The sequence below is a fragment of the Gallinula chloropus genome (assembly GCF_964237585.1).
Source record: "Gallinula chloropus genome assembly, chromosome: Z".
Lineage (NCBI taxonomy): Eukaryota > Metazoa > Chordata > Aves > Gruiformes > Rallidae > Gallinula > Gallinula chloropus.
The window spans coordinates 34,891,034-34,951,981 of record NC_140089.1 but is presented as its reverse complement, the minus strand read 5'-3'; the positions used below and the strand labels follow the sequence as shown (position 1 = coordinate 34,951,981).

The 60,948-nt window shown below is 40.9% G+C and overlaps 1 protein-coding gene across 1 annotated transcript; it reads left to right on the top strand.

Moving 5' to 3' along the window:
* The first annotated feature begins 885 nt into the window (after positions 1-885).
* ZDHHC21 (zDHHC palmitoyltransferase 21) lies at positions 886-29,962 on the top strand. The gene is made up of 7 exons (XM_084278750.1): positions 886-1,054; positions 1,954-2,052; positions 4,592-4,703; positions 5,613-5,751; positions 14,309-14,425; positions 28,310-28,353; positions 28,887-29,962. Exons 1-7 carry the CDS (start codon positions 901-903, stop codon positions 29,017-29,019), a joined length of 798 nt encoding a protein of 265 aa, XP_084134876.1. The 5' UTR covers positions 886-900; the 3' UTR covers positions 29,020-29,962.
* Positions 29,963-60,948: the final 30,986 nt, after the last annotated feature.

Sequence of the window (60,948 nt, the reverse complement as noted above, 5' to 3'; positions counted from 1 at the left end):
GTTTAGACATCTAGAAAAAGAAAAAAGCATGATATTAATGACATTTTCGGACAATTTTAAGCAGAAAAATTGTGACTTCAGGGAAAATTAGACAAGTCAGCAAATCCCCTGGAAGCAGAGATGTCTGCCTTGTATCCAGATGAATCTTGAGTATAACAAGTAGAAGCTGAAAGGAATGGAAGGAAATCCATCTGAAATGCACAAGTTCCCTGAAGTCCAGAAATCAGGGAAAATAGTGGTTATGGAGAGAAGCTTGGGGTTTATGGGTTGCAGTATTAAGACACTTACATAAAGGCAGCTTGACAAAACAAGTAACGGTAGTAGTCCTTCTGTTGAAGGTCCTGGTAAATAATGCTTATGACTACCAGTGCTGCATCTTTATGAAGAGCATTTTGTGAAGCTCTGAAGTTCATACTGTCAGACTTGCTGGGCTTTCCTCAGTCTAAAGCAAACTAGCCCAGCACACTAAATTATCAGAATGGAAACCCTCATGTTTTAAGTCAATCATAACACATACAAAATTTACTATTGTATGATATACCCCTTAGTAATCTACATGAAAAATTTCAAGGTGTTGTTCTTTTCTCTATTGGTTTGCTATAAATGGCATGCAGGAGGTTTTTTAAACCAGGGAAAAATGACAGATTCCTAGGGAAGCTTGTGAAAATTTTAGCATATGAGCTTTATTAAATAGTACTCTTCCCTGAACAGTGTATGTGAAATGTCTGTAAGTTTTAATTTAAATCCTTGAATCGATAGCTCAAAGCATTAATTTTTTTCCTGTTTGAATGTATGTGGAACCCTGTAGACTGTATTATACTTATTAATTTAGTCTTTTTTATCTCACTAGGGTAATCTTTTCTTCCTGGGTTGTGACAAATTCGTACCTGTTTGTGTTCAATGGGACGACGAATTCACTTTGTGGTTGACCCTCAGGGTTGGTGCTGCATGGGCTTGATTATCTTTGTCTGGCTGTACAACACAATTTTCATCCCAAAAGTCATCCTTTTTCCTCACTATGAAGAGGGACATATTTCAGTAATGGCAATTTTATGTAAGTCAAATTAACCTAGCCCTTTCTTCTACTAGTAAAAATAGTATGTAGGCAGTAGTTAACATTTATAGAGGTTATAAACCAAAGAATAACATAAAGGATATGTTGAAAGGTAAGAGTACTGGGATGTATCTTACATTTCTGTGTTCTGAGAAGTTGAGACGCTTCATTTGTTTCAAAGGTGTTGGGTAAAACTTGCGTGGAAATTGGGGAAAAGCATTAATAGGGCTTTCAGATCCTGTAGCTAGAACTTACTGACAGAATTTCGAGCCCACGGAATCATAGGGTTTGGAAGGGACCTCAAGAGATCATCAGGTCCAACCCCACTGCCAAAGCAGGTTCCTTAGGACAGGTTGCACAGATTGCAAGTCCATGGTGCTTGTCAGAATTTGGTGTGGTAGTACTGATGGTTAACAAACTGAATTTTGATAGTTTTGTCATGTGTCCCCTTGTGTGAGCTAGTGTGAGTTACGCTAATAGGTTTTGCTGGGGAAAAGGCTTGAATTATATCTATAAAACCCCAGCTTTAAAATGAAGATGGACCATTGGGAATGGCCTTTCATATAGAGACTTTGAGGTGTAGAGTGGTTGGTTCTTGTTTGGTAAAACAGTGAAATGACTTGTTAAATGCAGTGGTAAGGTCATAGCGCCTTTGTGCTGGTGCTATCAAAACAGTGTTCTCTGGTACCTTTTCCTCCTGCTTTAAGGCTGGGAAGTACTTACTGTTGTAGGCTGTATAGTACCAAAAATGTGTCCGGAGTTGAATGTGAAGGCTGAATAATTTTCAGCTCAGTGCTAGAGCGTCTGTATTTCTTATGTAGTGTATAGTATTTTGTACACCTGAAAAAGATTAACAAATGCTGGTGGTTTTTTTTTTTTTTTTTTTTTTTTTCCTCCAGGTTATTACTTCTGCTCATTGTTTTGTATAGCTTCATTACTAAGAGCCTCAGTAGCTGATCCAGGAAAGCTACCTGAAAACCCAAAGATACCAATTACTGGTAAATGAAATTGTTTCTCTATAATTGAATAAAAGTTATTTTATTGTACTCAAAATAATTACGAAAAAATTCAATTTTGTGAGATGTGATGGAAACCATGAGCTGTATCTGCTAAGGGGAATATGGTTAATGAAATTAAAATTGGTATGTTACTGTTTTAAAATCGCAAATTTCTAGAACTTTCCCTTGTGTAGACTGAAAACTTCTATTTCAAAATTTGACTCCCAGCAGAAGTTCAGTTATGTAAGAACTTCTGATAGGAAAATTTCCCATGTAAAGGATATTTTTGCATTCAGGCTTTCCATAATATTACGTATTTAATGAAGAATGTTTAGCTATTACAATTCTACAGTTTAGAAGGTACTCTTATGCTGGATTTTATCTATGTGGTTTTTACACATTTTTTTCAGTGACTTACGTTTGTATGGGCTGTTAACCAAGCAAATGTGACAGTAATTACATTGCATTGCTATAGAGTAGCAAATTAACACATTGAAAATTCCCTTATGTCCTTGCAAACTTATCCCACAATTTCTGTGTGGTGCCCAATGCTCCAGAAACTGGAGGAAATTTGAAACTGTAATAGTTCTCCACAGAGAAAGCCAGTATTTTTATCAATTGTTTGATGCTGTTAAGATGTTTGGCCAATTCATAGAGTTTTTACATAGCAGGTTAGAATGCAGCAGAGCTGTTAAACAGTGTGAGCGTTGTCACGTTAACAGAAAGTACTTTTTGAATGTAGAAAATGTATCAAATGCAGTGAGGGGTGAATATTTCAGTCTTGTCTTGCACAGTGGTGGATGCCAGGAGTGACATTCTGGTCTCTCTTCCTGGTATTAGTGACAATCGGGGTTGATGAGCTCGGAAACACAATCTCTTTAGCTTCAGCACTGAGGTTACGATGTGTACAAACAAGGCAGCAGGTAGTAGGAAGTGATGTGTTTCCTTGAGATTGAGATAGGAATGACAGAATATTTTGTGTCAGCGTTCTGTCTGTTCCTGGTAACTGACCCTTTGACTCAGTGAAACAAAAAGCGCTTCAGACTTGGGTTCTGCAGTTGGAGTTCTTGCTGCAGGAAGAACGACATGGATTCTGCAACCTGAGCTGGAGAGCGACAACACTCAGTACAGTTATGGACAGTATGACTGAATGTTCACTTACCTGCAACATACCAGGAGCAGTGCAAATTGCCTCTGTGCACAGAATGTTCTTGATGTGTTAAGGGATGCCTTTAACAGCTGTTCAGTCTCTTCCTGCTCCTTTCATCTCATGTGGTGGTGATACTTCAGAGATAGTTCTGATGATGGAACACTTAAGTTTGATTGTAGCAGTGATACTCTGATTTTGTGTGTGCTGTTGTACGTTCTGTAGTAGCACTTCAGTTCTCTGTTACTCTCTAGGTTGACAGGAAGATACATTTTTGCATGGTATGAATTGTATTAAAAAATAAGGTTGGGGTGTTTCCGAACTCCTCTGGTAGCTACCCTATTAGGGAGTGACACCTTTGTGACACTGGATTTATGGCAACAGATTGTGAATCAGTTTCCATCTGGCATTATTAGTAGTTTAATAATCTCAGATATTGGGCTCTTTAGTTCCAGTGTCCAAATGTTATTTTGCAGCAAGAAAGACAAGATTAGAGCTGCCAGCAGGTGGCTCAGAAGTGCTAAGTATATTTTGTTTATGTAGGGACAGTGCTTTACTGTGTTAAAATTTCAGAATGCTCCACTCTAAAAACTAGGCCTTTTTTAACCTGTCATGCACCTATTTTACTTAAGGACATCAAATACATGCTTTTGTGAATGGAAGTATTACAGAGTTAGCATGATTTGTTTCACATGTGAAGATTAAATTTCTGAGTATGTAATTTGAATTCTCGTTTTCAAAGGCTTCCCTAATTTGGGTGGTGCAATTTGATGTACTGCCTGTCCTGAGCTATAGTAGCTCCTGGTAGTTTCAGCTACTCAGTATCTCTGGAGATAGCTTAAAGAATCTTACATTGGGCATCCAAAAGTACAACTTTCTGGGTTTTAGTTGCCCTATGGGTAAAATTGCATGTTGTGAGATGCATCTCTTAAAATGGTTTGAGATGGAAGATGGTCCTGAAGCATTCATCGTGTATTTTATTTTAATTAGCTGTCTTTCACAAATTCAAGTAGCAGTATTTCCTCAGAAGGTTTTGAAATGAATGGTTGGGAGATTGCGCAATGGTTCTATCTAGCAGATAAGTTTTTTCACAGTGGACGTGCAAGAATATAGTTGAATTATGTGACAGCTTTTGGCCTGAAATAATTACTTTCTAGAAATATAATAGGAGGAGGGAGGATTTTGGAGAAGAAAACTGTCATGGAGTGGTGGTAGCATCTTCCAGTTTAAATTTAAAGGTAACAGTGAAAAAAGTTTTTCATATGCTGCTAACCCATCTCAGATCATAGTAAGATTTTTATTTTTCTCCTTGAATCATTTTCATATAGATGTATCATGAGTGTGCTGTACCAAGTTTAAATCTTTCAAATCTGTCTTCACATTTTCACCTAGAACGAGAGTATTGGGAATTATGTAACAAATGCAATATGATGAGACCAAAGCGTTCACACCATTGCAGTCGTTGTGGACATTGCGTAAGAAGGATGGATCACCACTGTCCATGGTAAGACCAGGACACTTGTTCTAACAACCTACCATTGCTTTCATGAATTATTTCAAAATCTATGGACTTGACTATTGCTTCTTGTCATATTTCTTTCCTGGTAGTGCTTAATCACTAAGGAATTTAGAGCAGGAAAAGAACAGCTTTGAAATTTTTTAATACCTACACATAAAACTGACAGTAAGAACTGTTGCAGTTTAGCAACTAATCTTTGTCAAACTGTTACAGCCATATAGTTTTGGAAAAGTCACATATTTTGGTGAAAGAATGGGAATTTTTGCTCCTAAAACTGATCTCAACATAATTAATTTGTACATAGTGGACTTATTTCATTTGTTGCAATTAAGTTTCCGACGCTGGAAAAATATTTAGTGGGAAATTAAACAATACTTATGTTTCTTGGATTGAAAAAAAGATCACAATTTCAATATAGGAGGGGGTACACTTTATAAAAATAGAAGTAGATCATGGTTTTTAGACTGGTTTTGGTTTTTATTTTACTGAATGGTTGTGCTGAGTTGAAAATGTTGTTGACTCACACTATGCCCCATTTGTCATGGCCTGTCTGATTTTGTTGTGAAAGTGCTTATTTTAAATCATAAAGACTTGAGTATTGCTTAAAAATTGTAGTACTGTGTTTGCTATATAAAGATGCAAAGAAAGATGTCTCCTGAGAAGTGATCTCAGTAATGCAGCCTGCACTTGAAGTGGCAGTGTAAGGAAACCACTCTTTCCTGTTAACCTCCATCCTTATCATAGAGACCATCGCTTTGATTAAGAGTGGAGTGATTACTCAGTAGCTCTTATATCTGCTCTGTAAATAATCATAAATTCTCTTATTCACACTATCATCACTGTAGTGTTAAACTCTTATAGTTCTGTTTTTATATATGCTTCCTTTCTCTGCAGGATTAATAATTGTGTTGGTGAAGACAATCATTGGCTGTTTTTACAGCTGTGTTTCTACACTCAGATCCTTAGTACCTATACACTGATACTTGATTTCTGCCATTATTACTACTTTCTGCCTCTGAAAAGAGAAAAATGGGTAAGAATGTTTTCTTTACAAAGGAAATAAGTAGCTATGCAATGTAATATGATTTGCTGTCTAGTTACTACATGGTTCTGCTGGCTTGCTTGTTGACAGTCGAGAGGTTGGAACAAGATGATCTTAAAAGCCCTTTGTAACCCAAACTGTTCTGTGATTCAATGTATGTTAACAAGTGAGAAAACAGAATTACGGTAAGCAACAAAATATCATTCTAAAGGATTAAAAACACAACGTTAGTTTTCTTATAAATCTAGGAAAGGAGAACAGAACCACATAGGTTCCTTTAGAAGTGATTAGTGAATTCTGGAAAGAAGCAAGGTAACTACCCTAGGTATATTCAAATTTCTTTCTACTTTCTCCAGAGTCAATTTATGCAGAGTATATATCTTCTATCAGAAGTCCCTATTTAAAAACGCTGATATTTCAAGAAAAAAAAAAATAAGAAAAAACATGCTACCATTCTGAAAGGAGAAATATGCACATTGGTTTTGAAGCAGCATTTTGTGTTGCATTGAAGAAGTCGTGTGAGTTAAGGGAGGATTAAATATGGGTTGTTTTCCTTGGACTCTATGCCATGATCACATTTCAACATGTTGTCATTGGGAAGATGCAGTTGAACACATAAACAGAGAAAATGGACTTGCACTTTGGAATTGAGCAAAAAAACCACATGATTTCTTCCATTATGGAATTGAAGTTGTAAATTCTTCATGTCTGATGCTCATTTATCTGTTACGGTTTGCATGAAAGTTGCTGCATACTTTAAAATTCTACCACAGCAAAGCTTATAGGCTTGAAGCAAATGATAGGAGCTCATGCTCATACAGAAACATAAAATTTTCTATCCAGAATCTAAAATGGATTTTGTGTTTGTACTGGACTGTAACAAATACAAGTGCACTAAAGAGAAAACCCTAGAAAACAAGTTTAAAACATATCCAGAATTACATAACATTCCAGATGTCCTAAGTAAAAAGACCATCCCAGAAATTGGTAGTGTACTCTAAATTTCGTTGAGACTTTTTCCAAGTACTGAAATGCAGATTTTTTTTTTAATTCCGTGTTGATGTCACACCCCAACATACTCTCTGATGGTGATGTCACACCAGTCCTTCAGGGCTGCTGGAGACTGGCCTCTGGTTATGGATAAGGCAAGGTCCGTTTCCCATTTTGTTGAACAACTTCAGTTTGTTGTATTATTTTTTATCCTGAAAGTTATAAGAATATTAAGCTTCCTGAAAAATTGTGTTTCTCGAAAAGAATGGGACACAGCCTTCCAAGCTTATTTCCTCTTCTGTCAGTCTGCAGTGGATGTGATGTTCCCAAAAAAATGTATGCAGAAATATGTCAAAGGAGAGCTGAGAATGTAGGAAGACTGTATTCCTTGGGTCATCCAGAACCAATAATAATGTTCTGTTCAAGTTGATAAATACCAACTTTTTATTATCAGTACTGTACCACAGTTGAGGATTTTTGCAAATCTCTCTTGACATAATTTTTATTCTAAAGGATTTTTTTTTGCCTCTATGAATATTTCAATTTAAATTAATTCAATTTAAATATGCAAAAGAGAACAATTTGCTGTCTGCTTGGAGCATTTTTCCATCAACACTGCTCTGTAAATTGAGACAAACCTATAAAATGAGTCTCTTAAAATGGAGTACTCCCATTTTTCACTTAGTATCCAGTTTGTTGCAGATGGGCTTTTCATATTCACCTTGTTTGACAGGCACTGTGAGATTTGAGAGAGCTATTTTTATTTGTTGTAGCTGCATTCAAGTTAAATTGCAGTCTTCCTGTATTAGTGAATAAATCTGTCATCTAAGTAAAACTTCTTATGAATATGTTACATTTTGGTTTTTTTAAAAGTGGATGTTTTGAAAGGTATCTAAATGTAAATGACAGTGCTTCTAGTTTCAGTAGCTTTGTAAACTTCTCTGTAGTTTTCTAAACTAAGTTAAAACTATTACATTTCTGGATGGAGTAATCTTACACGTTCTGTATTCTGAAGGCTTGTTGTGCATGGGGTTAGCAGGTTTCAAGCACAAAGGCTTCTCAGTGATACTGATCAGAAGACTGGATTTGGAATTGCAGTGCTTCTAGAAGGAGTGTTATTTTCCAAAGATGTAATCTTTTATGAAATTGGCGGTGCTTCTCTAGAAGTGTGGTGTCATGGGAGAGTGTTTCCTTTTTGTCACGAGAGTCCGCCAGATGCTCTAACTTACTTTAAGTCACTGCACTGTCTCAGGGTATCAAACCCAAGTTCTGTTTGTCAGCCTTGCTTTTTAAGAGAGAACCAAATTGCTTGCTTGGAGATCGTCTGCGCAGGAGGGGAAAAGGGAAATCATATTTACTTCAGCTGGTTTACAACCTCTAAAGAGGTAATAATAGTTACTAATAATAACAGTTCAAGAAATGAATGCATGTAAAACTTTGTTCTTGATGGTTTAACTGGGCTAATTTCAAGTGAGAAGTCTACATTTAATATCTAATCTTTAGAAGATGTGACAGGTTAGGAGGAAGAATACGTTTGCAGTAATTGTTTTAACCCTGTTTAATGTTGCCTAAAGAGTGGATCATGGTCCCATGTTTGTCTGCCTGAATTTACACATCATCACAGAAAAGAGAGAGCTTGTTCTGTTTAGTTTTATTTTGTTTTAACTGTGGGTTTTTTGGCCTTACCAGTTTGCATATGTGAATACTCCCAGTGACACTCTTTCTTCTGAAAGACTGGATCTGTGTTACGTTATACAACATTCTGTGTCATTCTGTGCTCTCAATATGTTTCTACCATATAGAAAATCTTAGGCACAGCAGGTCTGGTCTGTTCAGATCTTTAAGTCTAGTATCAGACTCAGTAGTCTTTAGCTTTCTCAGTTTTTCAGCTGCAGGATCAGAGGGCACACACTGAAGTACAGAATATTAAGAGTAATTTGTTTGGGTGTCTAGTCAGTGTATCTGCCTGGAAGATGACATCAGGGCCCCCATAAGCTGATGATTTTTTTTTAAGTGTGGCTAAGAATATGATGCCATATAACTTTATGCTGCAGAATAATTTGTCAGAAGTATGTAATTTTGACATCAAATGAACACGACTGGTGAAACTATTAGCTAGGTTTTTAGGCAAGCCCCCTGCAAAATTCTTTTAGTCTTTGTATTTCAAGTAAAGCTGAAGTACTACAGTATTCTAGAGACTGCAGAAGCACTATCCTTTGTCCAAATTTTGCCTGTAACCTGGAGCTTACATTTTCTGAATTGACAGGGGCTAATGTTTAGCACAGATTTTTTTTAAAAAAGGGTAATTTTTTTTTTCTAAACAGCCATCTGGAATTAGCTTACTTCCTGCTCATTAAAAATACTTGCGAATTTTTTGGCAGCATGCCTTCATCTTAATTTTTATTCTTTGAATTCAAAATGGTACGTAACACAGAAGCTGTAGAATTAAAATTGCCTTTAATGCTATTTTGAAATAGTAATTTTATCACAGTAGGGATTAATGCATTATGAAAATATGATCGCTGTATGCATGCTAGTATTTCCTTCCGAATGAAAACTTGTGGGTTTATTTTTAAAGGATTAAGTAAGAAAAACACAAACATTTTTAATTACATAGTGTAATGGTGATAGCTCTAAAGCTAATGGAGGAAGCCATTTTCAGTAGAGATATGATCTTTCAGCTTCAGGTCTTATATCAGAAAATTGATTCATGTTATTCTTGGCTCTTGTAATGGATACACTGTCAGCAAGATGGTTTGTGGCTATTGCAGCCGTCTGTCCAGCAGGAGGAGTACAATTACTGCTAGAAAGGGAGTGGTAATTAAATTGTATATGTGAGCTCCTAGCAGAAAAAAAACCCCACCTTATCTAATTCGAGTAAAACAGCATGTGAGTTCCTCTGCAAGCTCTGGTGATTTTCAGAAGGTAAAACTGGAACAATCTTAATTTTGCATCTTCATTAAAAAACAAGGTCCAAGAGTCCATATCTTTTAGGAAATAGTCAGTCTTGTGGATAGTGAGAAGAATAAGTACTAGTCTTCTCATGACTACATAGTACCTCTCTACGTGTTGTACTAGCATGGATTCTAGACACAGCTGGTCAAGTAGAAGCAAAAATAAATGCTTTGGCAGTATATATGGTTCATAGAAGGTTTTTGATCTTTTCAGCAAAAGATACTTTGGTGATTTTCTGTTTGCTAGAAATGTTGCTAGAATGTTTGTTACAGCAAAAAAAAATCTTAAGTATAAAACCCTAAACCCTTTTGCTTGGGCTCATTCTTATCTTGTGCCTGGTTCTGCGGTTATCTATTGTATAGTATGAAAATACTGTTACTTAGAGATTTTTTTTTAGTGTTCTGAGCTCTGTTGGTAGAGGAAGGTGAAAACATCATGGAGGGAAATATTGTAGCAATATCAGCTTGCTTTTTCTAGAACTCAGCTTTCCTGATTCCAAATAAAAGGTGTTGGGAAGGATTCATTAGACTTTGTGAGAACATTGTTTACAGTAATAATTATTTTGATACTATGTAGTGTTAACTAATGCTAATTAAAATCTGGAAATACACATCATCTAAAGCCCATTTGTATTGTAAAGAGAATCAAAAAGAAATATTTTCTCTTCGGGTCATGAAATTACTTACAGCATGTGAGAGTTTTTGAAAACATGAAAACACACCTAAATTTTCCTTAGTGTTGTGCAAAACTAACCTAATCCTGCTACCAAGGGACAGTATATGAATACCAAATTAAGTTTAGGAAGTAAACAGATAAAAGATAGGAAGGGCTGAGAGGATAACCTTTTGTTGAAACAATATATTGACAGTGTAATTTTTATCTGAAGATTGTATCACTTTTTCTTCAAATCTGTTCTAGTCTGAAATTATTTCAGAATTTCCACTTCAGATTGAACTCTGTGTAGGCAGGAATTTTTTGAATCAGGGTGCTTATTCCCATTGTCACTTTAAACCAAGTAAGTCAGGAATCAGACTTTGAAAAATTACTCGTTTAGTAGACCTGAAATATTCCTGAATCAAAAAGTGCTTTACACAAACATCAGTTGTTACTAGTAATAAATACCTCTACAAAAGGGCTTATTAGAATGTAGCTTGTGTTCTGTGAATTATTTTTTTAACATGAGTGAATTTTCTGCCTTTTACCTCTCCTTCCTCTTTCTTCCCGCAAAACCTGCGGTCTGTATTTTTTGTTTGGCTTTTTATAATCTGACAGCCTGGCTTTGTTCTGTATTCTACACTGTTTTTATGATAGCCAAGTTGATAGACTGACTTCATCACCAGACTGGAACAGACATTCCAGGCATTTGCAACTGAGAACAGACAAGCAGGTTAGCATGTGTTACATGAGGTATCCTTTCCCCAAGAGAAAGATGAAGTATCTTAATATATTTAGCTAGTATATTAATTTCTGTGGTTATCATGCTTCAGTAAAGAATCAAGATTGTATAAATGAATCTTACATTGTAAGTGATAATTTATGAAGGATGTTTTTCACTTTGTCTCTTCTGAAACAAATACAATAGTCCCGCGTTGGTCCTGTTGACAACTCTGCCCTCTATACAGAGCCTGATGTTTCGAAAGGAATACTGTACACCCTTGAAAGTAATAACCCAATACTGCAAATGGCAGGGACACATTAAATGTTTTCATCCTGTTGTTGTTGTAAGCCAGATTAAAAAAAAGGTTGATTTGGAAGCAGTGGTCATATCATTAATTATGATCTTGACCTGGGCCCATTGCTGTTTTTGTCTTCTCTCCTGTATGATAGCATAAAGCTAAAGCTGTTTTCCTAAAACATGGTAGCATTCATCATGGGGATCATCCATAACAGTGAGTGCTCACAAATGAACACGTGGCACATGCTTTGCCACAGCGTTGTAGTCTTGTGTGAGTTTGTCGTGGAGACCTGTCTTTCTGTGGAATGTTTTGGTATTGCCTGTTAAGGTAAAGATGCCAGATCTCATAGTTTGAAATACATTCCTCAACTTAATTCTACAGACCTACACTTACTTTCTTATTTGCTGACCTTTCAATCATTCACATTTCCATCCATTTTTATAAGTAGCCAAGAATCATTGCAGGCTGAATGAATGGGTAGAAGTAGTCACCGGAGGGAACTGCAACCTGTGGGGGCAGGGCACTTCTGAACTGTGTAGGAAATGCTAAATAGAAAGACAAGGCAGCAGCCCATGTGAACTCAAGTTTTGACAGAGAATTAGGCTGTGATGTTGGCAGAAATAAAGGAGAAAGGGGCTACCAAGGCCACAGATGTCAGCCTAGCCCAGTGTGGAAAAAAGCGGCTACAGGACAAAACCCTGTTGTGCCATAAGAGAGAGTTCATGCATTGGAGTCATATGTTTCAATGCTGAATTGTGAAAGTGGCTCTGTTACTGAAGTCTGATTACCAGAAGACTCTATTCCTACATAAACGGTGGCTTTCTATAGAAAAGTACTCTTCTGCTTGTACAGATTGGCAGGTGAGGGCCCAGTATTGATTTCCAGTTTATCATTGCCTCAGAGACTTTGATTCCCCTAGGGTTGTATAATGACTAGAAAAAGCACCGGTGATGTCACACCTTCTCACTTGTAATTCAGCAACTTCCAGTCTTCTGTGGTAGATGCTTTTGTCTTTTAGGGAGACAGGCAGGAAGGAAAGACCAAGTAGTATTCATTAATTCCTAAACTGTACCTCTAGTTTTAACATGGGTTAGAAGGACCAGATACAAAATGCGACCTGCCTTCTTTATGTCACGATCTTCTGTTGTCATGTGTTGGGTCATGTCTCTTTTTCCTGCTGAGGATGATGCACAAGAGGAGGTCTTCTAATAAGAGTATTGGGGTGGGGCATGGGGGGGTGGAGACAGGGTGTTATGCTGACAACTGTTACAAGCTTTTTTCTACTGGGAGAGTGTGATGCTAGATCCAGAATGTGACTTCACTATTGGACCTTTTAGATTTAACTGTTTTCTGACGAGTTTGAGTTTGTTAAACATTTCTGGTATAATAAAACAACATACCTATGAAGACTTGAAGAGAAGACATTTTTCAGCTAGTAGAACTTGTGGCTTAACTCGTTTCTCTTTAAAGCTTTTGTGAGCTAGTGGAAAGGGAAATAAAGATTACTATGGATGCATTTATTTTGAGTTGGTTTGTCTTTGAATTAGCTCATTAACTGAGAGGGTTGTGTTGTGGGTTGTTTTTTTTAAAAAAAAAGCAAAAGGAAGGGAAGCATGTATTTTCTACAGCATACTAACAAGAGATGGCTTACCAGTTCAGGAAAGACTAGTGGGGGTTGTTTTTTGTTTTAGGTGGTTAACTAGTTATTTCTACTTGGTCGTTAGATACTGACTTTATACTGGCTACAAAAGCTGTGAAGAAACTTTTTTCCCAGGTTTATAGTTTGAACCTTGGTGGAACTAATTTAAATCTAAAATCAGACTTTTTTACTAAATACTATTTGTTCTCACTGGTCTCTCTTTAATTAAAACCCAGTATTCCTGAATCTAAGAATTCCTCTTCCTTAAGTCCTACTGGTTGAATGTAAAGAAGGAGAGTTCAAAAGCAGTGTTGGATTTTTTTTTTCAGTTCACTTTTATGTTCTGGTTGTAATTTAAAGTTTACTTGAAAGGTTTTAATAGTTTCCTGCTGTGATCTGGCTTTTCTAAGTGGAAAAACAGATGTGTACATTCAAAAGACAGCCTTGAGAACATAATCGTAACTTATAAATAAGACAATGGGTGTGTTAACTCATTATCAAAGGGTAAGATGGGGTGTGAACTTGCAGTACATCTACAGTAACTGCCATATACAAATGTTTTCCTGTGATAAAAATTAGGTGTTTTATCCTTTGAAAAAGATCTATAAAATTCTCTTACGCTTTTCACATTTTCTACTGGGTGAGAGCAGGTTTCCAGAACAACTGATACAGTAAATTCATATCCTCCTGTACCGTGAGGCAACTTGTTGTTATCCAAAGTGACCATAGTAGACTTAATGCCAAAATTTAAATGATGAAGTTAAGCTTATGTTGGATAATAGACAGCATTAGAGCAATACCAATCCTATATAGATACTTAGATTTTGTAGGAAGTCAAGCTAGGAATATTGTTATTTTTATTACATCAGGGGTGATGTTAAAATGAAATTTACCATGGCTGGAAGCCAAGATAAGGAGTTATATAAATGAGTCTGTTTAGGAGAATGGTTTTCTTATGTTCTGGAGCTTGTGTGTAGCAATCTGGCAAAGTTTGAGATGGAAGATTCAAGAATAACCCGTTTGGCTCCACATATTCCCAAACCTTAAATACCTGAATGAGGTTTTTTAACAGTCTGGCAAAAACCCCCAACTGTACATATGTATAAACAAAAGATTGTTAGTTTATAATTTTAGCACTTAGATTTATCAATGATTTGCAATGTAGCTCAAATATCCAGTATTTGCATTTAGCTGTATGTCTTCAAGAGTAGCTCTTCCATAGTATTTCCACTCAGTTCAGAGACTTAATTTTGAAGTGCTAAAGTATCTCCTTTCTGTCTTGTTCTAGGATGCTTTTGTATTTAGGCATGAACTTGCTCTCCTAAGAATATCTGCCTTCATGGGTCTAATAATATTAGGTGGAATAAGTGGACTCTTTTACACTCAGCTAATGGGTATTTTCACTGTAAGTATCTAATTTTAGAAGTATTTATTGGTTTTATTTTAAATAAAATTAATAAAAACAGAAAAGCAGAATGCATTTAAGGCAAGAATAGAAAAACGCTTGTGTTATGAGGCAGCTATTTGGTGCTCTTACATGACTCGTGTGTCTGAGGAAATCTTAAGAAGTTCTTCTAACAAAGAAGTGTCCTATAATCCACCAATCCAGGCAATTTTTTAATTTGTATTAGTAAAATAAAACTATACATTGTCCTGGAATTGTGTGTACAAGGTATGTATTTGTTGGGTTTGAATTTTGTTTTTATTTTAAATACTTAGGTGCCCTGGTCTCAATTATGCTTTGTGACAGCAAAGCCCAGTGATTAATTCATACATTCTGAGAACAGACTTTTAAAAAGTATTTTAATAATTATGCTTACTTTCCTATCTCTTCAGTTACCAAACTGTGGAATGGAATAATGTACAATTTACACTGCAAATATATATTGTGTATTTAAAGGAACAGAAAAAAAAAAAATCCTTTACATGGAAAAAAAATCCAATTAAATTAATTTGGTAACATAATAAATATCTACAAGAAACAAGCTTTTATTGCTTTAATATCCTCTTCTGTGCATTAGAATTTAATCTCTGCAGTGAATTGTTTTAAGTTATTTGGAATGCCATAGAAATGTTTGAAGTACTGTGGTATTGAACAGAAAGAATACACTAGTGGGATCTATACGTGTCTGAAAGGGTAAATGATCTGGCCTGATATATATATATCAGGCATATAATATATAGGCAGATTACATTTTGGGGTAATGAGGGTTTACAGAGCACTGACCTCTGTAGGTGAATAATGGAAAATCTCCTGTCTTGTGTAATTCCTTTGTATGGAATAAAGAACAAAAATAACTATGTTTTTTTTCCTTCTGTTAGATAAAACAATAGTATTGCTTATTGTTTTTATTGTATTACCTTTACTCAAGTTTACTGCCTTCTGCTCTTCGTGTGACTGTAGCTATGCTGTGTACTGGTTTTTGCCATCCTCCAGCTGCTTTCCCAGATTGCTCTCTGCACTTTCTGTGAACTCCCATGTCTACATACTTACCTTTGTGTCCTTTTACTGCATGCCTGATTTCTGTTTCAGGGTCTTGTTGACAGATCCTCACCCCCTTTTTTAAATGCTGGCACACAACCTTTGTGTGTGCATGCTCTGGAGTTGGGATTTTTTCCTAACTTGATACTTCTGTCTTGCTGTGTATCTGAATCCTGACATCTGAATCCTGCTCACCCTCACTCCCAGTAGTGGGAGAGACAGAAACTTGGGGATCCTTAGAGTTCAGATGCCAAAATACGGCTATCTTTTTAGTCTCTGTTAAATGGATATACGAGAAAGAACAAAAAGCCATGTGACCGGCTACGCCAAAGCACAGAAATGATACAGAAGAAGACAAGGAACAAAACCTGTGTCTGTCATTCTGTTCTCTGTGCTGCCAGAAGCTGGACTGAATTTTGGCAGTGGCCATTATCATCCATTCAGATACTATCAGTATACATGAAACACGACCACTGAGCCTGAGCCTGATTCTCTCAGACCTGAAACTTGGGGCATTTCTCTTCTGACACAGGGTACAAACTGCTGTATGCTGCTTCTGTGACAGTCTTGAATTCCCAGTGTGCTTTTTTGCTGTTGTAAGCCTTAACACTGTCAGGCTACTATCACCACTGCAAACTCCTATAAAGTACTCTAAAGCCTCTTTATTCTATGCCATTTGTATAAAATACTGTGAAGTACCTCCCACTGCATTTACTGAGCTGGCCACTACCCTGGAGCAGATGTGGGCTAATAGCATTTTCAAGTCCAGCCTCCTTTTATGTGCTCAAATCATAATTCTGCGGATCGCTGAGCTGCAGTGTGCCTGGATCTTCTCTTTTGTCCTCGGTGCCAAACTTGGTGAAACAAACACACCACAGTAATTGTGGGTACGGATGGATTATGAGGAGCAGATGCTGGAAAGTACAGATACTTTGCATTAGGACTTCTCACTATACCCAACCTGTAGCAGAGGGCCTATTGTGCTTGCCTCATATAGACAAGGTTCTAGGTCTGGGATTGTTGGATTGGGATTGATGGGGAAGGAGAAATCCATTACTGGGATCTCCAAACTCTTGATTCATTCACACGACGTGAATGGTGTTGCATTAACTTAGTGAGGAACATAGGTCATCTAGTCCATCCCTTGTTCAAAGCACTTCCATACCAGCAGCACAATTGTCACCTTCTTTCTCATTCCTTTCTTCACAAGTATAGAATTGGCAAGAAGAAACAATACAGTCATTTTGAGGAGGGCTGCTTGGGAACAACTAGTCAGACTTCAGACGAACAAAGCCAAAGCTGTTTGGTGAGGCTGTGTGCTTAGTCAGCAAGTTGTGTTGGAAAATCTCTCTGTACAAATGCTTTTGGATGTGAGTATTGTAGTGTGGGGATTTGCTTCCTCCACAAGTCTTTACATCCTTGGCTAGCCAGTGGCAAAGGCAGAGGAGGGGGTAGCAGGTGAGTGAGTAGTTTCTTCCCAAAGGCAGGCCAGTGATACATAGAATTGGATGACAAAGAAACTGGGTACACTCACTCACAGGGCTGAGTGCACAGCGTGGAAGACTTTCAAGTCCCATAGAAGCAATGAACCGTGATCACTAAGGGACAGCAATGTCCCTACCATGCACTGTGGTGTAGTTACTGTTCACCATCTAACCTTCCTGTGTAAACTAAGCAAAATTGTATCTGAAATGAGCTCTTAAAATAATGAATTAATGATGAAATAAAGGTTAATTTATTACAAGGTACGGGTCAAAATTTATTTAGCAGCAAAATATCTTTGAAATGTAATAGGACATGCTTGAGGTTAATTCAAGAGAAACTCAAGCACTTGAAGACTTGATATGCACAGTTGAAGCATTCATATATTAATTGCTGCATAGCTGTTTTCCTGAGAGCATTCATTTCAGTGATTGCTGAAGCTGCCCAGAGATGTGTGCAAGAAAGAGGACAAGAGCCTTTTGAAAAAGGTGAACCAGAGCAGCTCTTACTTTTGCTTGTTCATGAAAACACATAGTAAATATTTTCCTAGTTCAAGTTCCATGCCTGTGTTTGCAGTGTAACATCAAGACAAGATTACTTCTGCAGCTCCTGGATAAAGGTTGTTTTTAAATAATAGAGACAACCAGCAATGCAGCTCTGTGATCTGAACTTTGACTGATACATACTGTTACTAAATGAGCCCAGCAAGTTCAGGTTTGTTGAGGTTCGATATTATTATTTACCTGTATTTCAGATGCTGCCAGACTTTTGGCAAGGAAAACAAACTTTTTATCAAACTTTGACATTTTTGTAGCAAAACTTTCAGCTTCTCCATAAGGTAAACTTGCTTGACCATCATTAGGTAATTTTCCAGAAATGAAGCCAATAGTTTCTGTTTCATCTAAGTAATATAAAGCCAAATCTAACTTCTTCCAGGAATATTGGATACACAGATGAAAAAAATCCCCAGTTCCCTGTCTTTCAATATCTTCCGCATAAAGACAATGTGTTCTGCTTACTGTCAGTCTCAGAGAAGCAGCTTAGGATAATGAAACTGCAGAGTTTGTCCTCCTTTAGCACCATCAGAAATAAGGAACTAGGACCTGAAATAGCAGCTTTTTCTTCATTATTTATGGTTGATTTCCACAGTTTGGTGGCTCTGCTCAAATATAAGTGATTGGAATGTGGCATGCATTACGAAACGTGATATATCCTCCAGGTCAGAGCACTTGTGCTGATTCTTCACGTTTACAGAAGTTTATTCTTTTGCTACCACAGCAGGACAGATAAAGTTAAGTGTATGGAATTACTTTGCATTAAGTGGCCTCTGTATACAGCATTTTTGTTAGAGTTGCTCTTTACTGGAATTGAGCTAAGTGATAGATCCCCAAGTCATAGGAACAAGCAGAAGTTTTAGTAGGATTTTAAGGGGAAATACTGGTATTTTCTCCTCTTTTTTTTGATTTTTTTTTTTTAGTAGTCAGAAAATGTCCAATGGAACATGTAATAGGAAATACATAGCTGGTATACTCCAGTATGTTTTTCTGCAGCAGGGCATTGGCTAAGAGAGAAAGCAGAGGCACATTGTGAAATGCAGGTGAAATACTCTGCTGTGTGCAGCTGGCTGATCTGTGCCTATCATTGCGTAACGCTGGTTATGAGTAGATCCATTATGCAGCAGTTCTTTAAAAATGCATGCAATCTGCTGTTACCCTGGTTCGTGTGTGTTCAGCAGATACTAAGATGCTCAGAAAACTGGGTGCTCAGAGTACTCAGATTTGACTCTTACACAGAGGTTGTTCCTAAGGTTGTGCTGCCTGAGAAGCTGATTAATCAAACAAGTTACCTAACATGCAGTAATTTCTCTGAGTAGGTTTACCACCTCTCTTACTGTGGTATCACTGTTGGGGTATCATTAGCACAAGGCTATTCATATCGCATCTGGAGGTCCAGGAAGCCAAAGAGCAAGGGAGGTGACTTCCTAGAATAAGAAGAGAACAGCTGTTTGGCAAAAAGTGTCCTTAGAGGAACTTTTGACATGAATTGTTCTGATAAAGAGGGGAGCAGCTGAGGTGGCCTCTGTGTATGGGATTAGTGCTTTCTCCCTAGAAACTAGCATATGTGAAACACACTTCTAGCAGAGGGGTCACATGGCTCTTTTCATCCTCCTTCTTCAGTTGCTTTCCCCAAGGTCTTTTTGCCTTTACCCTCATCATCATCCTGAATTTTAACACTTCTCCCAGTATGTACCTGAAACTGGCCTTGAGGAACTGTTATTTGGATGCTTTGGAAATAGAGATATTCGAATTTTCTCCAATAACTTTTCTCTAATTCAGAAGTCTCTGAAATGGGGAAAAAATTAAGATCCTAATTCATGAACTCTTAAAACTTAGGAAGACACTCTTAAAATCTCAGCATAACTATTAGTCTTGTTACTTAGATTTTCCATGTTTCCAGAGAACTGGGGGAGAGAAATCGGCTTCACCCATGAAGAAGGCACTGTCTGATGTAATTTCCAAAATGATAGTACATTTATACTGAAGGCCTGCTTATCTTCTGTGCTTGGTGATTGCCTTTCCAGTCCTCTATCCTCTGTCATTGCTTGTAGTGTAAATTCCTTAACTGCAAATGAGCCTGTATTGTTATATTCCCACGCAACACTGTGTTTTTTAATGACTTTGCTCAAGAAGTAAAAGCAAGCTTATCATAAAACTGAATAAAAAAAAAGTTCTTGTCAGTTGCATCCTAGAAAAACAAAATGTTCTCCCGTTAAGAGTAACTTTTTTTAAAGTTACTTGTACCCCTTACTTAGACTAATTCTATCTGCTTCTACTCCCACAAGCAGTTAATTCCTCTTTTGCCTCAATCACTACAGGATTAGAAGATATCTCTAGTATAGATACTTTCAGACTCCATGAAGGCAGAGGTGTTTGTTTATTTGGTGGTTTGTCATAAATAGTAAAATTACTTTTTATAGATATATATTAGCATTTTGCTTGGGATAGTTCCATTTCAGAAAGTTTAAAAATTTTCCACCAAAATCATCCAGATACCCTGTTTCATGCAATTACTGCTTATACCTATTAATGATACTGTGCTGCAAAGGCAAATGCAAAGTTTATCTAGAAATGCGTATTTTGCACTTCATCTAGATGAAAAAGCTTGAAGAGCCTATAGCTGCCTTACTCAATTTTATTTCAAACTACTTTTTTCCTGTAGTTATCTTCAATTAAAATAATAAGATTTAATTGGAAGCTAAATTAAATGTTATCCAGAAACTACCTTGTTTTCTCAAGACATGTTTTCTTGACATTTTTAAGAAGTCCTCTCATTTGATATTTTTACATGTAACAGACACTTTTTTCCCTAAAAAAATGCATAACTAGACTATTCATTTATTTATAGGAAAAGGCATAAATTCACACAGGGGGAAAAAAAAGTCTCCTTTATCAGAGATTGCTTCTGATTCATGATTATAGATGCTCAAGAGCTGCAAGTCAGGCTCTTTTACAAAAGCGGAACTGTCAGGATGCTTGCATGTACACCTTGGCACTTGCATTTCTTTCATTCATGTTCCATTTTTGCTGTAAGAAAGTACTTCTGTATGTCTTTCGTGTCAGTTCAGCAGTTAAGTGATGTTAAAGACAAGTTTTTTCTGTCTGCACGGTAAGATTCTGACGTCAGTTACATTTGATCTGCAAGGCATTACTTCTGAAACGGTGATAAATAACATGGCATGCCCTTCTAAACCATGGCTTGTCTGATTATATTTGTTAATTTCTATTTTTTAAATTGCACCAGACGCTAATAAGTATTCAGTTTGCTGACCTTTTTAAGGTTGGTACCTTCTGCATATGTGGGGTTTTCTTCCTCTCAAGATCTGTGGTGTTCTTTATTTTGTTGGCTGCCACCTGTCTGAAGCAATCAGCCACTTCTTTCTCTTCCTCTGTACAAAAGGAAAATCCTGTCTTCCCATGGATGGTGGAAGGTAACAGGATAATCAGTTCAGCAGTGATCCTCTGATGTCATTGTGGGAGCCCTGTAAAAGCGGATTATCTGTGACCCAGATAAAATAATTAGAAATTACTTGGACACTTACAAATAACTGATCTACTAATCTCATTTCCAAAGTTAAAAAAGGCCTGTCTCTCAACGTAACACTACCAGATGTTTCAGTTAAACAGCATCCTTTGCAGAGACTAATCTGAACCCTAATTTTAAAGGATTACTTTTGATTGGTTTTTATTTCAAACACAAAATGGTTTGTGTTTTCATTTTTCCGTATGTTCAAATAAAGTATGTAGAATTAAAATAAATTTTCTTGGGTTTTACAGTATAGTCAATCAAATATCATTTTATGTGGGGTTTGTGTGTTAGTGTTTCAGATAGAAAGTTTTAATTAAAATTATTTAGTAATTTCTTCTCTGGGGCAGAACTACATAATGGATGGGCTTTTTATAAATTTAATAGATACCATGTGGTCTCTGTGCAAGGTAGTGGATGTATTATCATAAACTGAGTGGACAGTGACTTTATTAATTTAATTAATGCTGCCAGGGTTTCCTGTTAATTAACTGTTTGAATGGTGTACAGTGATATGCCAATATCCTGGTGCATCAGTGCTGTGTGAATGTGGTAGAGAGAAATTTCACCTTATTTGCTTTGGGGAGGGTGGAAGAGAAAATAGTTTAACAGCTGGTGTTCAGCAGTCTGTCTGGTGCACAATATGATGCCTACCATGTAATTTTTTTCTCCTTAGAAGCATTTTTAAATGTTCATATTTGTTAAGTGCTGTGTTTTATTATTGTTGCAGTGTTTCTCCTTTCTCACCTTCCAGGAGCAAATGTATTTCACGAGCTATTTTTTGTTGTTCATGCAAACAGATGTCTCCACATGAACGTCTTGAACTTAGTAATTCATGTATTTTAACTGTTTTGTTTAGTGTGACTGATCCTTACAGTGAACATGTAGTAAGGATTATTATTAATTTTGCTCAGGGCTTCTTCTCGAAAGGAGAAAGCTTCTATTTAGGGAAATCTGAAAAAGATGGAAATTGTACAAATTGATTTTATGACATATTTATCCCAATGGAACATTTTCATTTTAGGAGTGTCATTTCATTTGATAGAAGAGGCAAAAATGAAACACAAACAACAAAATTACCAGTGAAAAATTTAGAATTCTTTCTGTTATCAGTAAGTCAGATAAAATTCTATGGAAGTTGAAATGCAAAACAATAAAGAAGTAACTGTGTTTACTTAATAATAAAACCAAAGGATTTTTTAATTCTTTGTGTATTTCGTGGTGCTGATTCATTGATGTTTTAATACAGAGTGCACAAGTGATCTAGTGCTAAAATGCCTTTTGTCTTTAAAAATAAGTACCTTATAATTAAAAATATTTACAATCATATCTTTAATCAGATAATCTATTAAATGCTGTTTTGATTAGTGAAATACTAAGGGCTTTTCCTGTTTTTTCAAACATGGCAGAAATGTAATCAAGGAACTATTAATCCTCATAATTAAGTTTAGCACAGAAGAAATTAGTGTTCGAAGGGGAAATCAGAATTCCCAGGCAAACATATTCTTTATCTGACTATAATAAAATGTATGATATAAATTAATTTCAGAGGGAGAGCAAAAGGCATATAAAGTATAAACCCAGATAGTGACCTGAAATTAGAGATTGAACGGAAAATAAGTTCATGTTAACTTTTTTCTCTCTGTGTCTTCCCCATTATTCTTATCCCTTCTCCTTTTCCTGTCTCTACCTTTAATCCACCTATAGGTAAATCTGTTAGAAGACTGAATAACGTCCTATAAATTAAATTGTCAGGAATTAAGTGCTGTCCTGGTCTTTGAATGGGATTTTCTTAACTGTGTAGTCTTTTGTGTCTTTGCCTTAGTTTTATCAAATAGACTAGCAGGTGGTTTAACATTTGTAATCCATGTATCCTGACAGTCTTAAACACCTATTTACCATCACAATAAAATCTTAGTTCATTGAAAAAAACCACAACTGTCATGAGCGAAGTAAATCCAAGTCTAAGACCACGCTGAGTGATGAAAGATCGAATCTGTTTTATTTACATCACTACATGGCGTTAGGAAACGTGAGAAATACTTTTATTGAAATTAATTATTTACAATATTATTAAGGAAAAGGGTAAGTTAGAAAATTTAATGGAAGAGATTTTATACTGTGCAGAGAGTGAAAAAATAACTGTGCCAAAAATATCCACTGATCATCACTCAAAGAAGTCCTTTTTTTTTAAGCAGTAAAGAAAGTACCTTTAACCACTTGAAAATAAGTATAACAATGATGTTTGAGTGTTCTGGTAGCTGAGTATGTTTTGTTCAAGTATTTCTTGTGAAATTTAAACATCAGGCCATTAGAAGGGCTTCTGTGTGAAAAAGGTCAGCAGCTACCCTTCCTGAGTACTCTTTTCCTTTACATTTTTGTCTTAAGGTATTAGTATGTGTCAAGAAAAATGTTTTGTCACGTGTTTTGCTGACATGCAGCTGTCAGCACCTAACACACCATGGATTTTTACTGAAAGAGAGAGATGTTTGTATCACCTTCTTTGTAGATGTGTTCCTAATTTGTTATTAGACATGTTCCGTTCATTGAATCATTTTCTACTATCTGACAAATATGTTGGAAATTTATTTAACAAAATTCATCAGAGCATAGAGGGCTATAGGATTATTCTATAGATATAGCATAATGTAGTTTTATTTTTCATTTTACGCGGAGTTACCTGATTTAGGGATTACTAATAGTTTTCAGGCTGAACCTAATGGTTGTTGATAAAATTAATCATATTATCTTATGCGAGAAGTCTAGGTTAAGAAAACCATGCTAAAAAGTGGGCAGTTTTAAACCCAACATGTATTTAGTGCCAAAAAGAAAACTTCCTGAAGTAATGACATATTCTTTCTGCGATTTTATATTCTTTATTGGTTCACCTGTCATTTACATGCACACAATGAAAGGTTGTTAGATAGAAGGAATGAAAAAAAATAGCTGCAAGTCCAGGAAGGTCTGCAGGTTTAGTTTGGTTTTCTGCTTTATCATACTTCGCTGATTCTTACACACTGAGTGTGAGTATTTGAAAGTATAAAGAAAGTCTAGCATAATGCTTGCATTCCTCTGTTGCAAGCATTGAACAGAGATGTGTAGATTACGCATCATTTCAAGCAAGCAGGAGAAGAATTGAACCAGAGGTTGTGGCTGTGTGCTTTAGAGTTAGCTCTGTAAGTTACAAATTGCAGCTTCTCCGCTGGAAAACATGACTCACAAAGAGGAAAATACTCTTTCTATGTACTGCTTCCATGATAAATTATTTCATGATGAACCCCATCCTATAGCACGGTTGTTTACGCAATGCGTGGGATCTTCTTTTTTAGAAAACCTGTTTCTTCAGGCAGTTGGTTATGTTAATTAAAATAGATATTTGGAAGTTACATTCCTGGTAGTAGCTAATGTAGTTGCATTCATTTACAAATGAATCAGGTTGTTCTGGAGAACTCAGCTGGTGCTCTTAAATAGACTCTCCATTTCTCCCCTGACACTCTTAGCTGTGGCAGTAGCTTTCTTCACTGAGACAAGCTGCTCTTGCAGACTCGTACTAAGTCCTCAAAACAAAAAAACAGTCCTCATCCCTGCAGCATTTTCTGCACCCTCTGCCCTTTTCTTCTTCTTGTAAAATGGTATGTTGTTAATGACTGCTGTGGGTTTTTTTCCTCTTAATTTATTTTGCCTTTCTCACTAAGCTATATTTTTTTCCTGGTTGTTTTAAGATGCTTATCAGTAGGCATATATCTCTGAATAACCAGGTGCAAGAACAATAGTTGTTTCCAATCTGGATGATGACTGGGGGTCCAGATGACCCATCATGTGAAATTAATCAGTTGTAGGTTATTCAGTTCCATCCCGTATGCAACTGTAAATTTTATGGCATTTTTGGAGATAGAGATTACTAGGACTGAATAGATATGCCATGTTAGCTCATACTGAGTTATTTTCAGCTCATGGATGAGTGTCAATTCTCCAAAAGATTTTAACATCAGCCTTAGCTGTGAGTCTGGGGGGAAAAAATAAATCTTAGCAGAGTTCTGTTTGTATTAATAGTAATCCAAGCTGATAGTGGATGCAGACAGCTAAAGCCTCTTAGGCTGAACTCGGTAATGCTGTTGTTGTAGCAAAACCTTGGTACACATCAAATGCACAATTAAAACAGATGATATTCTGATTCAAAGCTATTTGTGAGGTGTGTTGATGAACTGAACACCTTGTCATTCAGAAAAATAACGATTATTTTAGTCCTCCTGTCTCCAAATGAACAAAAATAAATCTGCCTGAGAAGAAAGCCTTAAGTAATAGGCCAAAACGCCACGGTGGCTCTCTCCCTTTCCTTCTTCTCCGGTTTCCAGAGGGGCTACCGAGTTTCCTGGGGTGCTGTAAAGTTTCACTTTCATGTGAAAAGGTAAATTGGTTCACTCTCAAATGAAAGTTCATTTCAAATGAGCCCAGCTGTTTGGCAGTAGTGTTGGGGGAGGGAAGCTGCGAGAGGAACTTGGTTTCTTAAATTCAGTCACCAGCACTTGTTAAGCAGCTAAACTTCAGAGAAATGTTTTCTTCCATTCCCTCCAGCCCTAGTTCACAGCTTTTAAAATGTGGCTATAAAGTTGTTCTAATTCTAAAAAAGTATCCCAGAAGCAAAGGATTCACTGCTCAGTCCCATTTTCTTTACTGTAAAGCAAAAGTATTCTAAAATAGATGTTGGCATTATAAGGGAAGATGGAGGAAGGAAAGGAGGATTTCCTTTGACTTCCTATCCAACTAAAATTCCTAATATGATTTAAAGGTGTTGAAGCTTGACAGACTTTTCTTACAGTTATTTTCTGCAGTTCCAGTTTTTGGTGCTTTCACTTAGTTCATTAATTTAATGGGTTACTTTTTTGAGAGACGCAGGCCCTGATGAGCATCTTTCAGGTCTTGATAACATGCCATGATAACGATTAAAAAGAAATACAACCCCCAGTTCCAGTCCCGGGAATTCCTCCAAAAATTTCAAATAGGGAGCAGTACAAGCATATTAGTGAATAAACAATGTGGAGAAACTTAGCAAAAAATCTCTGTTTAAGGTATTGTTATGTTACTTCTGCATGGAAAGCTGTTTCCAGGCTCCTTTTGGGCAATGACAGCATAAATCTTTGAAAGCTAGAAATATATAGCCTGGACTGCCATGTCTAGAAAGTCGTTAGCAAACATTCCTTTCAAATATACCATTATTATTTTGTACTACCAGGCAGCTGGCTTTGAGTTGACCAGAGGATAATTCCTAGAGCTGCGGTATTTTTGCAGTTACAGAAGGAGCCACAGCACTCCCAAGCTCACTGAGATGTTGTGGAAGTAGTTATCGGTGTTTATTTAGTCCTTTTTATTCAGAGAGCTGTGTGTGGTTTTCTGTGGTGTTTGTTCTGACACGGGTTGGGTATAAAGCTGGTCCAGGGAAGCAGAATGTCCCTTGGCTGCACAGTCAGGTCCTGCCCTAGCCATCCAGGAGAGTGGCTTGTGTTTTGCAGTGCCACCTCTGCCGGGTGAGGGGGAATACAGGCCTGTAAGGTGGAGAGGAGGAGCAGTTTATCTATGGGAATCCTAAGATCAGACACCATTTGCAGTCCAGCCCTTTCCCCTCTTCCTGAGGAGCAGTTGTTCAAATCCACCTAATGAAGGAGCCAGAACCGTTTGCACAGTCTACAGTGGGCATGGCTTCTCTGCACAAGATGGGGAGAACTTGTACATCCCGGTGGGCTGGTGTGAGAAGAGGGAACTTCTCTCCTTTTATGGTGTGCCTGGAACTCAGCTAGGTCAGGCGTGGGCAGGAGTAAGATTTTTCCCATTTAGCATGTGGCAAAGGATCCTGTTCCAAAACTCATCAGAGCTGGGAAGTGAACTTAGAAGTATAAAATTTGGCAAGCGGAGTCAAGGCCACCCATGTCTGGTGAAGCAGGGAGGCAGCTTCCTCTGCATGATTTCCCCTCCACAGAGAGTCACATTTCACCCTTCCCCTTCAAAACTAGATGAAAGTTGGTGGCAGAATCCCAGCAGTGCCTGCACTGAATTGGGTGTACTGATGGCAGGATCAACCAGAGAACGCAGTATGGCTTTATTGCTAGGTAGTGTTTCCAGATGACAATGAAATTGCAGCCTAATTAAACCACAGCCCTTGCGTCTCTGTGTGGCTGGGACATTAGAGACTAGCTCTTGGTTTCAGGGAAGCACTAGTGTAATCTGACAGGTGTGCTATGGGCATGCCTAAATCAATGAACAGCAAAGGGGAATAGCAAGCTACCATGAAAACGAGATGGAACCATGAGAAGTGTTTTGATTGTTGTATTTTGGACCCCGTGAGTGATTTGGGGATAATGAGCTATAAATGTGCACTGAAAACGCTAATACTGCTGGAGTGAAAATTGAAATGATACTTACAAACCAGGCTTTTTTTTTTTGGTAAATACATAGTGCAAAAGTAAGGTAAAAAGTACTGCTATTGGTAGTTTTAAAACTTTTATTTGGGGATGATCCTCACTTAAATTGATTTGTTAGTTATAAAACTTCCTGACTCATTAAATTAATCATGTTCAGATAATTTAATTAGCTGCAGTGGTGCCTTCACTCTGCATATTATTCCATTTTCATTACATGTTATGAGAATACTTTTGATACTTGGTATTTTCCTGTACAGAATGTGGATACTGGTGGTATATTGCTAGCAGTTCTGTTGACAGTATAATACAAAAGTAACTATTTCTTAGTTCCTTAATATCTCCTGCTTTTCAAAATACCACATCTTTTAATTGTTTCATTTTACTAAATTCTCCTGTGGTTATCTCAGTGGACTACTCCAAATCTGGCATGGGTGTTTGTGACAAGTATGGCAAGCCTGTACCTTACACACATTACTTCTAAGTTCCCCCATGAATTAATCATAATATCTGAGTTAATTTTAGTTGTAACAATGCTGTAAGTTTTCCTTCACATTCCGTGGTATTTGCTGTCATTGCAAAACTACGCAGTATAGTTCCACATGATGTTTGTAAAAACCATTTAGCAAGCTGAGTAAATTTGCGCTTGCAGCCTCACAGCTGCTTAAAACTAGTATGGTGTGTGAGCAATATGTAACCTCCTGGACTAATGCCAAAGCCATGTATGCGAAGAATTGATTCCCTGCGTTATTAATTCCTTTCGTAATAAAATTTTAACAGTTAGGAATGTAAACATAGAAGTTTCATTGTGTTTTCTTTTCTTCAACAGGACACTACCAGCATAGAAAAAATGTCAAACTGTTGTGAAGACGTGTAAGTGCTGTAAAATTTCTACCTTTATATGCCAAAAAAGCTAAAGGAATGGATGCTTTTTTTAACTGTGTGAGAGAGAAAAGGAACTGAAAGCACTCCTAGGATTATTTTGCATGGTACTGTGCCTTGTACTTCCTGTCTCTAGCAGGAGCTCACTAATCTTTTAATATTGGTTGTACACAAAGTAGCCTCACATTATTCCCATTCCTTGCAAAGCCAGTGGAACTATATTTTCTTTCAAAAGTACAGATCAAAAGATAGTTTCTGCTGTGTCTTGACACACATTTCATTGATTCTGAAATGTTCTCCTGTGCTTCAAAAGTTGCCTTCGGTTGATTGACGACACAGATAGTTTCTGTTCTCCAAAGTTAAGTCACAGCTGCATGCCATAATGAAAGAAAAGCTGTATTTGTGATGCTGGGACACAATTCATCAGAGTCCAGTAATGGATCCCCAGCCAACCTGCATTGTTCTAGCTGACTGAAGTGCACCATGGGCGTGCTGTCTTTCACTAATAATGCTGTCTTCTGTAGATCGAGGCCCCGAAAGCCATGGCAGCAGACCTTCTCAGAAGTTTTTGGCACTCGCTGGAAGATCCTGTGGTTTATTCCTTTCAGGCAGAGGCAACCACTGCGAGTTCCCTACCACTTTGCCAATCACGTCTGAACAGATGGATGGTGGGCACAGATGGGTCCTCCATGCTGGAAGTGCGTTACAGGTTTTATGATAATAGGACTATGACAGTCTTCAAGTCAATTAAAATCCACCCACCAATAGTAGGCATCACAATGTGCCCCAGGCTTTATTTTAATAGTGGTCTTGATTCTGTTCTGAGATTAATACAAGTTGTATGTTTAACTTTAGGCATATTTACTTTTAAATTAGCTTTCCAAGGGGATTTCTTTTGTCTTTGACGTTAATACCAAAACCAACTGACTGGAATGCAGTCTTACTCTATTTGTTTGATACTGGCTCTTTTGATTTCTATTTGGTAGGAAACACTGAAGTTTACATTGATTGCTTTCCCACTAAGTGTCTTACTCTGCCTTGAATTTTTTTACCGTTTTGTCATTAGGTTTGTTTAGATAACATCAATGTCTTTTTCCTGCTATATATGTTCAAAATTCCCTGATATTGCTGTTTATTTATCATATGCAATAGTTACCCTGCAACACCGCACTATAAAAGGTAACACTTAAGACTGAGGCAGACTTCTTCCTAAACCTTTCTCAGAGAGGTTTTTATAAACACACGTAAATGTATGTGCTTAGATAGAGAGATCTTACGTGTTACAGTTATCTTTCTGCATAGATGTGATCTTTGTGAGAGATACTCGTGTCTTTATATCAGCAAAAGTGATGAAGTGTTCCAGGGTAAAATACGCAGATAGAAAGCGCGTTTCCCCTATATCCCAAGGATTTCTTTGCAATAATCAAACAAAGAATTTGTATGGTGCAAATACTAAAATTATTACTTTTTGAAAACACTAATTTTAATTAGATGGCATAGCGTACTATAAAGAAGAGTATATTGTCAATATAGTTATAGATTTTATATATACTTTTGTTTAATCATAATTAGCTGGAGTTGGTCTTAAGTGTTTATATATGGGGAGCATATGTGAAAATATTTTAAATTATTTATATGCAAATACAGATATTTGCTACTAGTGTGTAAAGTATTATTGACTGGTTTAATAGGGTGCAATGCTGATGAAGGATAGCTTGTTGTGGGCCCTTTAAATATGGAAGTAATTAGCCAAAGGCAGCATCCTTAAGATTACATCTGGTAAAATGACAACGAGTCCCAAAGTACTGGCTCAGCTTGGCTGTATCTGGAAAAATTAGGTAATTTATTATAGCCCTCTGTGTCTATACAAATACCAGCATGAGACACTCCTGATTTTTGAAGGTTCTGTGGATTTCTGTGAGAACTCACAGCTTCATTGTTTCCAGTCGCACTGCTTACTGTGTTTGTTGTCCAGTCTAACAGGACGTGGATCCACCTTAAATGACAGCTGTGCAACAGGGTAACAAAAGGCACAAAACCCGGATGCAACACACTTAAATTGTGTTTGGAGAGAGTAGCTGCTTGTGAAGGGTGAATTCAGAAAGAAGGGCTAGACGTGTCGCGAGTGGTCTCCGTAATGCATCTTTAGGTCAGCTGCTTTGGCATCTCTGTGCAGTCACTGCAGACACCGGGTGTCCCTTTTTTGAACTGGCAGATTTTGACGGTCCGTCAACAGTCACGAAAGGTGCATCTTAAAAGCCGAGTTTTAAATTTACTTCTACAGACTAATGTCACGCGAGGCAACTTTCCTTTACCTCTCCTTTCAAAAACAGCCCTCGGTTAGTTTTCAGGCCTAATACTAAACCATTTTTGGTCATTTTGAGTTCAGGCTCCCATTAAGTGACAACAGCAGACAGCTTAGAACAGCAAGCCTGAGGAAAGCGGGCGGGAAGGCTGGCGCAGCACCCAGCGCTAAGGAGAACGTACATAGACATTGTGAAGTGTGGCGGAGGACAGCTTTTTTAAAACAAAAGCCGTTCCTCGGTGAGGGTGTCCCTGGAACACACCGGGCAGTGTATTAGCGGGCTTGGCTCGTGTGCCAGTGCCGAGACGTTCCATGCCTGGAAGGGCGGCACTTTAAATGGGTTCCCTGCCCGCCAGCTGCCGTGGTTAGCGGGACATTCACAGTTCCGCAGCCCCCTGAGAGAGAGAGGGTCGGGAATTGAGCTGTTCCTGCCCCGTTCGCTCCGTCTCCTGACGCCGCTGCCCGCCGTTATTCAGCGGCGCCCGGAGGCCCGTAAAATAGGGGCCGTAGTTACTAACGGTGCGTTTCCCTTCCGCCAGCGCACGCAGCGCAGCAGCGGGGCCGCCACACGCGGCCCGCCTGCAGGGGGCGAAGGCCCGCGGGCCGCCGCTGCCGTGCTCCCCAGCGCAGGGAGGTACCGGGCGTTAAGAAACCGCTGCCGGCGCGGCGCGGGACGAGCCGCGGGTCCCGAGGGGCCCGCGGCGCTTCGCTGGGCCGGGTGCGGGGTGGCGCGCCCACCCTCGCTCCCCACGCGCCCTCTGTCGGCCGTCTTGCGCCACGACGGCGGGCGCGTGGCCCCGAGCGGGGCGCTGTGGCGCAGCGGGTGGCGGGAAGAAAGCTGGCGTGGGCCGGGCGCGGCGGCGGGCGTGTGGCGCGACGGCTCTGCCCTCGGGGCCCTTCCGCTCCCCTTCCAGTCGCTCGCGAAGCGTTTCCCCGCTGCCGGGCGGCCGGTGCTCGCCTCAGCCACCCGCAGGAGAACCTGGCGGCTGAAGTAGCGGGCAGACGCTTGAGCAGCCGGCGCGCCTGGAAGCCCTGCCGCGGCGTGGAGGGCACGCAGGGGCTTCCGCGGGGCGCGGCTCCTCTGGGTGTCCCACACGGCGGGGTGCGCAAGGGGTGGCCTTTTGTGATAAATCATTCCCCATTCGCCTGTGGCATCAGGAACTGGTGTGTCATACGATGGAGGCAGCAGCCGTGTTCTTCTCTCTATTTCTGCGAGCGTGGGGGAGGGAAGGGAGCGCTCGGAGAGGCATCATGGTTAGGCGGCAGGGAGCTCTGCTGATTCACAGCCCTCTCAAAGCATCAAAGCCATACAAATACATTTTACCCTCCATGTGAGTGTGAAACCGATGGTCGGAGCTGTGCCAGCAGAGAAAGGGGATAGCTCGTTTGAAATGCATTAAAACTTGAAATCCCCTGAACCTGTACTTTGAGGTCCCACTTGCTTCTCTCCGGCTCTCTTCCATGAGTTTTTAATTCAGTAGAAACTACGTTCTTAAAGAGTAATTAGTGCTTGTCATCCTTACACATTTTAGGACTCTTACATACAGTATTGGTGAATTAGATCCTAATATGACATGAGAGCGACATGTGTTTTATTGAGCACAGTGGATGTCAGCTGTGAACTTCACAGTGTTTGATTGCCTATGGGGTACGAAAAGAAGTCAAAGCACTAATGAAAAGTAACCGATTTACTGGCAGTACAGGGCAGCTCCTGGTAGCGCTGAGCAATGCTACCTTGCTAGCGTAATTGGAGATTGCATTTGAAAAATCTTGTCTAAAATGAAAGGTTCTGCATTACATAATGTTGGTCAGCCTGTCTTCTGACCTGTTGATTTAAAGGGCAGGTCCCATCAAATGGCCGGTGGAGTAGTTGCGAAACAGTCACTGCCACCCTTGAGGGGGATTCACAATTAACAAACCGTCTTAAGAACTGAGTGGTGATGGATTTTGAAACAGGCAGCTTCCTCCTTGTTCTGACTCTAAAGTGAGCTAATGTGATGGGAAGATTCATAAAAGCACAGAGATGATCTAGGTGGGGCCAAAAGAATTGTTTTGATTTGTTCCCAAAGTTTACCAAACAAAATGAGATTGCAAAGAGTGGGAGTTAACACTGTTAAGTACATATGCTGTCATTATAGGATGTCTTTCAGTGTTCATATTACAGTTGTCCGATTTCATCCAGTAAATTATACTTTAAGGAAATCACAGATTCCTGGCAGGTCATTGTATGCCAATGTAAGGAGTGTAGGTGGATGAGACAGGATTTCTGCAGTAATGTGAAAGAATCTTTTTCAGGTCAACCTCACATTCAGATGAAACATATGAAGATGAATGACCTGGAATGGTTAGTTAAATAAAACACTTTTTTTTTTTTTTAAATGCATTATTTACCTTATTTGGCCAGCCTTCATTCCAGGACTACATGACTTTACAGCAGTCTTTATGTCACATATTTGGGGATGCTTTCATTTACATGTTTTTATTTAACTTGGCTATCTTTGCCCTTTCTTTGTCTTCACCACACACAAAATTGTGCTGCAGCTCACAAATAAAAGCCAATGTAGCTTTGTTGGAACAACTATATCACAAAGATAAATACTATCGACCAGCTTTTCTGAATATCCCAACTGGAAATTTCACTGCAGTCCTTAAAAATGGGGTTTTTTTGCATGGTATAGTCTTGATCTCTCTGGACATATATTTCTGCCAATGGTACTGTATTAGCACTTCTAAACTATCCCCAAAGCAAAATCTGAGTACTTTCTGAAGAGTAAGTTACATAAACCAACGTGGATCTTAATTGGTACTACCTAGTCCTTCTCATTCAGTCCTGTACTTGTACAGTTGCGTAAGGTGTGCAAGCATAATAAATTGTTTCTTTTAGCACTGTGTGTAAGAAATAACATTTTGCTCATAGTCTTGTAAGAAATTGAAAGTCAGCTGACAGAAAACCAAGGTATTGTTCTGTTTTTTGCACTTAAAGAAGTTACTGGCTCCTCTGAAAGGATTGTTCCTTTTCTGCCCTCAGTATCCATTGTTGTTAGTCATACCTGATGGCCACTTTGTACCTCTCTGTTAGATCCTCACCACCTCAAGTGAGTAGCGGGGACATGGTGTGCTTTTTGAAGTCCTGGTAGGCCTCTATTTATTATCTTCAGATGCATTGGGTTAGTGGTGAGGTAAGAGGTAGAGGCTCATTTTATTACCCTTTGAGATTATCCCTTATGGCCCTTAGATTTTGTGGTGTGCTAATTGGTGTGAATCCTTGAAGGACTTGTGACACAATAAGTTGTCACGCCTCTTTATGGGTTTTGAACAAGTGCTGCCTTTTCTTTTTCCTTTCTTTTTTCTCTTCCCTCTAACAAAGTACAGCTGGAGCTTTTTCTAACCCTAAGCATTATGTTGTGTATAATTCAAGTTGGCTTTACCATCTTGTTGCCCGAGTCAGTGCCTCCTCACCTAAGTCAGTACATGCAATGTTCTAGTGCTGCCACACGTACATTTAGCACCGTGGTTCTTGTGTCAAAAAATCAACATTTTAAATTGGTCCATTTGCAACCCTTCATTTCTCACAGACTTAAAGTTTAAAGAATAAATCTGCTCCTGTATGGGTCAATCTTTATTGACAGATGCAAGTTTTAAAACGCATGTTCAGAGCTTTTCTTCAGATATTCCCGATAATTTATTTTTACTCATTAATCTATAAAACATACGGTTAATAAAACACCAGGTGTGATGCTATGACAAATCACTGTCATTCACTTTCAGGCTAATTTAGGACTCAAGTCCACATTAAGTGGAACACATAAGTTCAAGATAAAACAACTGATGGTATTGATATGGCTGTTGAGATACAGATACAGTCTTTCACTTCACAGGTCATTAAGAAGCTACAAAAGTAAAATACAACGCTAGAAATGTTTTTCTAAAAATTATGCAAAGTCCTTGATTATGTGAATGTACTTATTTGAAATTACGCAGGTGTTACAAAAGATTCTTTTGGTGCTGTTTAGAGTTATTTAAAACATGAAATATGACAAATTTCCACTCGGTATGCTGTTTATATCAAAATATAGTTACCATTGTTACCATTGTCAGGCGCCTCATTTTCATGGTGACAGTTTTGTAAATGTGCTTTTTAAGTTTAATAGTTTTAATAGTTAAGAGCAGAGAAAATATTCTGGGAGCTGCCTCTTGGGTTAGCAAAGATAAATTTCATTATTTCTCTTATACTGATAAGCTGAATCTGATTCTAAATTAGTCAACATTATCGAGACTTCGCAACAGTCTGAGTGATGGTGAGAGATGCTAGGGATTTCTTTTGGGAAGAAGCAATGCTTATAAATATTGTGTCTGTGCTCATGCAACATCCTGCATGGCTGACTGTTTCAGGAAGCACTGTTCTTCAAAAGATCTCTGTACTCCTTTCTCTGTGGCCCAACCTTTGAATCGCAGGATTCTTTGAAGTACTTGTATCTGTGAGCTGTGCTAGGCCTAGGCCTTCAGTCCTGCTGAAACTGCTCAATGGCATCTTCTGTCTGGCCAGAGCACGTCAGAGGGGTGAAAATCAGTTGTTGCAACAAGGGCCATCCACCTATCGCCTGTGTAACTGTACGAGTAGCTTGGATTTACAGCGGAACACGTGCTTTTTGAGTGGGGGAATACAGAACCTAAATGGCAATTCCTGTGAGTATCTGGGCCTGTAAGTGTTTCTGCGCACATTCCCGAGGCTGATACACTGCGGCTCACAGTGTGGTTTATAAAGAAAACATGGTCACTCTCTCTCCTTAGCAGCTTCAATCCAAGTGCCAGGTATCACCACAGCACTGGTTTTTGTATATTGGCATCCTGAATGTTGTAGCTGGTGTGTCACATGGGCATGTGACTGAGTTTTACTGATTTGTTTGGTTTTGACTGGTTTTAGGCAATGTTGAATAATGTTTGTACTGGGCTTGTTGAAAATTATGAGGTCTAACACTGGTTACGCCTGAATGTGTGAGGTGAATGGCTGAGTAACAGCAAAACAGGGAAACTTACTCTAGTACTCCTTGAATCAGATCAAAAAGCGTGAGAGTATGTCCAGCCGAGAAACCAGTTACAGTGTCTTTTATTTCTCTTTATTTTATTCATGTAATATCATGTAATATTTCTGGCTTGGTTGTTTTTTTCTTTTCTTTTTTTTTTTTTTTCTTTTTGGACTGATTTTGCACTGTATTTTTTAGAAGCCTTATTTTGAAATAAATTTTTTTTAAAAAAAATCAAAGTTTCTTTTTGTCTTCTGGATTTCATTTACATTCGTTTAAAATTGTGTAAATTCTGTGGTAATGTTTTCCAGTCTGGTTTTGCGTTTTCCTAATTATTTTATAAATTACTCTGATCACTCAGTATTTTTTATTGCGACAAGATTAAGGTATCATCCCAAACGATTGTTTTGGAAAACTGAACTGTGAAAAATCACCCAGTAGTGAGTGAGGTGCTTATTACCTGAGCTTTGTCGTTTGCTTTTAAGAGAACAACTGGAAACACTGAAAATTTTCCTGCTGTTGGTGTAACAACACAAGTTATGGTATGGGTTAAATTTCTTGCCTCAATAATTAATCTATGTGTATGCAGCTATAGTGATGAATTAAACCTCCTTTCCCCCCCTTTTCCACCCCACTTCTTTTAGTTTTTGTTGTTTTGGTTTTTTTTTTTTCTTTCTGCTGTTATTCTGTAAGGTAAACAGAATGACATCTCCAAACCATGATGATGAGGGGGTACAAGCAGAGAAGACCCAGGAAACATGGCATATTTGTTGAAAGACGCAGTTCATAGTTCTCTGTACTCTCCTGTCAGATTAGGACCCCTCGATGTAGATATGAACTGAAAGTTACCTAAGTTTTTAAAATTCTATTTTTTCAAATTGCAAAAATAAATATTTTTTTTCCCTCATCTTTGGCTTTTATGTTTTAGCGCAGTGGATCAGATTATACAAAATCATTGTTGGAACCCTTTTTGAAGGAGTTACATGGATCTGAATCAGCAGCTCTTCTGTTTTGTGTACTTGTGAGTTTACATTAGATCTTGATGCAGATAGGCTTCATGCATCTTTGGTCTCTGTCAAATGAGATACTGGAATTAGACATGTAAAAGAAGCGCAGAAGTGTTAGTGGCCACAGAAAAACATTGCCGAGAGGAGTAAAATAGAAGCTGCTGGGTATGGGGTGAGCAGTAGTCTCAGCTGTAGAAGAAGAAAAAGGAAGATGTTAGACACGTGGGAAGAACCACTGCAAGAACAGTGAGCCAAAGAAGAAAGCCAGTGGTTATGCCAATATAGGAAATTATTAAAATAGCTGAATTGCGGCACTTCATGAATTAAGGGAGCACAAACTGCATGATGATGGTTTGTGGCACGGGAGTTCAGTCTTCTGTTTCAACCCAAGAACCGGATTCTGGTAATAACAGCAATGAAAATCACTTCCATACCGATCCTTCCGCAACAGGGTAAAACCGACCTGTAAAATTCTGTGTTCCGTGCATATTCCACAAAAAGCTGTTCTTTCCTGCTGCCAGCAATTTCAGTTTCTCTTGTCTGAAATGTCAATGGGCCCCTTTTCCCCAGAGAGTAATTTCAAATCTGGTTGATCTCCGCTATGAAATTTATTTAGTTTAGTATTTACAAATTAGATACAAGTGACTTGTGTGAGCGTATGCCTCCTTTTTGATGTGTCGAAACAGAGATCTATTCCCACTTGCCCATAAAAATAATTTTAATGTGTGGACTGCAGTATTTTTAATGCCTAAAGCTCCTGGAAGTATTTCTGGAAGTCTTTTGTCCTTTTATAAACTGAATGAAACAAAGTATTCAACAGTGCTTTGAGTCTATAAATTCATTTTAAGAGGCTGCCAGGTAGAGCAGATGAACAAACGCATGCAAACACTGCTGTAGGCTGACCAATTACCCATATGAGCCGCAATTATATTAGCGTGCAAGGGCAATTGGAGGGAAAATTGGACCCTGTGGACATCCAGCTGAGTAAACAGGCTTGAGGAAGGATGGAGGATGTGTTAGTCTGAATAAAATACAGCTAAGCTAATTTGAAAGAAAACAGGCCAGAATTTGTATTAGTCACAGCACATTCTTTGTATGTCCTCTAGTTTCACAATATTTTTCTCATTAGACTTCCCGTCTCAAAAACATTCCCCTTGCTGAAGGATTAGTTTAAGATCAGGCACATGCAGCAGTGGGCTTTGCATGCAGTCAGCCAAAAAAGCTGTATTTCAGTCACACGGAGCTGAACATAAAACGAACCGGACAGGTGCTGCTGCGGAATAACGACTCTTTCCAGCCCAACTAATAATTTATCCCCGAATATAACACGAGCTCGCTATTTAGGATATGCTTCACGACCCCACTTTTTTATTCTGTGAGGCTAGGACTTGCCTGCAGCTGTGGTCAAAATTCCTGCTTCCACAGTCTGTTGGCTGCCACCTGAGTGGTGGCTCCTGCTTTTATCCAAGCAGCGTGAGAGAGTGTGTGTGTGCGAACGTTGCAGTAATCTGAGCCCAACAAAGGTGGGATTTGACAATTTGTTTTGATAGCTAATGGATGCTGACCCACCGGGGTAGGCCACAAGGCCTGGACCCAGATGATGTGCCTTCAGTTCTCTGCATGACCTCTGGTTGTCTTGGTGAAGACACCTGGGTGCCTGAAGCCAGAGCTGGGTGGAGCTGCAGTGCTGGAGGTGAAAGCTGTGATCCCCTGTCCCAGTGCTGCCACGTGTGTGCGCTTCAGCATCTGATGGTGACACAGCAGCCGAGGCCATAATCCCATACTGGGTTTCCAGAGCTCCCAGGATTTCCAGAGCAATGAGTCCCCACTAACCCAGGTTGCCCTGCCTGAGGAGCTGCAGGCCCTCTTCCCGCCTTCAACCTGGATTGTTCCATGAAGCCTTCCAATGATGCAGCAGAAACACAACTGGGGTGCAGAGGCAGGATTTGCCAACTACAGCAGTAGCCGTTGCTGCGTTAGATTATACCAAGCGATTGCACTTAGCTTTGAGCAGAGAATTGCAGTTAGGGCATTCAGTGCTCCGAGTACTTCCAGCACACCTTGGGTGCTCACAATTGTCATGCACAAAATCCCAGCCCCCATGCTGCCTTCGCTGGAGTTTGGAACTGCAGACTTCACAGCTGTGACACCCTTTTCTATGGACCGGGTGGTAGGTTTTTATTGCATCCAGTCTGGCATTTCTTTTTGCCTGTATGGCTGATACAGAGTAGGACCGTGTGTGCCTTCTGCCTCGGTGTAATTTTAAGGAGAACACTGATAAAGGGGATAATAATGTTTGGTGGTGTCATTTTTTTTTTGGTCTTCTCACAAAATAGTTGGACAAATGGGATGCACGGTTTTTTGAATGAAGCTGAACATTAGAAGCGTTGAAGATAGGTCTGTCTCTCCTGCAGGGCTGCGAATGTGAGACTTGGTATTGTTTGCAGTAGTGCGGAAGATACAACAGAAACTTAAGGTCAGCAATGGCAGTTGCAGGAGAAATACATAGCTGTGTAATAAATATATTCCAACTTTAGAGTGAGTGAAATTATATGATGAAAACAAAAAAAGAGAAGAGAAACAGATATATTGCCCCATGTTCTGCAAATGAGGGTTTGTCATGTAGTAATGTTGCTGCAGTGAGGCTAGAGAGGGAGGAGCAGAGAATTCAATAAATTGAAAACCATAAAATAAACATCCTCCTCTCCCCCACTTCATTAAAAAATAGTTATTTGTTTCATGAAGAGGAAGTAGTTTTGTGTGTGTTTTAACAAGATAATGAGTAATACACGCTTCTCAGAAAACGTTACAGTGTACCTTCTCTGGCAGCAGCGTCCGACTGAAATGAAAACAATTAAAAAAAGCTGTACACCTTGGCGACATGGATTTCAAGTAAAAATGGAAATATTGTGCTTTTTGCCTTGAGTTAAATATTAAATGCAAGTAAAAATCTGCAAGTCCTGTTGCACAGGTGTGAGCTTTCTACGTACTGCAGGTAATTAAGTTCAGCTTACGTCTGGCATCTCTAAAGCAGACTGGTTTGCAAGAAAAATCAGGGTTGAGGAGTCTGACACTCATTTTGGCTGGGCTTCCTGAAGATCAAGATTTCTGCAGGCTCTGATTTGGTACTAAGTAATCTGATAGATGTGTCAGTATCTTGGAGAATATTTCTCCACAGTATCTGTGAAAATGAGTAGCCAGGTGTACAACTTCAGAAGTGCCATAACTGAAGGACAGATAGAAGTCAAGTGTACCTTACCTACCTCTGGTTAGGTGCAAGGGAAACTGCATGTGAGAGATTTCATCGGCTAAGTAATCGCATAAGTCTTTCTGTCCTATGGCTTTTTGCTTTAAAAAAAAAAAAATTAAAAAAATTACCTAATCTGGGGATGTAAAATGTATGTCACTAATACAGAAGTGGAAAAATGCAAAATTATATTCTGAGTAGATGGAATCCTACCTTTTAAAGGCACTTTGTAAGTGCTGTTAGTAGACAGAAATATAACAGAAGTCATAGAATCATAGAATCATAGAATTGTAGGGGTTGGAAGGGACCTCAAGAGATCATCGGGTCCAACCCCCCTGCCAAAGCAGCTCCCTAGGACATATCACTCAGATAGGCGTCCAGGCAGGTCTTGAATATCTCCAGAGAAGGAGACTCCACCACCTCCCTGGGCAGCCTGTCCCGGGGCTCTGTCATCCTCACTGGGAAAAAGTTCTTCCGCATGTTGGTGCGGAACTTCCTGTGCTCCAACTTGCAGCCATTGCCCCTTGTCCTATCCCCACAGACCACTGAAAAGGGGCTGGCAGACAAATACCTCCTGTATTTTTTGAATGAGCCTTGTGAGACACACTTCTTGCAGCATGCATGTAGAGAGGAAGGTGCTGCACAGGTATCTTTAATTATGCTTTGTATTTTGTTGTGTTTAAAACAAAACTTCTGAAGCCTAGAAAAAGTAACTTTCACCTGTTGTAACTGCAGAAGATACTTTGCATTAAGTTTTCCCAGTTTACTCACTTTGTACAGTGCCACTATTATTCTCTGATAGTAAAATCAGAAAATATTTAAGTGATTTAAAAACAAATGTTCTGTAAAACATATTTCAAGTCTGTTCTGATTGCTGAGTAAAAAGGGAGAAGACTGACATGGAGGATGAACCTTGCTTTGAAGAGAAAGGCAGAGCTTTTACCCAGAGCGAGTACCTTGTGCTCCCACAAAGAGAGAAACAGTGGAGGCCTTGATCCCCAGCCTTACTGGCAGCTTCCATGCTAACCATAGGTAAAGAACAGACCAGACCAGACCAGGATATTCTAGAAGAGTCACGGGGAGCCTTTGTGTATAAGGAAACAAAGAACAGTTTGTGTGGGCAGTGCGTGGGAAGTTTGATGGTAGGTGTGGTAGGGTCTGGCTGGCAGGTATGCACATCCCACCAGCAGAAAGTGTCAGGAAGGAGTCCCCCTTCCAGGGACTTAAGGAGTCTATGACCCTAAGGAGTAAACACGATCATCCAAAATCCCCCATCAGCTGTCTTTTCCAGCGGTTGCACATGTGGGAGCATTTAAAGAGAGGAGGAAGGAGGGAGCTATCTTGTGTAAATAACCATGTAGGTTCCATATACTCAGAGCTTACGTACACCGAATAAACATTCAAGTAGCATGCAGTATTGGCAGCTGGGAAGTCAGGCAGGGTAGTGAGAGCACTGAAAGCAATGCTGAGATATTGGCAGCTCCACACTCCCATTCATCCTCTGACTGATGGCAACACCTTGCTGACTGTGCAGCCTCAGCTCATCTCAGAAATGGATGCAAGCTGTCATCAAGGCCCCTGGCAGACAATGTGCTTGCATTAAATACTTTTTATTGTTAATCTTGGTGGCTGAGTTTTCTGCTTTTGAATTTGGATTAAAATAAATAAAATAATAACAGGTGCGCATGCCATAGATAATCATGTTGAAATGTAAATTTACTGTGTTTTCAAACACTGGAATTTTATGTATGTACCTTTAATGTAGATACTGTTTGCTGGGAAACTGAAAATACCTTTCTGTACACAGTCTGGCTACTCTAAAATGTTTCATATTCATAGTATATTTCTGAAAAAACCCAAACCCAACCCATATATGCAGCATGTGTATGGGGAGGAAGGATTCTGGTTATTTGTAACTAATAACCAGGACTGAAAATTTTAAGCATATGAGTCTTCACTCACCAGCAGTACATCTTCAGCAAACAGAGAGGGTCAGAATTCTTTGGGGCAGGCCTTTAGGGATCAGCTGTTCAGCTTTTTGGGTTGAGAACTGGCTGTTGGACCGAGCCCAGAGGGTTGTGATTCGTGGAGCAGAATCTGACTGGAGGCCTGTTACTAGCGGTGTTCCCCAGGGCTCGGTGTTGGGTCCAGTCCTGTTTAATATCTTCATTGACGACCTTGATGAGAGAATAGCATCCACCCTCAGCAAGTGCCGATGATACAAAGCTGGGAGGAGTGGCTGACACGCAGGAACACTGCGCTGCCATCCAGAGAGACCTGGACAGGCTGGAGAGCTGGGCAGGGAGAAACCGGATGAAATTCAACATAAGCAAGTGTAGAGTCTTGCACCTGGGAAGGAACAACTGCTTGTATCAGTACAGGCTGGGGGATGACCTGCTGGAGAAGAGCTCTGTGAAGAAGGACCTGGGGGTCCTGGTGGATGACAGGTTGGCCATGAGCCAGCAGTGTGCCCTGATGGCTGAGAGAGCCAATGGGATCCTGGGGTGTATCAGGAGGAGTATGGCCAGCAGGTCAAAGGAGGTGATCCTCCCCCTCTACTCTGCCCTGGTCAGGCCCCACCTGGAGTATTGTGTCCAGTTCTGGGCTCCTTGGTATAAAAAGGACAGGGATCTCCTGGAGAGAGTCCAAAGAAGGGCCACAAAGATGATTAAGGGCCTGGAGCATCTCCCCTATGAGGAAAGGCTGAGTAAGTTGGGCCTGTTCAGCCTTGAGAAGACTAAGGGGGGACCTAATTAAAGTTTATAATTATCTGAAGCAGGGGATGCAGGGGGAATCAGCCAGCCCCTTTTCAGTGGTCTGTGGAGTCAGGACAAGGGGCAATGGCTGCAAGTTGGAGCACAGGAAGTTCCACACCAACATGCGGAAGAACTTTTTCCCAGTGAGGGTGACAGAGCCCTGGGACAGGCTGCCCAGGGAGGTGGTGGAGTCTCCTTCTCTGGAGATACTCAAGACCCACCTGGATGCCTATCTGAGTGATATGTCCTAGGGAGCTGCTTTGGCAGGGGGGTTGGACCCGATGATCTCTTGAGGTCCCTTCCAACCCCTACGGTTCTGTGATTCTGTGATTAAATCCTAAAAAACCCCAGGTGGTGGTTTTCCTGTCCTCCCGCTTTAATGCTCCCAGAACACAAAAGCTGAGAATCCATTTTTTCTTAGGCTAGTCAAATGGTTTGCAACCTGGTGTCTCTGGGAAAAGTAGTCTTATGGGGGCAAATACAGCAGGTGCTACCTTCACATCCCTGGGTAAGGCAAAGCCACGGAAACATGTATGCAGTAGGGAAGGAGGCACAATGCATTTTCCACCAGTCCAAATGTTCTTTGTTTTGCATCTAGAAGAGTCAGTGAACCTCGTTTGAGGGAGAAAGCATAGGGCTTTTTTAACCCAGTGTTGTTTTCAGGTAGAGGTGGTTACACCACTGTCAACCACAGCGCAGCAGGTAGCGACAGGGCTGTGTGAGTGGCAGCGTGGCGCTGTGACCCTTCTTCCTTCTTCTTCACTCGCTTATATGATCAGAGAGATCTACCACCATACCTCCGAGCAACATCTCCTGTAGGTGGGAGAGGGCCTCATGAAGTCAGGGAGATAAAAACTGTCACCGCTGAAGCATGATGGAGCTGGGTCCCATGCTGGTGACAGGGAGGGGGAAGCAGTTCTGTACACAGTGAGCATAGAGAAGGTGGGAATCTTTGTCCCTATAGGAAGCTTGGGTACTGGTCTCCTTCCCCAGATGAGATGCCTGCTGGAAATAGAGTTTCTCTTTTCTCTGACAGACTGCCAGCATTTCAAAATGTGAAGGTTTTTTGCCTGTCTCATTTTGATTTTGGCAGTTGAAACAAGAATTCTGATTATACATTTCAGCTGAGGGCAAATATATTACCAAAATCTTTCTATCAGTGATGTTGGCCCTTGTACTGTTCCTGTAGCATGTAAGAAAGAAAGAAATGCGTCATTACATAAAATCTTTTTGTAAATCCTTCCCAAAATATGACAGAAAGGTGTACTGGTGTCCTGGTTTCGGTTAGGATGGAGTTAATTTCTTTTCTAGCAGCGGATGGAATGCTGTGTTTGGGAGTTAGGATGAGAGCAGTGCCTGATGTCCCTGATATTTTTAGTTGTTGCCAGGCAATCAAGGACTTTTTCAGTTGTTCATATTTCCCTACTAATGAGAAAGGAGGGGCCGCAGCCAGGACAGGTGACCCAGTCAGGCCAAAGAGAGTATTCCGTGCCAATTACGGCATGCCCAGTATAAAGGGGGGCTGATGGGAGGAGGAGCGGGGTGGCTCCAGGACGTGCGGTTTTTGGGGGACGGTCAGGTTTCAGGATGGCTCTGGGTGGCACGGCCTGAGCTGTGGGTTCGGTGAGAAACTGCCTTGTGTATCAACTGTTTCATATATTTTTTGCTCTAAAGTCTTGTTATTATATTTATCTTTCTGCTATCCTAGTAAACTATCCTTATCCCAACCTGCGGGGTTTTTGGTTTCTTGGTTTTGGGTTTGGTTTTTTTTTCCCCTTTCCCTTCCCCTTCCCCCCCCCAGCTTCCCCCCTTGTTCCTTTAAGGAGCAGGCAGCTGCGTGGATCTCAGCCCTCAGCTGGGGCAAAACCACGACAGTCCATTTTCGTGCCCAATGTGGGGCCCGAAAGGTTGGGATAACGGTAGATCTGACCCTGACCCGATTGCACTTAAGACAAAGTTGTGATAAGCACTGTTGTTTAAGCAGTCTCTGGTCACGATGCTGTGGTATTTATTCACAAGGCTGTGGTCACAGCTGTGGCAGCAAAACCACTACATGCTGTATGCAATCCTGGCAGGATTCCTTACCATCTCGGGGCTGCAGCTCCTGTACTTGTTCCCGTACTTCATTTTAGTGTATTTTATGATACCGGTCTATGATACAATAATATTAATGACCATGAGTTTGTGCTGGTACTTGTATGAGATTTTGCTGTCTTGTCCATTTCTTGGACAGGGAGGGGTTAATAACGGCAGCCGGTATAGTGGGGGCACAGATGGAAATAACTACTATGTTTTCTTTCCCTTTGGGCTAAATACAACAGCTCTTAGAACAGTTTTTGAAACTATTCAATATTCCTGGGATATTCAAACTAGCATTTCGCTGTTGGTAGGTTTGGTGCAGATGGTTCAGTTTTCATTATATATTAAGCAAAGGCTTATGAATACCACTCAAAAGCTTTCTCCGAGGCTGGATAATCACTAGTGGCAGGGCATGTGGCTGAGTATGGGCAAGTACCTAGGCACATCCTCACACCTGATGGTTTGGAACTTCACTCCTGAACAGCTACAGGTCCCTGATAAAGGGACTGCGTATCTGAAAAAAATTGCTGTAGGTTTCCCAGAGATGCACAGCTTACTGCACTGTGCTGGGCCCTGGTCACTATTTACCAAACATTGCTTGGTAGCAGGCAGCACTGTCAGTACTGTCAGCACTGTCAGGGGGGCAGGGACTGTGGTGGTCTAGCCCTGTCTGGAGGCCAGACGCCCACCAAAGTCAGTCTATTACTCCTCTTCTTAGTTGGACAGGGGAGAAAATATACATTAAGAGGCTCAGGAGTCAAAATAAGAACAGGGAGAGATCATTCTGTCATCGAATGACATGGGCAAAACAGACTCAACACAGAATGAAGAAGAGAAAACTACCTAATTTATTACACTACACTACAAAGAACAGTGAAAAACCGGAGTCAGAAGCGTGACCAGATCTTAAAACAAACACAACCAGATCTTAAAACACTTTCCCCCCACCCCTCCATTCTAAGCAGACCTCCCTTTGGCCATGATCTTGCTCCCTTCTTCCCCCTGCTCGCAGTACAGGGGGGCAGGGACTGGGAGAAAATGGGGTTCTCGGTTACTTCTTTATGAGTTGTTTTCCTCTTCCAGATCTTAAAACACCTCTAACCTCCCCCCCACTCCCTTCTTAGCAGACTTCACTCTAGTCATGACTTCACTCTCTTCTTCCCCTGGCTCGCAGTATAAGGGGGCAGGGACTGGGAGATGGGGGCTTCAGTCAGTCCCTTGCAAGTTGGTTTCCTTGGCCGGAGGTGGGAGGGGGGATGGGAGTGGCATTCATTCCACACCCTCCCCCTGCTGCACCGTGGGGTCTCACCCACAGGACACAGTCCTCCACGAACTTCTCCAACGTGAATTCTTTCCCACAGGGCTTTATCTCTTTATCACAGTGTCTCTCAGTCCCAATCCTCCACAGGGTTATAAACCTCCCCCAGCAAACCTGTTCCGACGCAAAACTCTCCCTCATCTCTGTGTCTCTGATTCTCCTCATGGCTGCAAGTGCTGGCAGGGGCTTATCCCAGTGTAGGGTCACAGCATCTTCTCTATGTCTCCACCTGCTCCATCCAGCGTGGAGCCCCTCCACGGGCTGCAGGTGGGGTCTTGGCCTTTTCCATGGATTTCTCCACGGGCTGCAGGGGCATCTTTCTCTCCAGCACCTGGGCCACCTCCTTCCCCGCCCTTTCCCGGCCTTGGTGTCTGCCCAGCTCGTTACATCTTCTCGCTCCCTTCTCTGATGGCAAAATGCAGCTGCCTCCGGGTTGTTTTCTCCTACATGTGACTCTCAGAGGTGCCATGACTGTCTCTTAGGCTGCGACTTTGGCCTTGAATTGTCCAAAGTTTGCACTGAGGCTGGCAGAAAACTGTAACCACTGCTTAAAGAAACTGTCTCAGCAGCACAGCCTCACAAACCTGCAACAACTGGCTAGCCATATATTCATAGCAAATGTAAAGGTAATTAGGGACAGGCATTTAGAAACATGGAGGTCTGAAGATGCCCATCTGTCTTTGTCTGATTTTCCTGAATGAGGCGTAAAGAGCTGTTCCTCCAAGGTGTGACCCTGAACTCTTTCCAATGTCAAAATGCTCTGGTTCAGAGCGGTAATGAAAGATGCAAGAAGCAGTGCTGTTTTTAGTAAGCCCCCGTGTTAGCCTCTTTATCCTTCCTGCCACCATCAGTTTAGATGTTTTTGTTCTGCTAAGCACCAGCTCCTTGGGGCTTCTCTGTGGAACTGCTGAGTTATGAACAGGTGTGTCATGCTGGGACACACACTCTGCTCTTCCCAAGTCTTCCTTCAAGTGCCCTACAGAGCTGACTTTTCAAGAACTAGACATTCCAAGCCTGAAAAGTACAGATACTTAAAAGAAGAAGATGTAACATTGATGGAATTGCTAAGCTTTGGTCACAGTCATGTTCGATTGATCAGATTTCCCTCCTGCATGCCTTTTTCAAAGCACCAAAATTATTCTTTGTCTGAATGTACTAGCAAGCCAAACTGCTGTCTGTAGGCTTCAGAAAGTCTCCCCATGAAAACACAGCTACTATTTTCCCAAAAATGAACCCAAAGACAATTGAAAAGCCAAAGGTTAATGTTACATCTAAGATGTGTCGCTCTCTAGATGCCCTATTTTAAATGCCTAGAGAAGGAATTGAAAAAAATTCATGTGTATGGATGTGCATGAACACTTCTACAGTTTGGTGAGGTCTGGAGAAGACCACTACTCTTCCAAGCAGCTCTTAGGCTCAAAGACAGAAGATATTGAATAGTATTTAGTCAAAACAGTTATCTCAAGAGTTGCATCTTGTTTGAGAAAGTCAACATCAGCAAGTTTTCTCCCAGTAATTTGCAGCTCATTCTGAGTCCAGGAAGAAACAATTGTGGTTTTAGTATATTGTTTTATTTCATCACTTAGTAGAAAAAAATTGTGGGATTGAGTTGAAGACAAATGTGCTTTCTCATAAAAGATAGGCATTAAAAAAACTTCATTGCTTAAAAGGAAGGAAGGTGGTATGACTGCATCTAGGAGAACACTGATGAGCCTGTGGAGGATGTTCCTCCACATTTCCACTTGTCATTGTTAGGTCTAGTAGAGGTTTTGGCAAATTGACTTTCAGTTATAATTCTAAACATTTTTGAATGTGAAGGTCTGTATTGTATTACAGTGGTAGTTGAGTAGAAACCCAACACCATGTGATCTAGCCTTTATTCACCACATAAAAGAGGTGGAAAATTAGTTTGTGAGGAGGACAGCAACTGCAGATCTACTAGTTTAGTGAATTCTTTGCGGGTTATGCTGTTTTTATCCATACACTTTGCATAGTTACTGCACAAAGGCCAATGGCCAATAGTCATTTGAAGGAAAGAATTTGTATCATTAACTAGCTTGATTTGGTTATTAACATCATGAGGGGCTGGATAGGTGGTTGAAATGATGTGTTCAATATTGAGCTAGATTATTATTTGAAGGACTTTCATAATGCTTAAAAATAGACTGTAGAGACTCCGGAGCCATTTTCAGACAGATAGTAATTTTCCCTGTTGGGAACGGAGTCAAATTTTGCACTACTTTGCATTTACACATAGCTTGGCATTCTCTGTTGTAGTTTGCCCTTCTGTGCTCCATCGGGGCACAGAAAGATGACGAACTGAAAGAAGTGAAGCTAGCTTCTCATCATGCTGGGTTGTTGAGCATCCCGTGAACTTCTGATTCACCGTGTTTGCTGTTTCCTGCAGGTTAGGGCTATCTAAGGTGTCAGCAGAGAATTTGTCAGGTTGTCGCTGACACTTCATGCTTCTACCCAGAGTTGCTAACCTTTATCTGGTAAAACTGGACAAAAGGAAGACACAGAAACATGTGACTCCCAAATCACAGTAGTATAGTGCCAGGCACTGCAAACATTCAGCACATAAGGATGGGTACCTGAATCACATGCTTGCAGTCACAGGGATACTGAGGACTACTCAGTGCATCTAGTGCTCACATTGGGGGAAACCAGCTCTCCCCTCTGGCATATAACAGATGCCTGTTTGAGGTCCAGTGGTCCTGCACCAAAACTCCAGGCAAAATACATCTGCATTGACACTTGCCCACTTGGTTTGCCTACCACAGGCTCCAACCTGAGGAACAGTATTCTAAAACATTCCTGGGGTGCATTAAAAGGACCGTGGCCAGCAGGTCAAAGAAGGTGACGCTCCCCTTTTACTCTGCCCTGGTCAGGCCCCACCTGGAGTATTGTGTCCAGTTGTGGGCTCCCTGGTATAAAAAAGACAGGGATCTCCTGGAGAGAGTCCAGCAGAGGGCTGCAAAGATGATTAAGGGTCTGTGTGGGAGACAAAGGGAAATGGTCAGCCTCTTTTCAGTGATCTGTGGAGACAGGACAAGGGGCAATGGCCTCAAGCTGGAGCACAGGAAGTTCTGCACCAACATGCAGAAGAACTTTTTCCCAGTGAGGGTGACAGAGCCCTGGGACAGGCTGCCCAGGGAGGTGGTGGAGTCTCCTTCTCTGGAGATATTGAGGACCCGTCTGGACACCTCCCTGTGCGACCTGTCCTGGGGAACCTGCTCTGGCAGGGGGGTTGGACCTGATGATCTCTGGAGGTCCCTTCCAACCCCTACAATTCTGTGAAAACCAGTTCATTTGTTAGGACAGTACCAACATACCAGCTGCCAACCAGAACTGACCAGGAGTGAATGTGTTGGTGCCTACCCCCATCACGGCAGGTGCAAACTCTTCTAACAGCTGGACAGACACCCTAGCACAAAAAGGACCTGCTAAGCCACTGCAAGCAAAATTTGTATACAGAGATTGCTCCTGTACCTCCCGCACAGGACTAGTAGTGGCAACACACATAAGGACTAAAGAGGAATTGCTCTCATGCTCGGTTCCTGAATGACACAACCTCTCTGACCATCAGCATCAGTAAAGGCTCACAATGCTCAGGATAATGCTGAACACTTTTAAATGCCTTCTGTGCGTCCTGCTTTCTGGCAGCTAGAAAAGTCACTCAGTGCATTAGCATCCATCACAAACTGATGCTGAGTCTGGCTCAGCACAGTGCTGAGTGAAGTCAGAAGTCTTGCCTAGTGTCTGTAGGGGATAATGCTCACTATCAAAACAAAAGGGGCCGCTTTTGCTGGAAGATTCCTTCAAGAACATCAATCAATCCAAGGGTGTTAACAGGAAATGGAACTCCTATAGGTTTCACATACGAGATTTTCTTCCAGCCCTGGTCTATTCTCACCTTTTTCCTACCTCTCTTTTGTAATATAATTGGTGAGGTCAATTGCAGCCATGCAACAAAGCCAAACACTACATACAGCTTGACCCCCACCTCTGCAGTTTTCACAAGCTTAACAGGCTTTCGGACTATGAACTGCAGGAGGACGTGAAAGAATGAAAATACTCATTGTGGGAAAATCATTAACTATTACTACCCATGCAGCCAGGGGGAATGAAGATAGTCACAAGTCCTAGTCAGAGATAAGATGGTAGCTACACAAACGCCCCAAGGTTTTTCTTACCTTTGGGGGCAACACGACTACATGATGCCCCCAAAACCAATGAGACTCTGTTATCTGTGCCTCATGTCTAAGTAACAGCAAACACGTTTTAAATCATTTCATCAAAACACTGGAATGAAATACAGAAACTGAATGCAAATACTCTGGGAAGAAACCAGTGGGAACAGTGTCTTCACCTTTTTGTTTCTTGAGGAGTTTTTTTTCCTTAAGTAAAACTGGTGGAGGTCATATTCCCTGTGCCAGCTGTGCCCTCTCCAGTCCCTGCTCAGGACTCAAACCAAAGCACACACCATAGGCAGTCCTTCTGCCCTGGGACCATCAAGCATTTGCTGTCAGGGCCTGGATCTGGTGTTCAGCTACATAGGGATATCCCTGTCCCTCTGCCACTTGCCCATCATCTTCTTCCCATCCCGGGTCTGGTCTGCCATACCAAGGGGCTACCTGGACATCTAGCTGAGAAGCATTGATTGCTAGTCCCGAATCAACCCCCACATCAACACACCCAAGAATAAGTAGTCCTCACACCTAACCAGCTGATAGAAGAAAAGCCGCCTACTCACCTGTGCTAACTATGGATTCAGGGTCAGATCTGCTTGCTTTAGGGAGAGTGGCCTCACACACAGAATTGCAAAAGCAGCAGCAAAGATCTTAAGTCGATCAAACTTGCCACCTCTGACAAAGGGAACACTTGAGTTAAAAAGGAAGAAAAGGCAGTGAAAGTCTTGTCAAATCACCCCTTGTGATAAGCATAGAGAGATGTATCAGGTACAATTAAAGCTGTGAAAGTGAGTGCAGAATGGAACTAACTTGAAATAAGGATGTGTCAAAGCAAGAAGTGACTCTCTTAACCTACTTTTTTCTAAGATAAATAGTTTTCAAAGCACATGAAATAAAGGAAGACCATCTAGATTTTGCTATAGCATTTAATATGCTCCATAAAAAAACTGAATTATGCTGGAGAAGTCAAGAGCTGATTAACAACTGTGAGAAGTACAAGAAATGGGACAGAGCTAGCTGAGGGAATAGCAGCAGTTGTGCCATCTGAGAACTGATATAAACATGGCATATGTGGTCTCTGAACAGTACAAGTGGCATGCATGCCCCAGAGGTGAGTTCTGGCTTTGAGGGGCAACAGCATCCACAGCACTCCTGCCCACCTCAGGTGCCCTTGGCTCAGCTGTGGGGGTGCAGCGTGGCACTGCTGTCTCTGGGGACAGTGGTGCAAAGGGCGCAGCTGTGCAGCCACATGGCAGGGAGTTGCTGCTGAGGGCCGAGTTTGGCTTCCAACTCTTTATGGTGCCCTCAGAAAGGGAAGCAATCAGTTTTCCTCTTTTTTTTCCCTTTCTTCCTTCTTTTTTTTTTTTTGGAGTGAAGTCTGGGGGACAGGCAGTGATCTCCCTCGAGCCCCCTGCACTGTACAGCTCACGGTGAGCACCAAGTAGGTGTTTTGGTCCTGGCAGGTTGAGCTGTTGTAGCAGGTCCCAAACTGGAGGTGTGCTGTAAGCCAAGTGCTTGCTCCACATCCAGCCACTGCAATCCAGTGTATTCGAGGAAGCCTATCAGTGCACCCCTCTCTTCAGAGAGGTGAAAAGAATCCATCCCTTCTTCGAAGGAGACTGGGAACAAGCAGCATAATGCCTTCCATTTATTGCTGGGCTTTGGGCACTGAATCTCAGGGGATACAATTCAGATTTCTATGATTCTCTTGTAGCTCATAGGGGTGAAATCCAATCCATAAATGAGATGGATGGAGTATTATCCTGTACTGAACTCTTAACGGCCACCCTCCCCGTGGAACCGGGCACTTAGTGAATAAAGAACACTTGTGTGGAAGTCACAATTCTTAAATATCAAACAATTTTTTCTTGCAAATGGCAAGTGTAACTCCACCCCCATCTCTGAATAATGTTTTTCCATTGGGGAAATTTTTTAGAAATGAGAAAAAAATCAAATACCACATTTCACAAACTTTTTAAAGTTTTTTTTTTTTAAACCTTAATTATTTCATTGAAAATAATGCACATGAATAATTTTCTGGATTTGGTTTAGCGCCCTCCAGTTTTGGTCATGTCTCCACCATGGTTCTACCATAAGACACGAGAGCTATACACAAGCTGCAAGAGCTCTGTGGATGTATGGAAACGATAAAACTCTATCGTGATTAGTTTTTCAGGTTAAACCATCCCATTTGCCCTGAGTTTGATGGAAGCATGCTTTTAAAAACAGTGTTTTTCACTCAGCTGCTTTGCTGTATTAGGACTCAGGGGTTTTTGTACTTCAAGAAGTTATTTGCAAACAACAGTTTAGCATTACTTCCTTTCCTGTGTGCCACCAGCCCGGGAAGAAGGTCTCCAGCCTTTGGGGAGACGGCTTGTCCACCCCTAGGTGGCACCTCCCACCCTCTGTTTTCTGCCTGTCCCAAAAAAGGGCTGTGCTCAGCCTGGGGAGACCACCAGGGACTTGTGATGGGAGTAAAAGGAGGGATTTTGGAAAGACACTACCGCGCCTGCCTTTTTTATTATTCAATGCCGCTGGTGCCTCCCCTTAGCCAGAAATGTCTGTGACTCACCTATGGAGCTCTCCACATTCCTGGAGGTACCTACCACTTCTTGGGCATCCTGCAGTGCCAGAAGAGAGGAAGCATTCCTACCCACAAGAGAGCAAATGCTGAGGTGGAAGTGCCTGGTTACAGAATGTCCAGTGAAGGACTTGCTAATTCCCACCCACTGGCTTTCAACACTCCAGCAGTTGGCAAAGATGGTTCTCAGGCAAATGCTGCAATGGTTTTATTATATTATTATTTTTTTAAAAAGGTCTTATTTCTCTTTTTACTAATGTCAAATGGGAAAGATTAGAAATAGCAAAGTTGATAGCCATTATTCCTCACTATCACCACTGCCACATTGTGACAGAACCATCAAATTTTTGTTTTCCAGCGGACATAGCTCAGTTGGAAGGGGTGGGTAGTCAGGCTTCTCTAGCCACATATTGCACCCCTAATGTAAATTAAAAATCCCAGTGCCATAAGGGACCTCTCAGTGAGTTTATGTGAATGGGTTCTGTAGGGGCCAATGACTATGGACAGCAAATATTTATCAGGAGACGCCAGGGCAAAGAGGAAAAGTACGTGCTAAGCATGTGAAAGCCTCTTGAGAGCTGTTGGGCTCTGGAGACCAGGAGTCCTTTTGGGTTCCCACGAAGGGCAGAGGCAGGGCTGTATGTGCACCTGGTAGAAACAGGAGAGCACTGGAGCAGCTTTCCAAACACCTGCTTAAAAGCCTCATGTGGGCACTGGGGCACAGGCATGTGTGTGAGGACTATGGGAGGCAGCGCAGGAACATGAGCTGTGGTTAGTGGTCTGCTGTTAGTATCAACGGTTTCCCTCCAGTAATGCCTGGGTCAATGAAAAGTTTCCTAGAAAATATGAGCAGCAATCTCTATCTATCCGCCCACAGGCTGCTTAGACTGTCATGGAAAGGGAATTACCAACAGTGGAAGGGTCTCTACATGCCATGGATAGCCTCTGGACATGAGGCTGTCTCTATCTGCTAGTGAAAAAAATGCTGCTCTAGGTTTACAATAACAAGAGTTTTTTAGAATCAGTGGTGTTTTTTTCCTCCCAAAGACAGTCAAGGAAAAAAATTTAAAAAAAAAAAATTTTAAATCTTCACCTTGATCTTGTTCTCCATAATTACTTAAATCTACAGCACTAGTTTGGGTCTCTCTGTGCCAGCACTGCATATTCTCCAGAGCAGCACTCTGCAAGCTCTTTGTTTGAGCCTCTCTATTAGTAGGTATTGGGACCTTATAGAAGGAAACTAATTGATTCCTGAGGGCTCATTACAAGCGGTGGTCTTCATTAGCTCCCTCCTGGATAAGAAATAGGAATGTCCCCTTGAGTAGAGTCAAAAGCTGAGCCAGTCTGGAGCAAAGAAACCTTAGAAAAACCAAAACCCTCAGGGAAAAGTCAGGCTGGCAATTATTTTCTTAATATGTTAGGAAGACATGTATCTAGAAATGGATTAAATTGCTTGCATCTTATTTCACTTAAATAAGAACCAGATTTTTGTTCTATCAAATGTTGTATTTTGATATCTTCTTCTGTATCTTTGGAAATGTGAAAAAGGTACTTAGAGGAAAAAAAATGGGATCAGCTAAATTTACTTGGAAAATTCACTTTAAAAATCCAACTTGCTTGGTGGGAAAAAAAAAAATCCAGTGAAAAAAAAAATAATAACCTTTCTCCGAAAATGGAAGTTTGAATAACCTTGAAATGCGTTGCTGTTATGTAACAAGTGATACCATATGCCTGTCCCATAAATCTGCCTTTTTCCGAAAGGAAAAAAACCAAAAAAGATCATCTGAAAAATTTTGTCTGATTACATATTTCTCCATGTGTTTTGTGTATGACTGTATCTTCAAGAAACATAGGAAATGAGATTTCTTCCTACATCTTAAAAAGCCCCATCTGCAAAGCAGACGTGGCCAGGAGGGGACGGGCAGACCTCCCAGCCAGCGCGAGAAGGCATGGGAGCCGCACGGGTGCGGGAGGCACACGCTGGCCAGTGCTGTGGGCACTGTGTTTTCTGGGTGCCAAAACCCCCCATGCCGCCCTCAGCTAACGCAAGAAGGCAACAGGCAGCCACAGAAAGGGGGTCTTGCTATTAACTCTGTCTTTCCTGGCTGCACAAAAGTGACTATCTATGTGGTGTTTGTGCTTATGGGAGGTGCGTAGTCTTCCTGAGGTTTTAGGAGCTCTTCTGGAACGGGGCCGCTCCACGGGTCACGGGGTGTTTGGTAGAAGGGGATGCTGCGACCTTGGGTCTGCCGTGAGCTGGGCAGATGAGAGCAGCCTGAGATTTCTCAGCTGGTGGTAGTGCGATAAAACTTTTATCCTCTTTAAAGCACGGTGAAGTGGCTTGTGATTACCTGGAGTGTGGGCTCCTGGTCTCAGCCGCCGCAGCGCCCGTGGGGATTTGCGAACAGCCCTAGTAAGGAAGATTAGCAGCTGAAGCAGTTGGTCTCTTCACCTGTGGTTAGAATTCAGAGGGTGGGAAAGTGTAGAAAACCCATGTCTCCTGTTAGTCCCGGGTTTCCTTGCACTGGGAAGTGAATTTGTTGGCTGAGGTCAGGGACAATGTGTGGAAGCGAGCGGTAGCGTCCTTCTTGTCTGAGGCTTTTCTCGCACCCGCCACCGACTGCTGTCTGCAGTCCCACCACGATGGTGAGCCTGTTAGCGGAGGCCATGGGAAAGATTCAGGAGGGGACCATTTAGGACATCCAGTTGTACACTGCCTATTGGCAACTGGATAAAACTCTGCTGCTGGTGCCTTCCATGCCTTACAATGCTTGTCACCAAGCCAGCATGTTTGACTGATCCAGAGTGAGTCAACATCTCCTGTGCGCTGTGAGTGCACTGAGCCACTCCACAGCACCTGACCATAAGCAGGTCTTCTGGTAATCCAGAAGTTCCTCAGGTTCATATTTGTCATTGAGACCTAGCTGAAATGAAAAAGGAGAGCTTTTCATTTATGCTACAGAGCTCTTCTAGAAAGGGAGTCATGTAAGTTTAGGAGATGGGGATGTCCAGAGTCTCTCTTAATTCTGTCTGGCTTTTTTTGATGCTGGCCTCATTAGTGCATTTAGAAGAAGAAACTGAGGCAGCAAGCTGACCTCAGTGGCACACGTGGAGAAGGAAATACGATCTTAATCCTTCAATGCACCTGGTGTTGCTACAGAGCTGCTCTGGACTGGCTCAGAGAGTCAGTTCTTTAGGTGCTGTCACTGCTGTGGGACCTAATTAAACAGGTTGTGGATGCCAGCTCTGACAGCTAGCTAAGGGCAGTAGGTCTGTGCCAGATTGCCTGCCTCACTGTGATGGGGCGCATGCCTGGGTATCCCCATCTCTTGGCTGCACAAGCAATTAAATCTCTAGGTGATCTTCGTGGAAGAGAAAACGACTGGAGGGAGTGGAACAAAGAGGCAAGGACACGTGTGGGAGAGGAGAGGTGCGGCAGTAAGGAGTCGTTGTGCCGTAGCCCAGAGTCCTGGGTCTTTCTTACATCTCGTGGCAAATAGGCACAAGGAGCCTGTCAAGTGCAGAGATATTTCCAGTTTCAGATGCAGAGCAACATGTGGAAGATCCTAAACTGAGCACACCATCAGTTGAGAGATGCTAAGCATGTGGAATGCTTGTTTACAGTTACTATTTTAATGTGATTGTTTTAAAGAGACAATTTCTGAAATGGGGGGTGGGCAGGAAGGGGAGGGATGAGTTGCTAAAGAGAGACTTGCTGCTAATGCACATATAGAATTTGTAATGCAGCAATAAAACTGATGCTGATCGCTTCAGCCAGGGCTAGCAAATCCTGTTCTTTATGTATATCCCCTTAAATGTGAGCCAGGGTTTATTGATTTCCTTTGTGTGCTTATATAAGTACTTTTCCTTTTCCGCAGCTTAAAATAAAGTCAGAATTATTTGTTCTTCTAAGCCAGCCCTTCCTTCAGGGAATCGCAAATTTTCCATTAGGGGAGAAAAACCTTTCAGGAAGAATGCCTTTTCTCCGTGCTGGCGGTAGGTACGACAGGCAGATGACCCAAAGCTGTGGAGCAGGAGGGTGCAGTGATTGAAATACCTCCCCGCCCCCCTCGCCTTCCCCCTTCCCAGCTAGATCATCCAGAGCAGAGGAGATCATGAGCACCCATGGGAAGGGGGGGAGGAAAGTCTGTGGCACCAAAATCCCCCCCACGCCCCCCCCCCCCCCCCACCATGCCTCCTCTTGACTTACCAGCCGTCCTATTCCCAGTTAAAGGCTGGTCGCAAAGAGTTAAACCGTTTCCATATGTCCAGTGCAAAGAAGAGAGTTTGTAGCCTTTGGCAACCCCTGCTGCATCCAGCTGCGGCCGCTACCTGTGTGTTCCTCAGGGTGCCTGCCGGTGCGCGCCCGTGCCTGCGCACAGGAGCGTAGGTGCGTGTGCACACGCACGTGCAGGCGTGACATCTGAACCAGGCCCCCACTGTGTTGGTGAAACTAGTCTGTCCTTGTTTGGGGCGGGGAGGTGGGGGGGGTTGGGGGGGGAGGAATCCTAATTGGGAGCAGTTTCCCTCCCTTCCTATGCTCAGAGCTGACCACGAACCATGTCAAACAATATACAACTGAGAAGAATGCAAATAAACTTAAGTCTGCCTAGCCCAGCAATGCAGCTAGCCGCCCACTTGTGAGATACTAAGCTGGTGTACACATGATACACAAAGAACGCTGGCTAGTTTCACCAATCCCTTCAGACGGGGAGGGAAAAAAAAAAAAGAAAAAAAAAGGAAAAAAAAAAAAACCCAAACCCTGATCCTTGTCTTTATATCGGTGAGGTTGGAGTTCTTGCTAATAAAGGAGCTTTTCCCATGATGCAGTGTGATAAGGATTGGCCTACATGTAGCCCAGCAAGCCACTGCTGATGTTTTCTTGATTAGGTGTCTTATCTTCCATTGAGCTGCATCTGATGAAGGTTGCTGACAGCGTAATGGCAGGGAAAGCGTCGGACAGCTCCATAAAATGGCAGCTATGCTATGACATGTCAGCCAGGACCTGGTGGATGGTAAGTTGGTGTGATAACTTTTTTTTTTTTTCCCTTCTCCCCTCCCTGGAAGCTTTTTTTTTTTTTTTCTCCCCTTTCCGAACTCTTCCTTCACTCTGCAGCGCACGTGCTGCGAAGTTCAGAGCGCACAAAGTTTCCAGCTCCAGCTCAGTGACTCCGCAGAGCTCCTAAACACCACCGTCAGCTAGACAGGGTTTCTCTGCCTTTCTAGTGGCATGGGCCTTCTTTTTAAAACAGCAGCAAGGACAGCATGGGCTTTTCCTTTCTCCTTTTTACCTCTTCTTCCCCTCTCTATATTCTTTCCTCCCCTCCCCATGCCATGAAATGCAAATCTTGCCGTGCTTTGCCAAAGCTAGTTGGTCTGAGAACGTGGAGGTGGAAGCAGTCACGGGGAAAAAAAAAGCAAGCAGCCTTGTCATCATGCTCTTGTCTCATTGTTCTTGAATTGGTCTTAAAAATAGAGCAATCTGCCTCTTTATTCTGTTTCCTCTGGATAATTATTTAGAAAGTGTATTGTATCATGTTGTGAGCAGCCTCTTAATCAGTATGCGATTGTCCCCCCACGCTTCCCCTAATTTGGAATCCTCCTCCCTTCCAATGAATGCAGTAACTGGAGCAACTACTGATTAATATGCCGCTTGTCATAATTAAATTTAGTTAATGAGGATATGCATATTCAGTCCATTTTTTCTTTGTTTGGATGAGCATGGCTTTTTTGTTCATATTTATACAGCTGCAAATGAAAGCAGGGAGGTGGAACAGAAAAAAAAAAACAAACCCAAAACAAAAAAACAACCTTACAGAGTTCAGGGAAGGATGGACCCTGAGAGATAACTTTTTTAACATTGCCAGGCAAAGGAGCCCAAAACTTTATTTAATTGAAACAGCGGGGCTGGGAGCAAGCGTTTTGGGAACGAAAAAGCTTTTCTCCTCAGCAGAGCTACGTGAAGTTTTCTCCATATCCTGATTTTGTTGCATGTGGACAATGCTCTCTTGTATGCAATAGCCATGGCATGAAAGGGACCTTCTGCTGGCGAGCATTCCATTATGAATATTAATTTCATTCTTGGGTTGCTTTGTCTGGTCGTGTATTTTTACCCTTTTCATTCCTTCGTTGATTGCCTTTGCCTTGTTTGTCTGGATAATTATTATGCTTACTGCATGGGCTGCTTTTTCACAATTAGTACAGTGCTGAGACAATAGGCACTTTATTCTTGGGCGGTGGGTCTGGGGAGCACCAGTGGATAGCACGTCCCGGTGCCTGGACAGAAGGCAGCTCTCTGATTATTACTGCCTTCCTACGCTGCTTTGCAAGGACTTCATTATCTTTCCAGAGGTGGATGTTGATGTGCGAGGGGGGTCACACCTGACCGGGAGTATTTAATTTAAATTACCTTTGCTACATGTGATTGCTTCTGTACCTTTTGCATACAGGGAAGGAGACTTTTTCTGTCTTTGCTACTTGTTGAACCACTGCGGTATGAACGTTCATGTAACTTTAAAACAGCAGAGGAGGAAAGTAAATGGCAAAAAGCTGTTCTGGGAACTTTTTTTTGGTTTTTTTTTTTTTACTTCCTGGGTGTTGTACTGCCTAGTATTATGTTTAGATTCATGTTTAGGTCTTTAATCAAACATTTTTTATGGTAAGTGTGTACATTATTGAAAAGAGCTGTTAAAGTGACTGACAGATGTTTAGACATAGTCGCTATGAAATGTTTGTGTGGCAGATTTCCATACTATTGCATGCACAAAGGCTTGGGATTTGGGGTTGGGTTTTTGTTTGGTTTTTTTTGTTTGTTTGTTTGTTTTGTTTTGTTCCAAGGACTGTGTCTGAAGTTTAACAAAAGTTTCTCTAGGGATAGCTTTCAGTAAGCTGGCATTGCCTCCAAAGGGAAAAGAAAATCAATACTTTCACTCCATGCAGTATTTTATCCTGAACAGTAATCTGTAAGATACAGGTAATGTAAATGTTTACTGTCATGAGTGTGCATTTCATGCAAGCTTTAGAAAGGGAGTTTGTAAAATGCTGGATTGTTAAGTATGGGTGAAAGCAAAATTATATGTTAGCTATGAGCTCTGTGTATTTCTAATTTATAAAGTTGTGGCTGTAGAATCTAAGGTATACCTATTTTCTCTCAAAGAAGCAAAAGTACCTTATATTTCATTGCCATAATGTAGAAAATATTACCACAGATTTTACTGTGTGTTTGTAGTAAATTTCTATCAGGAAAATGGGTGTGTGTGGGGGGAAGAGCGGGGGGAAGAAACTAAGACTTCTTTAGTTTTCTGCTTGTGCTTTCCTAAATGATTGTAAACATTGAATTGCAAATGCCTGTTGGGGAATGGGAAATAGTGTCTTAGGGTGGTTACTCATAGTTATAAAAATGTTCATTAATAAATGTTATTGTGACAGGCATCATTACAAAATTTGCTGTTTTTTCATTATAGGTAAGATACCAGTTTGCAATTATTTTTTGACATGAATGTTCAGCATTAAATTTAGTTTGAATGTTCATAGATTGACTTATTTTAAATATATATATATATTAAGGAATTGCATTGAAACTATTCTCTGGAAAACAGCATTCTGTCTTTTTAAATTAAGTGCAACGAATGTTTAGTGAGTAAAGTTTGTGTTACCTACCTATTGCTGTTCCCTACCTCACTGTTTATTTCATTCCGATTCCTTTAGTTAGCTACGGTAATAACAAATTCATTTAATAGGGAAAAAACAGACAAACAAAAATTACACACTCCGTTCATCTGTGTTCTCTTAAATACAGATGTATTTACTAAAACACGAGGTTAAAAGTTTTACTGACAATGCAATAAACAACTAAGTACAAAACCACTAAACTTTTAATACATTAAATAATAGTAAATATATAGAGAATTGCTAAGCGATTATCTCGGTCTTTTAAATGGCTGTAATGTGACCATCACAGTCATGCAATATCATATTATTTTTGCATTTAACTTTGTGGTGAGACAAAGAACATACTCGCTGAAGAGACATAATTGGTATATCAAGTACTGCTCAGTACAGCTGACAAATACTCTA

Excerpts from the sequence above, each read along its gene's own strand:
- ZDHHC21 (XM_084278750.1), top strand. The coding sequence starts at position 901 with ATGGGACGACGAATTCACTTTGTGGTTGACCCTCAGGGTTGGTGCTGC. Across the intron at positions 2,053-4,591 it reads CCCAAAGATACCAATTACTG|AACGAGAGTATTGGGAATTA; the intron begins GTAAATGAAATT and ends ATTTTCACCTAG. Across the intron at positions 5,752-14,308 it reads CTCTGAAAAGAGAAAAATGG|GATGCTTTTGTATTTAGGCA; the intron begins GTAAGAATGTTT and ends GTCTTGTTCTAG.